Raw genomic sequence first — 72,089 nt, 5'->3', positions numbered from 1 at the left:
GTAGGGTAAGGGGTGGAGTCAGATCTGGGGATGGATTTTGGTGTGGTGGGGATTTGGATGCCAATGTTATTGTTGTTGCTGAGATTGCTCCTTGGGGAGTTCATGGAAGGTGGAGTTTCTGTGTCTTGGAGCCTTAAGCTCATTTCCATTGATGGAAGACTAAAGGGTACTTTGTGTGTGCCTTGTACCAAAACCAAAGGAAGAGAGAAAAAGAGTTTGGATGAAATTTGGAGAAAGAAGATAGATAGATAGATGGATGGGATATATGGAAGAGTGAAAAACAAGGCTTGATGGAAGGAGGAAAGAGAGAGTAGCTTGCTTGTGTTTTTTGTTTTAGTTGGGAGCTAGTCTCTTCTTTCTTTATAATACCATTTTGAAATTTTCTTATGCTGATGAGATATTCTTTGTCTAGAGAAAATTGTAATTAACTCTGCTCTTTTGGTGGGGCTTGGAAGTGTGGTTGCAGAGAGAGAATGGCCCCAACGGTTTTGGGATCTATAAATAAAGACAGAAAGGATATTGGTAAATTAAAAATTCTTGTTTACAGCTGGTTCATACAATTTGTGATTATTAATTAATTATATAAACTAAATTTATATAAGATTTAATTCTCATTTTTCCTATAATTTCATAAACTCCACTTTTTAATTCATAAAATTAAAAATAATATATTTTTGTTCATATACAAATTATTTTACTTTTTTTTAATTGTTATAGTTTCATAAACCTTATCTTTCAGTCCTACAAAAATAAATAATTAAGATTAAAAGAATAAAACTAATTATATAAAAATTAAATTGAAATATTTATAATTATAAAGTTTAAAAGGTAAATTTTATATAATTACAGAGAGAGAAAAATAAAACCTTTATATAAATTTTATATTGAACAAGTTATTAAACAATAATTTATATAAAAGAAATCATTATATTTTTTTTAAAAAAATTGTAATAATGGTAGAAAAATATCAATATTATAAAAATTTATGCAACACAAAATTATATAATTAAGTAGTGTAGAAGCATACTCTGAATTGTTGATTGGCTTGTATGTTACATCTCTCATGCTAATTATGGTAGAATTAGGAGATTTTTTTGGCCAGAAACATGAGTGGCAAAGGCAAAAGCAAAAGCAAAGGCAAAGTTATTATGATTATAGAGTTTAAATATAGGAGTGTGTTTGACTTGAGAGACTCTTGTATTGGTGATGGGATTGGAATGATAGCTACACGTTTGATCACAACACCCATCCATCCCATTCCTAGATTGTGCTTTGTGCACTTTCAGACACACAGAGAGTGCATTGCACGAACCAATACCATTCATCTCTGCCATGCACAACACGGCTACCTAACCTAAGTCTTAAGGTGAATCAAGCTTGCAAGTACAACACAACAAAGTAGGATACACGTGTAAAAAACTTTTACTCTTTTTATACAAACTAAATTATCACAAGATACATTGCCACTACGTAAATCAACTAGTATCAAAATATTATAATTTAAAACTTAAGCTATGGATATATAATTACATTAACTACTTAAAAACAATATTTTGTTACTTGTAGTTGGTGGTCTTATTTGGTTTAATTTAAGTAGGATTGTTTCTAGAGTAAATTTTATAAATATCTCTAGAGGTTTCATGGGATTACACACTTTTTTTTTTTTTTTTCTGTTCCTCTACTTACATCTCTTAATTGTTTGAAAAAACATTACCTTGACTCTTAGACTGATTACTTCATCTCTCTTAATTGCTTAAAAAAATATTACACTATGACTTTTAAATAAGGTTATCCTAAGCATTAAAAAAAAGGAGTTTATATGTAATTTCGCAAAACTCATATGAAATGTTAGGTAATTTATTTGTTTCTAAGAGAAGATATTCAAAAATAAAACTTATCTCAAAACACTTCTAAGAGAGTAAAATATGAAGGAGAAAGATTAATTCATAAACTAAAAGCTTATACATATACTATTTTGTAAAAGTTCTCTCCTAAAAGGTTAACTCTCAAAAATCTTATTTTTTTAATTAATTTTTGTATAAGCTAATTTTTTAATTTATAAAAAAAATTATTTTAATTTTTGTTTCTATTTTTCTCTTTAAGAAGTGTTTATGAAGAAACTTATCTAAATAGATTGTAACATAATATTTGGTTGGAGGGAAATGGAGGAGAAGGGAAAAGAGAAAAATCCATTTTCATCTAATTTTAACTTATTTTCAATATTTGAGAAGATTTGGAAAAAAAGAAAAAAATTTAAAATATTTTTAATATAATATCTAAAATATTCTTATTTTTATTATTAAATTTAAAGTTATAAGCATACAAAAATAAATTAATTTTTTAAAAATTTTCTTTAAAGATTTATCTTTCATTTCTTTCTTCTTCTTTCAGTTAAAAACAAAATTTTTAACTTAGCATTCTCTCTTGTCTTCTCCCTCCATTTAAATTCTTTTCCTCCTCTCCCTTTAATCAAATGAATCCTAAAATAATTTCGTGTTGAGGTAGTCCTGTGCACAAAATTATAAAAAAATTTGGTCCCAGAGAGAATAAAATAGTTTACATAGGGTCATGATGGTATTATTATTTACAGATTCTAGCGATTATTAAAAGTATGTTTATTGTTTTTGTATACATAAAGTCGTCTCTTTAATATTCTCTCAAAGAAAATAATGACAAAAAGTTAATTCTTTCTTTTCTATTTCAAAATATCATTATCACACTAATATTATATACAGGCTGGGCTGAGCTAAAAGTCAAATATTCATCAAGAAGAAAAATGTTCATAGGCAAAATGCTTCAAGCAAAAGAATAGTTAACTCCAGTTTTATTTTTTAATTGTCTATCTTATCTCAATTATATATAGCAAATGAGAAGTGTTGGTAGAGTTTATACTATAGAGATAATTTTTCTAATTCATTGCATGAAATTGACAAAAAAGAAAAAGACAAATTAATAATAAAGAAACTCCGTTAATGATATTACATATTTTTCTTTGATTGGATTTTGATTGGTTTTAATTGTTATGGATGAAGTCTCAATTAATTATTAATCATGTTACCGAATTTTCCGAACATTAAAAATATGATTTATTATGCTTATCCATGCAAATTATTTAATTATGGTTGATACATCTTGTGAAATTAATTACTTTATTTGTTTGAAAGTAATTTATGAAAACGAATAATATGAAGCTTTGCTGAAAGTATAATAATTTCTTTAAAGATTTGAAATCTTTTTTTAATTACTTATTTTTATTAGGATAGTCATAAATGTTCAGTGAAAATATTTATATATCATCAGTGTTAATGAATATGTATTTATAAGTATTTATATATTTTATGCTTCTAGCTTCTATATTTTGAAAAAGGAAGTTTTAGTCTTTATATTTTTTGAAATATGGTAAATTTGATTTTTCTTGGAATCAAAATGAAGTTTAAAATCAAACATAATTTATCAAAAATAAAACTAAAATATCTTGACCTATCTTGCATAGTATGTGCATAGGTTTCTCTAAAAAAATTTATATTAAAAATTATTTCATATAATATATATAAGTATTAGTTCATTTAAGTAAAAATTAAATAATGTAAATTTAAGGAAAGTAAGAAATTAAAAAATATCTATTATTATTAGTAACAATTCAAAATGAAAAAAAATAATATAAAAATAAAAATAATTAAAGTTAAGATTTGAAAATTTTAAATCTTGAAATAAAAAATATGTTAATATTAAAATTCTTAAATTAAAAATATATAATATTTAATAGTTTAATTATGTATACCTTATGTAATATATATATATATATATATGTATGTATATATATATATATAATTAAATGTGATATTTTTAAAATTTATCGTTAGATTGAAAATTTCATACTCTTAAATTATATATACAAAATTTTTTATTAATTCAAAATAATTTGATACTTCATTTTTATAAAATAAAATTGATATAATATATAAATTGTAAAATATATTAAAATATGAATACTTTAATTACTTTCAAATTCTTTTTCAATTTTAATATTTGATATACATATACAATGTGATATGAAGTTATAGTTCAATGATTGAAAAAATAAAATTCAGTGTCGTTTGAACTCTCATAACTATATATATATATATATATATATATATATATATATATATTATGTGTGTATGTATATAAGAATTGATTGATATCATGATATTTATAATGACACTTTTAATAATTTTTTATGTAAAAACAATTTAAGTATATAAAATTACACAAAATTATTAAATTATTAGTAAATCATCATATCACTTTATTTTAATATATAAAATGATATACAATAAATATATATATATATATATATATATATATATATATATATATTTAAATAACATATTTAAAAGAGTTCAAGTCATTTGAAATTTTATATGCATGGTTATATGAGTATATAAATTAAATTCAATGCTTAAATTGGTTAAATTTTTATTCTATAAATTATTTGATAATTCATCATTTTACTTTATTTTAAAAGTATAAAAATATTTTAAATTTTTTTGTAAATATCTATTATTAAATAACATATTTAGAAGAGTTAAAATTATTTAAAATTTAATATGAATGATAAAAATATAATATTATCACAAATACCCACATGCACACATATACTTACACTTATATACATCCACGTACGTATGCACACACTTATAACTTTTTAACATAATTTAACTAAATTAATACTTCTTCTATTTCTTATCAAATACTTACGCACGTTGTTATAGATTTTAATTGTGTTTAATTAAATTAATATTTCTCCTATTTCATATGATTTGTATTTTAAGGTAATGTATATTTTAAAAAAATTATTAACTATAGAAATTAATATGATAAAAGAACTTTTTTTTACAAAAGTATATTTTAAAAGAAACAGATCAATTAAAAAATATTTAAATATTTAAGTATGATAGCAATAAAAAAGATATTATAAAAAAACATCTTTATATATATATATATATATATATATATTCTGAAATAACAAATATTTTAAAACAAGTAAAATTACTTAAAAGGGAAGGATAATATCAGACAAAATTTAGTATTTTGAATCTTATTTGTTGGTGAATTAATTCGATTTTCAAAACAAATTGCAGCACTTGTGGGAATCCGACTCTTTCCATTATGTAAGTGAATCAGTTCTGTAGATTTTTTTTTGGGAGTAATATAGTTCTGCAATTAAGATAACTCTCATAGTTTGTTAATTATTTATCAAAATTTAAATTCAAATTATTATCTTTCAGAGGATTCATATTTTTATTTTATAATATGTATTAAAATTTCACCTTACTATTTCTTAAAATTAATGTAGACATTTAAGAAAGTCTTTGTTAATTATAGAGTAATGTATAGGACCCGTTATATATGCGGACACGAGAGGACCCATATTAATGTATGAAAAAGTGGAGATGGTATGGTGGGAACTAAGTCAATTATGAGATAGTCAATGATTTTAAAATATTACTTATTTTTTGTTTAAAAAATTAATAATTGTAATTTGGATTGTGGAATAGTACTTTACTTCCCATCTTGCTATTTGAAACAATTAATTTGTTGTAACAAAAAGAAAATACATTTAATTGATTCCAAGTTCCGATGAAGAACGTACTTCTTTCATTAAAATTAAATACATGTATATCTTTTTATTCATTAAATGCAAACATATTATGCATTGCATTCTCACTCATTCGAAACAATTATCTTGTGGTAATTTTTTTAACAATAAATAATAATAATTAATCAACGAGTTAGATTAATTGAGAGGATTCGAAATTCTAAACCTATGTCACCTTATGACAACTTAGGTGGGAAGAGAGCAAACAAAGTTCATTTCTCTGTTTAAACAAAGAAGAGATAAAAAAAAATGAATTTATATTTTTTTATTATTAATTTTCAAATAATAGAATGTAATTTTTTTTAATTAAAGGAAGAAATACGTAATCTATTCCTATATATTATATAGATTAAAATGCTTAATTCGATATGTAAAATTTTGATTTTTCTTCCTTTCACAATTAATTAAAGTCAATCTTTATTCTTTTATTTAAGAAAGTGTTAGGTACTGTGAGATCCTTCCTTCTTTCTCTTTTCTCCTTTCATTTTCACTCTTTTCACTCTCAAACTCTCACTCTCTTCTCCTCACTTCATTGTTTTTCACTTTCGCTGTTTGGATTCAAGGTGGTGTTGTTGAGTAGGTGAATCGGAGCTCTCCTTTCTAGTCAGTTACTCAAGTTGATCTTCTCCGTTCAAGCTCCATTTCTTCTCCTTCTTCCTTGTCTCTTCCCGGAAGCTCGGATTCTACACCGAGATAAGGGAAGCTAGGTTTTTGCTGATCTTGGTTGTAAATGAGTTCTAGAAACTCATGGGCTGTTTGATGTTTGATGATTTTTGCTGAGATTGAAGGAATTGGGGTTTTCGGGTTTTTCGGGGTTTGATGAAAATTTGGGGTTTTCATTGATTTGTGGTTGCATGTGTAAAAAGATGATGTTTTTGAGCTGTTTGGAGAAAATGTGAACTTTTGGATGGATTGCATGTTGGTTTTCTGGATGATTTTGCAGGTTTTGAAGAGATTTTCGAACTTGGTGAAGTTGCTGCTGGGTAGCCCGCCGGGCGCTGTTTTTCACGCCGGGCGCATGACCATCAGAAGATCCCATTTGTGCAAGCCCGCCGGGCATAGTGGCGTATGCGCCGGGCGAGCTTGAGAGTGGGAGTCTCTAGATGGCCCACGCCGGGCGTGACCTGGATCGCGCCGGGCGCACTGGCAGTAAGTGACATGTTTTGGGGTGGTGGTTCCACGCTGAGCGCGACCCTTGTCGCGCTGGGCACAGGGACTCCTTGGGAGTCTCTACCATGGGGGGGGGGGGGGCGCCGGGCGCAATTCGAATTGCGCTAGGCGCGAGACCAAGGGGAGGTCTCTGCCTTTCCCGCGCCGGGCGCGGGTCTAGGCACGCTGGGCGCATGAGACTCCATGGAGTCTCTGCCTAGCATGCGTTAGGCGCAATCTAAATTGTGCCAGGCGCGTGAGAGCCTTGGGCCCTCTGGCTGGGTCACACCGAGCGCGGGCACTCTTGCGCCGGGCGCGCAGGCCCCTTATGCTCTCTGGTTGAGCCGCGCTGGGCGCGACCATGAGTGCGCCGTGCGCGTGAGATAGTTGTTAAATTATATGCTGAAATTGCTGATAGATGCTGTTTTATGCCGAACTAAGCTGAAATTGATGAATGTGTTGTGCTGATTAGATGGTAATGCTGAATAATGATGTTAAGCTGTAATAGATGTATATTGCCGTGCTGAGCTGGGCTGTCATTGATGATTATAATGCTGAAATTATAATATTGTTGTATTATAGAATTGTTGAGCTGAGTTGTGAGTAGTAAGCTGTGTTGAATACTAATTAGCTGTGCTTTATGCTGATTTGCTGTGTTGTGTTGTGAGTTGTGTTAGCTGAGCTGTATGTTTGATATAGCCACTATTGTGGTGCTGTTATAGCCGCTATGTCGGTGCTGTTATAGCCACTATTGTGGTGCTGTTATAGCCATTATTGTGGTGCTGTTATAGCCGCTATGTTGGTGCTGTTATAACCGCTAAATCGGTGTTGTTATTGCTGAATGTTGTGGTGTAGTATGAGCTGACTGATGTGTTGATAGCAGTAACTGTTTACTATTCATATTGTTATATATGTATGTTGATTTCTTTTCACTAGCTTACCCTTTGTTGTTTCCATGGTGTTTGGACTGCGATGATCATACTATGTATGGGAGCAGAGCAGGGATAGGGTGGTGGCTAGTGGCAGGACTGCAGATGACAGATAGGGCTGATTTCTTTTGATGTTTTGTTGTTTTAGCTACTTGGTGTAATAGCATTTGATGTATTTTGTACACTTTAACCCTATCCAGATTTGGACCTTGTATATGTATATATTCTAGACCCTATATGTATACACTTGTTCCTTTCTGTGTGGTGTTTCTAGTGTGCTGTGCTGTGTGTAGTGACTAGTCGGGTCATTACAGGTACACAAAATATTTTTAATTTTTCAAGATTTTAAAGTTGGGAATGTAGTTTCTCACATTTAGTTTATCACCTAAAAACTAACATTATTAAGAAACATGATTTCTTGAGAATGTGTTTTATACAAGTTTACCACCAAATTGTTTTCATGAGGATAAGTGTGAATATAGTATTCTTGAGTTAAAGAGATGTTTTACTGTAATAAAAATATTATATTACCTTAATTTATTTAATTAATACAGTAAAAATCTACGATTTTCAAGTAACATTTAAGATCATTTTTAAAAATATTTACGACTAACTAAACATATTTAATTATTCTTGAGAATTATGATTATGAGGATTTAAGAATTATGATTCTTAAGAATTATGATTATCAAGAATCATAATTCTTGGGTTTGAAAATTTTCCTTCTACCAAACGTCTCTTAAAAATATATTTTACATACTTTCTTTCAACTCGTCAAAAATTATTTGTCTCAATCATTTCTATGTTTTTAGTTTTTATATTTTTATTTTTTAATTTTCAATTTATTTCAATTTAAAATGATTTTATATAACAAATTAAAATATTTATTATAAATACAAAAATATAATTTATAGATTTAAAAATATTTTCTTATTATAATTTTTAACTATAATATAATTTAGAAAATTATAAATACTTATTATTATTATGAATTATATAATATATTAGTATGAAAAATATTTATACTGTGTAATTTACATGTTGAAATATTAATAAATAAATTACATTAATTTTTTGAAGGGAAAATAAATTACGTTAATACTCTCTAAAATTTTGTAAAATTGTACAAAATTTCATAATTTTTTTATTTAATATTAATCTTTTTAATTATTTAAAAAATATTACGAAAGTACTCTTGGACATTACATATCTCCTATGAAGAAGTTGCTATAAATTTTTTCAAAAAAATATTGAATTATGTGTAATCTTTAATTTTTTGTTAACAGCTCATCATGATTTGGCTGGTCTTGAACCAAAATTCATGCAGCCGATTTTAGTGAGATTTGTTGTTGTGTAATGACTCATCATGACTAACAATAAAATGTATTGATTAAATTTCTTTCTCTCCTTGACACAATTGTATGATATTATCATGATGAGGTGATAAATTCTGAAAAGAAAAGAAAAAAAAATAGTCATGAGATGATTTAATGTGATAATGAAAAATACATTTCAAAGACAGAAAAAGTGAGAGATACCATGCCCACCTTCAAGTGGGAAATGAGTAAGCGTTGAAGAATTAGAATGAACAGATGGCAACGTGCAAATGCATCGCTTCATCATATATATCTTCAGCAACAAAACATACCATTCTAAAACTAAGTCAAGTCATAATCTATACTTTCTGAAAATGACCATGTTTTTCTCTTTTTGTTTGTTCCCAACACTATAGTTGGTAACAGATGGTTGGGAAATTCACACAAAAGTTTCAAAAATGATCATCATGTATTCAATAATATTATTGGTAATGGAATCATCCCATTTGGTTACATAAGAATGGTCTCTTTTTAACATAATCAATATTCTCATTCACAAAGTCAATTTCAAGTTTCCTCGTGTCAGCTTGCATAAGATGCATAAATGCAAAGGGTAATATACTGTTTGCTTTTAATATTTCTCCAATAAAAAGCGTTACACGTGCAAACCCTATTTACTATAATTTATATGATTTCTTAAGTCCTTCATATTTTAGGTTATTAATTGTTATATACTTTTGACTAATTAGTATTGTGATTAAATGATGTTTATGTGACTATTATATGTGGCCACAGCTCAACTCATTAATCAATTCAATTAAAGACACAATTTTTCATAGTAAAGTTTAGCGGTATGATTAATTCAGAGGATCAATATATTATAATATAGAAGTATGGAACAATATGATTAACTAAATACTTCATATTCGTCTTTATCGATAGAATAATTAACCGGCGAGTTTGCGTGAAAAACTTTTGATACAATAGCCAAAAGTTTTTATTTTTTTAATAAGAAATCATCTCGGTACATTTGGATATAGTAGAGAAAGGAAAAAAAAATCAAGATACGGAGTGGGTGATGTTGTGACACGTATATTTTTTTTTTGATGTTTTAATTTAATTATATAATTAGTTGTAAGTTGTTGTTAATATTGTTGTTTTAGAACTTTAAAAGTAAAAGATCTTTGAGAGTTAAGTTGTCTTTAAGTTAACTTTAGTTAAAATTAGTTGAGTCAATTGAAAAAAAGGGTATATAGGAATTTTTTTTAAGACGTAAACCTTATAAATTCATATTTTAAGGAAAACTAGAAAGAAGCTAGAAAAAATGCCTTTGGAGCTTGAGAAAACTCTTTTCAATTCCCTCATTTCCCGATTCATTTCCCACTCTTACTACAATTGATCTAAGGTGACTAATTGGTGATTTGAAGTTTGTGGAGCTAAGAACACCAAGTCGGGGTCATGCAGTTTTCGTTCTTCTCTCCTCTTCTTCTCAGTTGATTTATTTAAGGTAAGAGAAGTTTGTGTTTGAATCATTTCTAGATGGTGATGTGGAATAACTGCTTATATTCATATATTTGTTGGCTATGTGATTGAATTTTAATGAGATGATGAGTTGTTTGGGTTTTTGGTTTTCCTTGGAGGTGTTTTGGATGGAACTTGGTGATCTTGAAGTGTAGTAGATGCATGTTGATTTTTAAGTTGTTTTTGAGTTGTTTATGTTTCCTATTTATAAAATTTTAAGTTGCATGTGGTTTGGTTTCTAAGTTTCAAGTGGATTGGCAAATCGAGTTTCTGCACAAGTGCAAAAATTGTTATCACGTTGAATGCACTTTCATGACGTCGAGCGTGACTCAATTCAAGGGTGTTCTGTCTCACTCACACTTGGCACAAGATTAGTGGCTCCAGACATGAGAAGAGAGAATTGTCTCTAACTTGGTCACATTGGGAGTTAAGTTGAATGACACCAGGTACGAGGAGAGAGGATTGTCTCTACCTGGACTAACATCGAACACCAATGGAGTGACGCCACGCGTGAATTAAGTAAAGGCCCTCTATCTGATTGAGGTCAAGCATAAGTGTTGTTACGCCAGACACAAGAGAGTAGGAGACCTTTGCCTCAACCATGTGAGCATAGGTAGTTTGGCACCAAGTATGGGCAAGATAGGAAACCCTTGCCTCAATGACATCAGGGGCCTAGGGAATGGTAGATGATTTCTCCTTAGCTTCTCCTTTGCTCGGATCTTCTTCAAGGAGATGGAAACCACAATGATGAACACTAGATGGAGGATGATTCACGGATTGGAAGAAGGCTTAAGCCTTGGATGGAAGCATCCAAGCTTAAGGTTCAAGGGAAAGCTCACTTCAAAGAGGAGGAAACCTAAAAGGGTTCCTAAAAGTGTAGCTCTCTAAATTCGGTGACTCTTGAAGAAATTTGGCTGAATAAGCTCTCAAATTTCATTATTCTCAAAAGTGAATACAAAAATGTGAAGGGAGGACTTAAGTATGCACGGAAATGAAGCACATAGGCACCTAAACCAAAGCTACACAAATTGGCGCCTAAAGTTTGAATTCAAATTTGAAATTTGAATTCAAACTTTGGTGCACATGTGTAAGTCCGAAAATTTAGGTACCAAGGTGCATTTAGGTCTGATTTGAGAGTCATTTAGGGTTAATTTGAGTGTCACATGTTCAGCCACCAATGGTGCAAAACATGTGACTCAAATGTAACTTAAATGGCTTCCAAATTAAACCTAGTTTAACCTAATTAGCATACTTTAGTATTCCTTGTATTTTCCTATTCTAATGACCTAATTACATTGATCAAACAATTACAATGGAAAGGAAAAATTACAAGAATGAAAATGAGCCCAATATTGGGTACCAAAAGCCCAAAGGCCCATGAAGCCCAAAACTAGGCCCAACAAGCCTAAAACCTAAAATGCTACTCTATGTGGTCCAAAATACAAGACCAAAATATATGATACCTATACTAACATGATGTATACAAAACATATGAAAATAGCTATAACAAAATATGGCCCATGAAAAGTTCAACTTGGGCCTTCCTAGGCCCATCAGGCCCATTGGGCCCTGACTGGCCCAAACCTTCATGTCTAGCCAACTCCTCTTGGCTCCTTCAATATGTCACCTCTTGCCTTCCTAGGCATGATTCCATCATCCCCTCCCTCTTGAAAAGGATTTGTCCTCAAATCACGAGGATGCATGGAATAAGAAACATCACCTACATACACAACAAACCATGTATAAGAGGTGACATGTTTATGATGAGAAAATGGATTATGGATCCTAAGAGGAGTCCTTATATCTAGCCTAAGAAAAAATAAACTATCAAAATTAGACTCCCTAAAAGTAGAAATAGGCTCCTCTCCTAAGCATAACCTAGAAGTAAAACCTAAGAATGTAATAACACTATGACTAAGACAATGAAAAGAATGATTTTTAAACACTACAATATCTTGCCTAAAATACCCTAAATGGTAGCCTAGGCTTTTCCTAAAATATAAAGAAAAGAATACTAGAAAACGTTCTAAACAATTTTGAATCATATTGTTTGGTAGATAAAATGTCTTGGAAAATCTTGAAAACTCATATAAACTATTTTTGTCTTGTAGGGAAGGGTGAAAATTAAGTTCAAATAAAGATGAACTTCCCATAAGATCAAAAATAGAATATAAAATATGACAAGATGTATCTATCAAACAATATATTCCAAAATTTGGGTGCTTTATTAGAACAACTATGGTAGAAGGATTCCTAAAGAGAGGAAGGCTATCTTCCTTGGGCACCTCCAAGGAAGTAGCACAAGAAGTGGAACTAAAAGTAGTCCACTCCTTCTTCACTACATCTTGAAGTTGAGATTCATTTTTCTTTAGAATGATTTGTTCTTGAATCTCTACTTCATGACTAGTGGCAAGATTAGGGTAATAGTTAAGGTCTTTATTTATGAAGAGAGTATTTTGTAAATGATTTTTAGTGGTAGAACAACTCTCTTCACTCACAAGTCCTTTAGAGGAATTATTTTCCTCCTTACTCTTCCCTAAGAGCAATGCCTTTTTTCTTTCTTTTTCTCTTATTTTTCTCAATTTTTCTTTTGCTAAAAGTTTCTCTCTCTTTTGTTTAATAATGTGAATTTCTTCCTCTAAAATTGCAATTTGTGCTTTTTTTTCAAGTTTTTCTTTTTCTTTTTTTAAAGCTTCTTGCTTTGTCCAAGGTGTTAGTGATTTAAGCCTTTGAGTAGAATGTGAAAAACCTTTTGGAGAGCTTAATTCACTACCACTTGAGAAATATTTTCTCATGATTAAACAAAAGAATTTTTTTGTATATGCTATGCAAAAAGTTATAAAATGTTTTTGGTATTTTCTAGGAATGAAAATAACACTTGGAAGTCTAAGTGTACAAGTTGCACTATCAAGGGAGGTGAGCTACAAAGAGCCACTTAATAACCAAGCCTTTTCAAGTGGAAATCACTAAACTCCTTTGTGGTATCTCCAATTCCCCAAAACTTTTCACAAAAATTTTGAATGCTTTTTCACAATTTGTTTGTTTTTTGAGACTAAACTAAACGTGAGCAAGTAAATCTACACAAGTCTAGACGTTTCAAGGCAGCAAAATAAAGCAATTAAAAGACAAAGAACTTAAAGGAAACAATGTAAGCAACTAGTCGGATATCCTAAGTGGAAGCTTGAAACATATGAAATTTCCAAGCCACTTCCACTAGCACTACACGTGAGGATGCTAACAAGGAGTTAGATATACCTGACCAGCTTCTTAATACTCCCTCCAAGCTTTACAAATTGATTTTAAAATACAAGAGAGATTGCAAAATTTAAACTAGCCTAGAAAGCAATAAATGGCGGTTTTGGTGACCAATTTAGTGACGGTTTTTGTGTTCAACTTTTCTAACACTTGTTTAAGTGTCTTAATCCGCCACTAATCCTTCAAATTTGATGCTCCTGGACCTGCAAAGAATCACAACAAAAGAGGTTAATGGTGGCTGCCTCACAAGGTGAAAGGAATGGTCACTCAAGTGAAGGAAGTTTAGGAGAAGTTTTGGTCACTAAATTAGATCAAATTTTTAGGTCTTAGTGTCCAAACTTTTCCTACTCTTTGTTGAGCAATGCTTGATCCTTGAGCAAGGATTTGAGGCCACTTCCAGCACAGGGAAATTATTGAAAGAAAACTAGACAAGCAATAGAAGCACAATTTGAAAGGCTTATACCAAAAGTTAAGAGTAATATGTATATATGACAAGACTCAAAGAGGTTCAACAAGTAAAACTGGAAAATAAGACTCCAAATAAAGCTAGCACTCAGTTAGGAATGTTCCTAGATAGGTACTAGAGTAGATGAACAAAACAAAAAAAATTTGAAAGCAATTGGATAAGTATAGCAAAAGTAGTAGTCAAAACAATAACAAGGAATCAAATGATTTTCTATCAATACACACCTCACGGCTTTTTCAATTTAAAATGTCTTATATATATTTTTTTAATTCTTTCTTTTTCTAGTCTCAAATTAAGACTCCAGAGAAGGTGTTTGCCTTTTGTTTCAAATTTTTCTATGATTCCAAGCTATAGAAACCGAGACTACAAGTTAGCCAAAAATTAGATCAAAATTCAAGTAAATTTGAGAAACTAGTGCACTAGTCTTTAGGTTTTGGTTTGGATTTCTTTTGAACTCTTTTTCTTTTGAACATTAGGTCTTTAGGCTATGTTTTAAACTCTGTTTTCCAACCTCTTAACTCACTTTTTTTTTTAAATTTGAATCCACAAAATTAGTGCACTAGAAGTAGGATTACACTTGAAATTTTGAGTCAAAATTTTTTTATAAGATTTTCAATGGAATGTGATTTGAAAACTTAAGAACACAAAGGAAACCTAACTCTAAGGAAACTTGCTAGGACTAATAGCAAATTATGAACACAATAAGGTAAAAGAAAAAGCACATATAGGTAGGCACATTAGAAGTATGACCGAATCAAAAAATGATGAGCAATGTACTAAAAAAAGAATTAGGTCAACATGCTATTCAAGGAGTTTTTGAACATATAAGAACTAAACACAAACTCTAAGACAAAACATGGATTAAAAACGAAAATCTAATGCAAATACATGAAGTCCAATCACGGACACATACAAGAATGGAGAGACTCAAATTAAATCAAAACAAGCACAAGCTAATAGGTCCTAAACATGTTGATTGTGGAAGAAAATTCAAAAACAATCAACCAATGGATCTATGGAACAAAATGTGATTCAAAACATATAGATTCGAAAATAAACTCAAACAAGACAAGAAGAACACAATGAACACACTAGAACACAAGAAGAAACGGACTCAAAAGTGAAACAACTTATCTCCTTGAAGAACCTTGCTCTTGATACCAAAAATGATGGAAAAGGTTAGGAGGAGTGGTAGATGATTTCTCCTTAGCTTCTCCTTTGCTCGGATCTTCTTCAAGGAGATGGAAACCACAATGATGAACACTAGATGGAGGATGATTCACGGATTGGAAGAAGGCTTAAGCCTTGGATGGAAGCATCCAAGCTTAAGGTTCAAGGGAAAGCTCACTTCAAAGAGGAGGAAACCTAAAAGGGTTCCTAAAAGTGTAGCTCTCTAAATTCGGTGACTCTTGAAGAAATTTGGCTGAATAAGCTCTCAAATTTCATTATTCTCAAAAGTGAATACAAAAATGTGAAGGGAGGACTTAAGTATGCACGGAAATGAAGCACATAGGCACCTAAACCAAAGCTACACAAATTGGCGCCTAAAGTTTGAATTCAAATTTGAAATTTGAATTCAAACTTTGGTGCACATGTGTAAGTCCGAAAATTTAGGTACCAAGGTGCATTTAGGTCTGATTTGAGAGTCATTTAGGGTTAATTTGAGTGTCACATGTTCAGCCACCAATGGTGCAAAACATGTGACTCAAATGTAACTTAAATGGCTTCCAAATTAAACCTAGTTTAACCTAATTAGCATACTTTAGTATTCCTTGTATTTTCCTATTCTAATGACCTAATTACATTGGTCAAACAATTACAATGGAAAGGAAAAATTACAAGAATGAAAATGAGCCCAATATTGGGTACCAAAAGCCCAAAGGCCCATGAAGCCCAAAACTAGGCCCAACAAGCCTAAAACCTAAAATGCTACTCTATGTGGTCCAAAATACAAGACCAAAATATATGATACCTATACTAACATGATGTATACAAAACATATGAAAATAGCTATAACAAAATATGGCCCATGAAAAGTTCAACTTGGGCCTTCCTAGGCCCATCAGGCCCATTGGGCCCTGACTGGCCCAAACCTTCATGTCTAGCCAACTCCTCTTGGCTCCTTCAATATGTCACCTCTTGCCTTCCTAGGCATGATTCCATCAGGTGCCAGGTACGAGTCACATGATTTTATTGTGATGTTTTAAGTTACTTTATGATTGAAAGATGATGATTAAGTGGTATGATGAAGATGATATGATGATAACTCATTATGTTTCAAGTTGATATACTGGATAATGATATTTATGTTGCTAAGTTGTAAGTTGATAGGTGATTAAGTTGTGAAGTTGTATGATATTATAGTTGATTAAGTTGTTAAGTTGTTAGGCATGTGGTATAGATACAAAAAACTAGAGGAGAATAAAATGTTTTAAAAATTAAAATGTTCCTTTGTGTTGATATAATTTGTAGTGCTTCGAGAGCCCAATTGATAACCCTTGAGTAAGTAAGTTGCCTTTTGAATGAGTAGTTGTTTTGAGTTGTCTCATAAGTTTTATGTGGAATTTGCATATAGACAAGGTTGACATATATGTGTATAAAATGACTAATCAAGTAAAGTACAAGATAAGGAGCTTAGTTTCTAACTGAGTATCAAAAGGGTGTAGTATTTTGAGGATAGTCGGTGGGCTAACCCCATAAGAGACTTAGTGTTGCAAGATAATGTTGTGGTAGACTCATACCCAAGTTGTTCTACCCTAAAAGTAGTACTAGGCTTCCTAGTTTAAGTGGTGACACTTGAGAAATCAATTTATTTGTTAAATTGGTTCTTTGAGAGGCCAAAAGTTGTCTATACTTGACCTAATAGGTCAGACGTTGTGGTTTAGTAAGATCTAGCCACTTAAATTACCATATCTGCTATAGGAGATATTCGTGGTTGATATATTTAACAACGCATTAGTTGATTATTTTTGCTTATGTTGAACATTTTGTTGAGTTGAAGTTGATAAGTTGTATTGTGTTGCCAATTGTTTGTGTAATACTTGATAACAAGTTGAAGTTGCATGGTGAATGAATATTGTTGTTTAAGTTGTTATAGTTAACACTTAATGTTGTTATTGTATATCGAGTATTTTCACATGCTTACTCTTTTCTTTTCCTTGTCGTTGGAACTACAATGATCATATTTGATATTGGAGCAGTACATGATTAACATGTTTTCTTGTTTGGATGTTGGAGGGTTATGCTAGAGATGACCATATCTTGTGGTGACACTACTCTAATGCAATTTTAGTTGTATAGAGGTATTGATTGATGATAAAGTTATATTGTGTATAATTATGCATATTTCATGTATATTGTATATATGTACATGGTATGTATGTAAATGATTTATGTTTTTAGTTTGATTGGTAAGAAATGATTTAATTCTTTTATACCCTATACATATAACAATTACATGTATATCTAGGTGATTCATAGTAGTTAAATTATACTAAGTGTAGTGATCTGTTAAGTCAATACTGATGTTCTCGTAAAACTTTATACATAAACACTCATTGCATACATTTTTATATATTCCATAACCTTGTAGGTAGAATAAATTAAAATTTTTTATAATGCCATAACTTTGTCAAACCTTCATGTATTTGTTTATCTTGGCAAATTCATGAGTATAATATCACAAATTTCAACAATACATTATGTGCCTAATGTTAATTGTATTAAATAATGGTTTCCTGGTACTTTTTTTTATTGATATGAGGCAATGAATATATACACAATTCTGTTTATAATCTCTCCATGATTATAGGAGATAAGATCAAAACAGAATCAAAAGATACAAATAAAAAGATAAGAAAAGATTTGGATCAGTTATAATTTGAATTAAATTACAACTAATCTCTAAAAAAGAACTAATCAATTCCAACATCCCCTCTCAAGTTGGTGCATGGATATCACACATACCCAACTTGTTAAGAGAACTAATAAGAACATTGGATGCTACTGCCTTGGTAAGCATATCAGCAAGTTGTTGTTCCGATTTTACAAAAGGAAAGACAATAATACCACCTTCAATCTTCTCTTTGATGAAATGCTTGTCTATTTCCACATGTTTTGTATGATCATGTTGGACTGGATTGTTAGCAATTTGTATGGCTGATTTATTATCACAGTACAACTTCATTTCATCTTTTTTTTCATATCCAATATCCTTCAAAAGATTTTTAATCCATAACAATTCACATATTCCTACTGCCATCCCTCTGAATTCTTCTTCTGCACTTGATCTAGCAACTACTTTTTGTTTCTTACTTCTCCAAGTTGCAAGATTTCCTCCCACAAAAGTGAGGTAGCCTGCAGTAGACCTTCTATCATTTGTTGAACCAACCCAATCAGCATCAGTGTAGCCTTCAACTTTGAGGTGCCCATGGTTTGAGAACAACAAACCTTTTCCAGGTGCAGATTTTAAGTACCTCAATATTTGTTCAACTGCATCCATATGAGGTTTTCTTGGGTCATGCATAAATTGACTCACCACATTGACCGCATATGTTATGTCTGGCCTAGTATGAGATAAGTAGATTAACTTCCAACCAGCCTTTGATATCTTTCTTTATCTGTACTAGCTGTACCAACACAATGAAAATTCTTGTGATTTTTCTCTATAGGAGTATCAATAAGTTTACATCCAAGCATTCCTGTTTCAGTTAACAAGTCTAAAACATATTTTCTTTGGAAAATAAAATTACCATGTTTTGACCTTGCTACTTCGATCCCTAAAAAATATTTGAGATCTCCAAGTTGTTTCATGTCAAATTCAAATGCTAAAGATTTCTAAAGACTTGAAATTTCATCAGGATTATTTCCAGTCACAATCATATCATCAACATATATTATTAATGCAGTGATTTTACCTTGATTATTCTTGAGAAATAAGGTATGATCAGAATTACTTTGTGTGTAGCCAAAAGACTTCATAGATTTTGTAAATCTTCCAAACCAAGCTCTTGGTGATTGTTTCAATCCATATAAGGCTTTTTTAAGCTTGCACACCATAGGAATACTTGAGTACTTTGGTATACCCGAAGGGACATCCATATATACTTCTTCCATTAAATCCCCATGTAAAAAGGCATTTTTTTACATCAAATTGGAGAAGTGGCCAATCTTGATTTGCTGCTAGAGATAATAACACTCTTACTGTATTGAGCTTTGCAACTGGTGCAAAGGTTTCTTGATAATCAACTCCATAGGATTGAGTGTAGCCCTTTGCAACTAACCTTGCTTTATACCTTTCAACACTTCCATCAGCTTTATGTTTGATGGTAAACACCCATCTACAACCTACAGTGCTCTTTCCAATTGGTAAAGGTACGAGTTCCCAAGTAAAATTTTTCTCCAATGCTTCCATTTTTGTTGCCATTGCTTGGACCCACTTAGGATCTGCTAGAGCTTCCTGCAAATTACTAGGTGTAGAGACAATGGATAATTGAGATGCAAAATTGGCATATGACGTAGACAACTTTTCTGTTGACACATATTTATTTATGGGGTATTTGACCTTACAATTAAGATTAGGTTCATACCTGGTTGGGGGTTGTCCTCTGTTACTACGAGTTGGAAAAGTGTAAGGACTCACTATAGGGTCAGAATTTAATTGACTAGAGGTAGAGACATTACTTTGTATATTACTAGAAACATGGTTTTTTGCATCAGCAATAGAATGAATAGAAGCAATAGATTCAGGTGATATCTCTATAGAATTATCCGAGGATTGGATTGGCAGTGGTTTTGAGGTTGGAGAAGAGATTATATATCATCTTTAATCATATTCTCATTTCCATTATTTTGAATTTCATCCTCCATTGTTGTTGGCACTACATCAAATAACCTGATATCTTGGTTAAACATAACATGATTTTGCATCTCTACCTCACACCCTCTTTAAGGTGAAGAATGAAAAAACATTTCATGTTCATGAAATGTAACATCCAGGGATACAAATTTTTTTTTTGAAGATGGATGATAAGCCTTATATCCCTTTTGAGTGGTGTTGTACCCTACAAAAACACATTTCATTGCTCTAGATTCTAATTTTGTTCTTTGATGAGGATGTAGATGCACGTATACAACACAACCAAAAATATGAGGTGGTAAATTATTAACAGAATAATTGTGCAGTAATTTGAAAAAACATCAAGCGGTCTCCTAAAATTTAACACACTAGAGGGAACTCTGTTAATAAGATAAATGGCAGAGCTTAAAGCTTCACCCCACAGGTAAGAAGGAACATTACTACCAATCAAGAGTGATCTAGTAACCTCCAAAAGATGTCTATTTTTTCTCTTAGCAACTCCATTTTGTTGAGGGGAATCAGGACAAGATGTTTGATGAAGGATGCCAACAGATTTCATAAAATTTGATAATTTGGTATTGTAGTATTCCCCTCCATTGTCTGATCTAATTATCTTAATTTGAGTATCAAATTGTGTAGTTATCATTTTGTTAAATACTTGAAAAACATCGCACACATCACTTTTATGTTTAAGAAGATATAACCAAGTCATTATTGTACAATCTTCTACAAAAGTCACAAACCATCGCATTCCATTATGTGTAGGGATAGAGGCTGGTCCCCAAACATCAGAGTGAACAATTGAAAAGGGAGCATTACCTCTACTGTTATTAATAGGAAAAATAACGCGATGACTTTTTGCCATTACACAAGTATTGTTGAGCTTAGGGGAGCTGAAGACTTTAAGAGTTTTGATGATCACAACAACTTGGAGACAACAAGTGTACAACAACAACATTGAACACAAAAACAAAGTCAAGGAAGAGTCAAGAAAAATACCTTGAAGTGTAGCTATGTAATAGAGCTTAGGAAGCAAATTGTTATAAATGAATTGTTATATTTGTGTCTGTGTGTGCTTTGTGCGTTGAGCAAATCTTGTCTAGAATCAAGTAGGGAGTGGATGATGATGAGTTGAACATTGGAAAATTATTTTGAGACTTAAAATGAAGTTTTAAGAACTGACTCAAAATAATCGATTATTGTTAAATATAATCGATTATTTCAGCAAGTGGGCTAAGTGAAATGCCTTGCTGTAATAATCGATTATTTGCCAAAATAATCGATTATTTCAGGAACAAATCTCTAGAATAATCAATTATCCAGCTAAATAATCGATTAAATTGTTCTTGATTGATTTCCAGAAATTTGAAGAACAAAATAATCGATTATTCTTTAAAATAATCGATTATATGGGTTTGAATTTTTATAAATAGTTTGAACTCTTTTTGAAACTTCAGAACATTGAGTAAAAACTGATAATCAACTGGTAAAAACGTTTTAGAGAGTCTGTGTGACATCTTGGAGAGTTTTCTTTGTGAAATCCAAGAGAAAAACGTTTGTGAAAAGCTTGTGAGGAAATCATCATCATCATCATACTCTTGAAAGAGGAAGACAAAGATTTGTTCAAGAATTCCAGGTGAATTCGTTTCATTTTATTCTTTGTGAATCTTTGTGAAAAATCTTGAGAAGGGTTTCTCAAGTGGTGAAGTTTCTTGTAGTGGGTTCTACAAGGGTTACTTTCTTGGGGTCAAGAAAGTGGTTATCTTTTTATAGTGAAGTATATGCATGTGTGTGTGCTTGTAAACCTTCTTGCTAAAAGATAGTGGATCAAATCTTAATCAGGTGGTGATTAAGGACTGGATGTAGGTCACATGTGGAGTGGCTGAACCAGTATAAAAGACTTGTGCAATCTTCTTCAACCTTATCTCTTATTTTGTAGTTTCTTGGTTGTGCTTTAAAGAAGATAAAACTTGACTAACATGTGTATGTGAATTTTGATGGTTTAAATCTATAATTGGATATTATATTTGAACTTCATTGTCTTGGATAGATCATGGCAAGCAAAGGTGACAGCCATTGAAGAATCAAAGGATTTGACCTCCTTGATATTAGCTACTCTCTTTGGGAAATTAAGGGAGCATGAGCAAAAGCTGCACATATTTGATGAACATGAGCAGCAAGATAAGAAAGGCAAAGGAGTGTCATTGAAAGCCTTGAAATCTGCCAAAGGTAAAGAGGTGTGTGAAGAAACAAGCTCCGATGATTCCGAAACCGAGAACTTCAATCTGCTGGTAAAGAAGTTCAGAAAGTTCATAAGAAGAAAGAAGAATTCCCCCTACAAATTCAATAAGAAGTCAAACAAGAAAGAGGAAGCAAGCACATCCTCCTTTAATTGCTTTGAATGTGGTAAACCGGGACACATGAAAGCTGAGTGTCCAAATCTCTTGAAGAAGCAACAAGAGGAGAAGAAAATTAAGAAAAATGCAAAAGGAAAGAGAACCTACATTGCTTGGGAAGATAATGACTCAAGCACATCAAGTGATGAATCTGAATGTGAGGAGAACAACCTGTGCTTGATGGCTGGAACTGACCATGATACAATTGTAAGTGACTCTGACCTTGAATCCAATCCGGATTATGATCAGCTTCAAGAAGCTTTTATACAAATTCATGAAGAAGCTGTCAAATTAGGTGCCTTAAATTCAAAGTTGAAAAACAAGCTGAAATGGTATGAAAATGCTTTAATTGAAGCTGAACAAGAGCTTGAAGATTTGAAGCATGAGCATGAAAATCTTCAAACTATGTTTAACTTTAGTGAAGCTCATTCCTCAAAAGATGTTTGTGAACATTGCAAAGTTTTTGAAAAAGAAAATGCTGACTTAAAATCCACACTTGCAAGGTTCACAAAGGGAAATGCAAATTTGAATATTCTTTTGGGAAAACAAAGAAACACTTTTGATAGGAGTGGACTTGGCTTTAATCCAAGTACAAGCATACCAATTGTGTCAAAGAAAGTAGCTTTTGTGAAAAGTCAAAATTTTAGAAAACTCAAAAGCAACTTTTCTAGACAAGCAACTTGTTTTTATTGTTGTAAAAAAGGTCATACAATTAGGAACTGCTATTCAAGAAAATATGGAGTTCCAAGTGGAAAAATGATTTGGGTTGAGAAGAGTCAAAGGCTGAGAACTAACCAACAAGGACCCTCCACATGGGTACCTAAATTTTTCCTCTAAATTTGTGTTGTAGGAATGCTTGAGGGCCAAAAATTTACTGTGGTATCTTGATAGTGGCTGCTCAAGGCACATGACCGGGGATCCCGCCAAATTCTCAAGTCTGAAATTGAAGAATGAAGGGTATGTTACCTATGGTGACAACAATAAAGGCAAAATTCTTGGCCATGGCAATGTTGGTAATTCCTCCTCTCAAACATTGATTGAAAATGTTTTGCTTGTTGATGGCTTGAAACATAATTTGCTGAGTATTAGTCAATTGAGTGATAAAGGCTTTAAAATTGAATTTGATAATACATGTTGCTTGATATGTGATAAAAAGAGTAAAGAAATCAGATTCATTGGTAAAAGAATTGATAATATATACATGCTTGACTTAGAACACTCTATAACAATGTCAAACACTAAGTGTCTAATAACTCAAGAAGAAAACATATGGCTTTGGCATAGGAGAGCTGCACACATTCATATGGATCACCTAAATAAACTGTGTAGGAAAGAATTAGTGGTTGGTCTACCTAAACTCAAGTTTGGAAAAGACAAACTATGTGATGCTTGTCAAAAGGGCAAGCAAGTGAAGGCTAGCTTTAAAAGTAAAAATCAGATTTCAACATCTAGACCTTTGCAATTAATTCACATGGATTTGTTTGGTCCATCAAGAACAATGAGCTTAGGCGGAAACTACTATGGCTTAGTAATTGTTGATGACTATTCTAGATATACATGGGTTATGTTTCTTGCAAACAAAAATGATGCTTTTAATGCCTTTAGAAAATTTTCCAAACTTGTTCAAAATGAGAAGTGTTCAAACATCACCTTTATAAGAAGTGATCATGGAGGTGAGTTTCAAAACATAATGTTTCAAAAATTCTGTGAGGAACATGGTATAAACCATAATTTCTCAGCACCTAGGACACCTCAACAAAATGGGGTTGTTGAGAGAAAGAATAGGTCCTTAGAAGAACTTGCTAGAACAATGTTGAATGAAACAAACTTGCCAAAATATTTTTGGGCTGATGCTATTAACACTGCTTGTCATGTGTTAAACAAAGTTCTGATTCGGCCTATATTAAAGAAAACACCCTATGAAATTTACAAAGGAAAGAAACCTAACATTTCATATTTTAGAGTGTTTGGGTGTAAGTGTTATGTGCTGAACAATGGGAAAGAACAACTTGGAAAGTTTGATGCAAAGGCTGATGAGGCAATCTTTCTAGGATACTTTACAAATAGTAAGGCTTATAGAATTTATAATAAGAGAACTCTAGTTGTAGAAGAATCTGTCCATGTGGTATTTGATGAGTCAAATAAGCAAGAGACTAGACAAACTGAAGTTGAGGATTTAACTGAGTTGCTTGATCAATCCCTATTGGAGAATGAACCTAATGATGTGTCTAAGGAGAGTGAGTCACATGTGAAACAAAAGGAAACATGTGAACAATTGCCAAAGGAATGGAAAACCACAAGAGACTTATCAATGGACAATATAATTGGAAGCATTGGTAAGGGTGTTTCAACTAGAAGTGCAATTAAAGATATTTGCAACACTATGGCATTTGTGTCACAAGTTGAACCTAAGAACATTGATGAAGCACTTAAAGATGAACATTGGTTAATGGCTATGCAAGAGGAACTAAATCAGTTTGAAAGAAATGAAGTGTGGGATTTAGTGCCATTACCAAAAGATTATCCAATCATTGGAACCAAGTGGGTTTTCAGAAATAAGCTTGATGAATATGGAATAATTCTTAGAAATAAGGCAAGACTAGTGGCTAAGGGGTATAATCAAGAAGAAGGAATTGACTATGATGAGACTTTTGCCCCTGTAGCAAGGATTGAAGCAATTAGACTACTTCTTGCTTATTCTACCATAAAGAATTTCAAGCTTTATCAAATGGATGTAAAAAGTGCTTTCCTCAATGGGCTGATACAAGAGGAAGTGTATGTGGAACAACCACCTGGATTTGTGGATTTCAAAAATCCTAATCATGTGTACAAGCTCAAAAAGGAACTCTATGGCTTGAAGCAAGCTCCTAGATCTTGGTATGACAGGTTAAGCAAATTTCTAATTGAGAATGATTATGAAAGAGGAAAGGTGGATAATACATTGTTTGTCAAGAAGTTTAAAAATGATACAATGTATGTGCAAATATATGTGGATGATATTGTGTTTGGATCTACAAATATCTCTCTCTGTAAAGAATTTGCTAAAACCATGCAAGGAGAATTTGAGATGTCAATGATGGGAGAACTTACCTTCTTTTTGGGATTACAAGTCAAACAAATGCATGATGGAACTTTCATAAGTCAAAGTAAGTATTGCAATGAACTTTTGAAAAAGTTTGGTATGGAAGGGTGAAAGGAGGCTGCCACACCAATATCAAACAATTGCAATCTTGACTTAGATGAGAATGGAATTGCTATTGATAATTCAAAATATAGAGGTATCATAGGATCACTCTTGTACTTGACAGCAAGTAGGCCTGATATAATGTTTGTTGTGTGCCTATGTGCAAGATTTCAAGCTAATCCTAAAGAATCTCATATGAAAAGTGTAAAGAGAATCCTTAAGTATTTGAAAGGCACAACTAATGTTGGTTTGTGGTATCCAAAGGGAGTCTCACTAAGTCTGATAGGCTACTCAGATTCAGACTATGCTGGGTGTAGACTAGATAGAAAGAGCACAAGTGGAACTTGTCACTTGTTAGGTAGTGCACTTGTTTCATGGCATAGCAAAAAACAAGCTTGTGTTGCTTTAAGTACAGCTGAGGCTGAGTATATTGCAGCTGGAAGTTGTTGTGCTCAAATTCTTTGGATAAAGCAACAATTAAGAGACTATGGAGTTGAGTTGAACAAAATTCCTTTGAGGTGTGATAACACTAGTGCAATAAATCTGACCAAGAATCCAATTTTGCACTCTAGGACTAAGCATATTGAGATAAGACACCACTTTTTGAGAGATCATGTTCAAAGAAATGATTGTGCTGTGGAGTTTGTAGAGACAACTAAACAACTTGCTGATATTTTTACAAAACCTCTACCTAGAGAAAGGTTCAATCAATTGAGAATTGAGTTGGGAATAATTAATGAATCAAGTTTGAATTGATTGTGTTGTGAGAATGAAAGTAAGAGATGTGTGAAAGATTATATTTGAAAGTGGCAAACAAGACTTGAAAAATTTGAGAAGTTAAAATTTTCAGAGAAGCAAATCTTCACTGGAATAATCAATTATCTTAAGATATAATCGATTATCTTAAGTGATTTATGGAAACAATCGATTATCTTGGGAAATAATCGATTATCTGGAACATGAAGAATTCCAAGAGTTTCTGAAATAATCGATTATTTGGGCAATAATCGATTATCTGGTAAGAAGGAACTCAAAAGTCACTGTAATAATCGATTATCTTGGGTAATAATCGATTATCTTGGGTAATAATCGATTATCTGAGTAGTAGATCTTGGGTAATAATCGATTATCTGAGTAGTAGAATCTGAAAAGTCACTGGAATAATCGATTATTCTATAAATAATCGATTATCTGGGGAGTATAAGGAAAAACGACCTTCTGTAATAATCGATTATCCTTAAAATAATCGATTATCCATATCAGAATGTGTTTTTAGCTGAGTTTTCTGATGCAAATAATCCATTATTTGCATAAATAATCGATTATCTGGGCGTTTTTTTAAATTTCCTGAAACGGTTATCTACGCGCCAACCCTTAAAACTACCCATTACCCTTATACCCAGAATGTGCTAGGGCTTCAAAAACACTCTCATTCTCTCATTCTCTCATTCTCTCATTTTCCCCCAAACCCTCAAAACCCTAACTCTCTCAAATCCTTCCACAATTCTTCATCTTCTTCATCTTTCTCTAAGACCCAACCATGGCATCTTCTTCCAAAAGGCCCAAGAAGCTCGAAGTGAGGGGGAGCAAGTGTCCTCTTCCCTCTGGGCAGCTAATCACGAAGTGGTTTGCGGATGAGAAAGCTCAAGAATACTATTTTGAGTGGTACGCCAGTCGGAGAATCATTCCTCCGAAGACCTTGAAGCTTGATTGGTTCAAGAACGAGGGGTTTAGCTTTCCAACCCTTTTGGAGTATCAGGAGTTGAAGGCGTTCTTGGAAATGGAAGGACCCTATTATCCAGAGCTAATCAGATTATTCCTCTGTTTTGCCTCCACTAATGATGGGGTTATGCAATCTGTGATTAAGGGGAAGTTAATCAGGCTGGATGGACCTACATTGAAAGCAGCTGCTGGGCTGAGCGGAACTGGAAAGGAGAAACCCCAACCATTCAATTTTGGGGATTTTGAAGAACTGACAACGTTCCGGGACTGTCAAAGGGTTCCATCTAACACCAACTACGAGAAATTTTTGGCGGGAGGTATGAAGAAAAACTCTCGTTTAATTTCTTTCATTATTGCCTGGATGTTAAAACCAAGGTTGCACAACCATGCACAAATGTCTCGAGATGACATTTTATTAATGCATGTGATTAAGAAGAAAATTAAGATTGATTGGGTGTCAGTTGTGAACGATTGTATCTGGAAGGCAAGGAGAAAGGAAGACGGTCCGATTCCTTATGCTTTACTCTTGTCTAAAATTTTTGAAAATGCTGGAGTAGATTTGACAGGTGAAAGAAAGATTTTTCTACACGCGTCAAATAAAATTGAGAAATCTTTTTTGCACCACATGGGTATGCTGAAGCAAGAAGATAAGTGGGTTTTTAAAGGAGATGTTCCTCCTACCCCGGAACCAGCTACAGATGAGGACGGTGTTCCTTCTCATGATGAGGATCAGCCACCACAGGTGGAAGTTGAGCCTAGAGAAGCTGAGCCGGAGCTGAAGCCGTTCTCACCGTTTGAGCAGATCATGATCAACAAAATGGATGCTATGATGGAGATGTCACGGAGACATGAATCCATGTTCTCTGGAATTCTTGATAGGTTTGACGACCTAGATCATGAAGTCAGAATCATCAAGACGCAGCTTGGTATTCCGGACGATGAGGAGTGATTTCTGTTTTTGTTATTTTGTTTAGTTTTTAAATTCAAGTTTGGAACAATTTTTAAGTTCATTTGGGTTGTAATGATTTTAATTCCTGAACACTTTTATTGCTTTTGATGTTGAACAATTTAAATTTGATGAATTTGAAGTTAGTTTTTAAATGTGTTGGTTCAATTTTGATTCCAAAGCTTGGTTTGGATTGCTGATGCAAAATGCTCTGTTTTTGGTGAGCATATATGTATGTGATTATTTGTGCTTTGGAATACTCTGTTTTTGTACTGTGAAAATGACTATCTAGACTTGATTTGGTTTGGTTTGTGATATGATGCACAATTGGCATCACAAATTGGTTCATTTATGATAATATTGCTGGAGAGAATCTGTACATGGCAATTCTTTGTTAACCTTGGCTTACTTTTTTTTTGATAATGCCAAAGGGGGAGAAATGGTATTGGGTATTGTGTGTTTAGTTGTTGTTTGCAGGTATTGTTGTTGTGTGTGTGTGTTGTGCAGGTGGTTCGTAGCACAATATGGCACAATAAGAAGTTAAGTGAATATTGGTTCATGGATTAGTTCATGGGTTGTCATCATCAAAAAGGGGGAGATTGTTGAGCTTAGGGGAGCTGAAGACTTTAAGAGTTTTGATGATCACAACAACTTGGAGACAACAAGTGTACAACAACAACATTGAACACAAAAACAAAGTCAAGGAAGAGTCAAGAAAAATACCTTGAAGTGTAGCTATGTAATAGAGCTTAGGAAGCAAATTGTTATAAATGAATTGTTATATTTGTGTCTGTGTGTGCTTTGTGCATTGAGCAAATCTTGTCTAGAATCAAGTAGGGAGTGGATGATGATGAGTTGAACATTGGAAAATTATTTTGAGACTTAAAATGAAGTTTTAAGAACTGACTCAAAATAATCGATTATTGTTAAATATAATCGATTATTTCAGCAAGTGGGCTAAGTGGAATGCCTTGCTGTAATAATCGATTATTTGCCAAAATAATCGATTATTTCAGGAACAACTCTATGGAATAATCGATTATCCAGCTAAATAATCGATTAAATTGTTCTTGATTGATTTCCAGAAATCTGAAGAACAAAATAATCGATTATTCTTTAAAATAATCGATTATATGGGTTTGAATTTTTATAAATAGTTTGAACTCTTTTTGAAACTTCAGAACATTGAGTAAAAACTGATAATCAACTGGTAAAAACGTTTTAGAGAGTCTGTGTGACATCTTGGAGAGTTTTCTTTGTGAAATCCAAGAGAAAAACGTTTGTGAAAAGCTTGTGAGGAAATCATCATCATCATCATACTCTTGAAAGAGGAAGACAAAGATTTGTTCAAGAATTCCAGGTGAATTCGTTTCATTTTATTCTTTGTGAATCTTTGTGAAAAATCTTGAGAAGGGTTTCTCAAGTGGTGAAGTTTCTTGTAGTGGGTTCTACAAGGGTTACTTTCTTGGGGTCAAGAAAGTGGTTATCTTTTTGTAGTGAAGTATATGCATGTGTGTGTGCTTGTAAACCTTCTTGCTAAAAGATAGTGGATCAAATCTTAATTAGGTGGTGATTAAGGACTGGATGTAGGTCACATGTGGAGTGGCTGAACCAGTATAAAAGACTTGTGCAATCTTCTTCAACCTTATCTCTTATTTTGTAATTTCTTGGTTGTGCTTTAAAGAAGATAAAACTTGACTAACATGTGTATGTGAATTTTGATGGTTTAAATCTATAATTGGATATTATATTTGAACTTCATTGTCTTGTAATCAAGTTGCACATTGCATTCATATCATTGTAACAAGTCTTTAAGAGTGCTTCATTTGAAAATTCTGTCATAGAAAAGTTTTGATTGAATTTAAGATCCAAAAACTCTGATAAATTTTTTAAAGGGTCATTGAATCCAATTCACCCCCCCTCTTGGATTGGGCCATTCTTTTCTAACAAGTTTCACATTTAAAATCGGAGATATTACAACAAGTAAACAATGAGGGAAACAACCTTTTAACATAGCTAAAAGATGGATGCCCTAACCGCTTATGCCATTGCCAAATCTCTTCTTTATTTTTTGTTTTTAATTCATCTCTCATGAAGTGAGCCAAAGCTTTTCCTTTGGAATGTTGAGAACCACTTTCAAGATAGTATAATCCTTCACGTCTTTTACCACTGCCAATCTTTTCCTGTGTATGTATATTCTGTAAAGTGCAATATGTGGGAAAGAACGAGAAGGCACAATTATAGGACTTGGTTAGTTGACTAACAGAAAGAAGATTGCAATTGAGAGAAGGAACAAAAAACACATTTGAAATGGTTAGCGAGGGTGAAATGGATACTGCACCAATACCCAAAACAGGAGATGAAATACCATTGGCATTTATAATAACAGATACAGGACTATTAGGGGATAAATGTGTGAACATATTTTTATCATAAGTCATATGATTTGTTGCACCGATATCAATTATCCATTCAGTACACTTAGCAATAACAGAAAAGACACAAGCAGATTAAGGTGTACCTGACTTGGCAATAAATCTAGCAACAGTGGCAGAATTGTCTTTGAGAACCTCCTCTTTTTTTCCTTTTGGATGCCACTTAGGATAGCTGTGTATCTTAAAGCAAGTATCCACAGTATGGTTGGTGTCATTACAGTGTGTACATTTACGACTTCCTTTCTTGGAGTTGACTGATCTTTTCATAGCCATGGCAGCACCTTCGTTCTGTGTTCCACCAAACATGGCTTCTTGGCGATTTACTTCAACACATACATTTGCGTAAACAGTTTGTATATTCGGGAGTGGTATTGTAGCAAGAATTCTACCACGTACCCCATCCAAGTTTGAATCTAGGCCTGCTAGGAAGATGTAAATACGTTGGGCATTCAATTTGTTGGCATATGTCTCAACATCTTTGGAGCACTCCATTGTACATTTTTCAATTTCATCAATTTCCTACCATAATTTCTGCAATTTTGCAAAGTAAGAAACAATAGAACCACCATTCTGTTTAATAGATATTACCTCACAATAAAGTTGATATGCTTTCGAAGCATCTTGATTGACTGAGTAAGTTTCTTTTATAGAATCCCAGATCTTCTTGGTTGTAGGTAAATGGATGAAAAGTGACCTAACATCTTTGGTCATTGCATCCAAGAGCCAAGGTTTGACCAAACAATTCTCATCTTCCCAGTTGTCATATTCCTCAGAGGTTTTTTCCGTGGGTGCAACTATCTTCCTGAAGATATAACCCCAACGCTTACGACCTCTTATCTTGTTCTCTGCATTTAGGGCCCATTCGGTATAATTCGTGCCATCAAGACGCTCAGGTGTAAGAATTAAGGACAGGTCCTGCACATATGGAACAGAACTTGATTTTTCTGACTTATCCTCTATTTTTTACTCAGAACCTAGCTCTGATACCATATTAAATAATGGTTTCCTGGTACTTTTTTTTATTGATATGAGGCAATGAATATATACACAATTTTGTTTATAATCTCTCCATTATTATAGGAGATAAGATCAAAACAGAATCAAAAGATACAAATAAAAAGATAAGAAAAGATTTGGATCAGTTATAATTTAAATTAAATTACAACTAATCTCTAAAAAAGAACTAATCAATTCTAACAAATTGGTCAACACATGAAAAATTTGTTCCCTAAACACAAGCACTAAATAACAATAAGTCTTTCATCAAAACAAATATTAATAATAATGCAAGGTGGATTTAGCTTAAATTAGGGAGATAATATAATAAAATTATAAAAAGATGAATGAAAGAGAGGTAATGATTGGCTTGACTAGAACCCTATGAAAAAACAATGCAAAGAATTAGGTTTCATTAGTGTTAAAAGTGTATATAATAAGTCTTAAGTTACACTTCCCTGATTTTTTATTATATATTAATGATGGGGTTATTTTATGGTATTTGTCTGAGGGGATATTTTATAAGAGTTATTTTTATAAGGTTATTTTACACACAACTCCACAATGATGAGGTATAATTAACTTTGGGCCTAAGCCCTCATGGTTTTGCTTTTAGTCATCACCTAAAAGACCTCTCAAACATTAGAGTGTGTGTGTGCTTTATAAGTTGTTATTTTTTCTCTTATTTTATTAATGTGAGACTTATTTGTATCCCAACAATCCCCTCTCAAACAAGGGACTAACCTTTCATGTAGTAAAATTTGTCTTTATATATGACATTATATGTTATGAGGGGTTATGAGGGTTGTCACCGAATCCATGAGATATTGTCTACTTTGGGTCTAAGTCTTCACGATTTTGCTTTTGGTCATCACTCAAAAGACCTCTCAAACATTGGAGTATGTGTGTGTTTTATAAGCTGTTAGTTTTTATCTTATTTTATCAATGTGAGACTTGTTCGTATCCCAATAATTAATATTTAAAAAATATTACATATTGTTATCTGGAGATTTTTTTTATCAATCTATGAATTATTACACATATGCATTGTTATAAAAATTGCGCCAGACCAACTAGTCAAACCGGTTGAAAATTGATAATCAAACTGGAATAATTTGTTTATCAAGTCAATTATGTAGTTGAACTGGATCAAACCAAATTAGACATGCCAATTTTTGCAATAAAAAAATATTGAGAATTGGTTGTGTTTTCAAAAAAAAATCTAAAAAGTTTTTTTTGTTAAAAAAATAAAAAAAAATATGTTAAGACTTTATAAAAGTTGCATTTTAAAGTATTGATAACTTGGACATGAATTTCAAATGTTATTACTATTTATATTTTAATTTTTTAACTTATTTATAGAGTTGTGTCATTAACTTTAGTTTAATTTTTTATGAATATTATTATTATAAACTTGATAATTATGAATTTTAATTTAATTTTTACCTTGGATATTGAGTACTTCATGAATTTTAATGTATGAAATATCTTAAATTATGCTAAGTATATTATTTTTAAATTTTTAATATAGACTAGTTTAAGCCATTCAATAAGTGATCTTCCAATTTTAACACTAAACCATCGAACCACTGCCTAAACTAGTTAGATGATTGGTTCAATTTTTATAACATTGCATGTATGATATATAAAAGTTAAATTGAATAAGATTTCTAATACTAGATTTCTATTTATACTTTTATCCATTATGCACAACTAATCATTCTTATTTTTTTAAAACCTATTAAATCCCTTTGTGATTGAAATTAAATAAATTTAGTCTCATATGTTAGTTGAAGCTTCCTAAACTATATGCTAGGAAAGGATGAGATTTAACAACTCTTAAAAAGGGTGAGTTAGAGCATGCATTTTCTTTAGCTTTATTTCCATTCTAGTTAACTGTAGCCTAACAAAATAAGTTGAAATTTAGAGGGGTTTTAGGCAAGGGATCCATTGTCTTCTTTTTTATTTTGTATTATTTCATAAGGGTTAGTAAGTTTGATTCCTAAAGCAAGTGAACAAGGCAATTTCAACAGCATTAAGGTCAACAATGGCCTCTCTTTTCCTATTTTACAGTTTGTAGGTCATACCACCCTATTGGGTGAAAGTTTCTAAAACATTATTATTTTGACTTTGTTTTTGCCCAATTGTTGGCTTGAAATTTCCTTTTTCTCAAGAAAATTTGGCATCTCCTCTTGAGTTTGAGCCAGATTTATTAAATCTCTTATTTTTTCTATGAGGATCCCAATTGGGGGGATACCTAATTATTTCAAAATATTTGTATTTCTCATGTCCTAAATTTCTACAATGGTCACGTTTCAATCTTGACCCATCTTTATTCTTTGGCATATATGAATGAAAGGCCAAATCCAATTCTTGTTTGACTTCTCTGCCTCTTTTTGTGGAAAAACAAAATTCCTCTCACAAGACATGACTAAAAAACTTTCTAAGAGATGGTAAATGATCAAAATTAAGAATTGATCCTTTGATGTGAGCAAATCTTTCTCCATCAAGACCATCGAGAAATAAATGGACATAGCAATCTTCCTCCCATTGTACTAATCTTTTTATTGCTTCGCAAGTGCATTCTGATAAAGGTTATTGTTCACCAAACTCAGTTGTAAGATTTTTGAATTTGGTGTGATACTCTATCACAATCATGTTGGGTTCCTATTGAATCAAATTGAGTGAATGCCTTAATTGATGTATACAAAGCACATTGATTTGAGCAAAGCGATCCTCTAAATTGAGCCATATATCTCTCAGTATTGTTGCATGAGATATGCTTTCATGTAGTGTAGGATTGATGAAATTAATGATCCACACAACTACCATGGAATTTGCCTTCTCCCATGTTAAAAATTTTGATGATGATCTTAATGCTTTATTGATTGAACCATCAACAAAACCAAGCTTGATTTTCGCATGCAAACCAATTTTAATAGATCTTACCTAATTGCGATAATTGTCTCCAACCAAAGGTATGACAACAAGTAGCGCCCTTAGATTATCAGATGGACCAAGATGATAAGGAGAAGAAGGCAAAATAGTGAATTGCTTTAACCCATCATCGGAGGCATTCTTCATCTTTGATTCCTGAACTTCTTGTACTATTCATAGTTTTAAAATCTAGATTGATAATCGACTCGACAAGGGTACAAGACCAATGGTTTAAAGGTCTAATTGATGAATCATTAATTAAATCGCATAAACTAATATTAATAAAATATTTAAATTTGAGTATATGTATATTTATATTATGTTTGTCAAATATATTTACATGAATTAAATAGTTTAATGATAAAGAAAAAAGTTATTGACCTTTAGCACAATGATTTATTTAATTACGACACATCACAATTTCATTATATTTTTACACTAAAAGTTCAATATATATATATATATATATATATATATTAAATTATAATTTTAAATAAATGATAGTTTAATTTTTTTTAAAAGGTTACACTTATATCATTTAATTACATTGTTTCAGTAATAAAAACTTAAATTAAAGAACATAAATGTTTGGGTTCTAATATTGCCTCTATCAAATATTAGTTCATTTTAGTGAATTTTTTCTACAAAACTCACAATATATAGGTGTTTCATTGGGGGTGCATACGAAAGTAGGTTAGCAAGCAAAGCAGATAAACAAATATTATAATTCATAATATAATGTTAGATAGTGTGTACACATCAATTTAAATTCAAAAGTTTGAAATAAAAAAATTGGTCAAGTTTTTAACTCCCAATGCAATGGTTCATCTAGAAAATTAGTTAGGTTATATTGGTTTGTATCAGATCAATTGCATAATTGATCGAATATTCAACTCGAACCAGCTAACCCCCTAGTTCCTGGTTCAAGCGAATCGACTTGCAACGACTCGACAGGTTATTACACTTAATATAACATAATTATTTTGTAGTGTAATTATACTAATAATAGTCAACTATCCTAGGGTTCTCATGCAATAGTTACCTAGTCATTCATGCAATCTATACATGTATAGGCCATAAATCATAGTGTTGAAAATATAAATCCCTTTATGAGGTTACATATACACCCTATACACATATATAATCTACATAAGTGACATAATTGTACACTAAAACTCTTAATCATCGGTCAAGAATCTATACAAAAAAAACATGCTACATCTGAATAACATTTTTAAAACCAAGCCATCACCAGCATGACCTTCCACTAGTTAACCAAGTCATTATGCTAACCTTGCTCTACTCCTATGCAAAATATGATCATTGTAGTTTCAATCACAAAGAAAAAGAAAAAGGTAAGCTTTTGAAAGAATTCAATATGCAACAACATAAGTAACATCATAAGCAACTTAAACAACAACAACTATTTACACAATACAACTCAAACTCATCACCAACTACAACATAATACAACTTACAATATAACACAACTTAACAACTTTAGCATAACAATATTCTCAACAAAAGAAATAATAGACAACTAATGCATCATCACACATATCAACTACGAAGATTTCCTACAATAGAGGTGATCATTTTAAGTGGCTAGATCATATCAAATCATAGCTTCTAACCTATCACAACCAGATCAAGTGTAGATAGCATTAAGCCTCATCAAAGTGCTAGGTATACAACTTAAATTGATTTTTTAGGTTCGTCACTTAAACTAAGAAAATCTAGTACTATTATTAGGATATAACAATTTGGGTGTGAACCTACGACGGCTTTAGCATGCATAAACTAAGCCTCCTATGGGATTAACTCACTAACTACCCTCCAAGTACTACACACCCTTTTAGTAATCAGTTAAGGATTTTGGGCACCGGGGGTTACCACACATATACACGTCTCCACATTAGTGAGATATTGTCCGCTTTAGGTTCAAGCCCTCACGATTTTGCTTTTGGACATCACCCAAAAGGCCTCTCAACCAATGGAGACAAATGTGTGTATATAAACCCATGTCCATCCTCTTGTTTGAACGATGTGGGACTTTGCTTGCATCCCAACAATCCTCCCCTCAAACAAAGGACCACGGTTTACCCCCTCCCCTGTAGCAGAAAATACGAGTATTATCCGATGGTGGCCCACAGAGCTCACTCACGCTCTGAGTGTTTGCACCACCTCTCCATCATGACCTCCCTCATGACAACGGGACACGCCTCCTAACCCTCCATGTTACTAGGAAGCCTCTCTTCCACACAGACTCACCGTTAGGAAGACTTTCAACACAAGTGATCCCAAACTTGGATCCACCTGCCAGCCATCATACTCGTCGAGCCGGTCACCTAATCAGACCATCGGCTTTGATACCACTTGTTGGGAACCGGGGGTTACCACACATATACACATGTCTCCACATTGGTGAGATATTGTTCGCTTTGGGTTCAAGGCCTCACGGTTTTGCTTTTGGACATCACCCAAAAGTAGGGATGGCAAATATACCCGTACCCGCGGGTAATACCCGAACCCGTCTCGACTTTGACGGGGAATACCCGGTTTGACCGGGTACGGGTACGGGTAAAACCCGATATATTAAATCGGGTACGGGTACGGGTACGGGTATGTACTTACCCGCCCCGTACCCGTACCCATACTCGTCCCCGTTCCCATTTTTAATTTAATACCCACTTTCAATTTAATTTTATTAAAGAATTTTAATATTTTTTTATGTGTGATTATTTATTATAATATGAGATAAAGAAATAACCTGATTATAATTATAATATAATTAAAAAAATAATTTAAAAATATTATATTTTTAAAAAAAATAAAAAAAATAAATAAAAAATTTGACGGGTACGGGTACGGGTATACCCGAGACCCGACGGGGACGGGGATGGGGATGAAAATCACATACCCGACGGGGATGGGGATGAGTTTAGCTCGCGGGGACGGGGACGGGTATCATGAAACCCGTACCCGCCCCGCCCCGTTGCCATCCCTACCCAAAAGGCCTCTCAACCAATGGAGACAAATGTGTGTATATAAACTCATGTCAATCATCTTGTTTGAACGATGTGGGACTTTGTTTGCACCCCAACAATACATGTATGGTTCGACCTGATCCCTATAGGAATTCCACATAAAATCTATAGGTGACAACTTAAAACAACTAGCCATTTAGATGTCAACTTACTTAATAAAGGTTTCCTAACTTGGGCTCTTAGAATACCATACCTTATATCCACACAATGGGAAGCCCCATTTTCGCCCATTGTGTGCATGGGCATATCATGCATGCTCAACTATCCTAACGAGACCCTAGTAGTATATCTTTTTAGTGAGAGCGTTATGACGACTTGACTCGACATGTACTCCTAAACTACTTAGCCTTCGGACAAAGAAAAGTATTTTTATTAGCGTCACATGTATATAGATTAGGAGAGTTTGGTCTATGTACAATCATAATATTTTGCTTGTTTTTAAACTGTATTTTGATTGATATCATGATGGAATGAGATATAAACTAAGTTGAAATTATTGTTTGAAGTTATTCAAGTACGATATTTTCTTTTTATAATTATTATATTATGCATGTGAGGTAGATGGTGTTACATGCATGGTCTTTGGTTTTGGAATGTATATTAACCTTGACACTCTTACACCTTGAAGGATTTATGATGTAATAGATTTAGAGTTTATTCTTGGTGTACTACATGATTCACTCAAGTTGGTAGTGGTAAATAGTTTGACCAAAGGGTGGTTATCATTATTTTGTAGTCAATTAAAGATGTCAAGTGTTAGTTTTACATGGTCTCATCACTATCCCTCGAAGTAAGTTGTCTCTATATCTAATGCATTTTTTTTGTAAGGATGAACTATACAAGTAATGAAGCTTGTATGCTCTGTATTTTAACTTTCATATCATGTACTTTTGCACATTTTGTACTCCTCTTCAATGAAGTCTTTTGATTATATAAAAAAATAGAAGTTCCTTTATCAATATTCTTTTGCTTGAAATTCTTAAGTTGTGATTTTCAAATCAGTTTTACAAATAGATTTGGTTAAATAATTTTAGTTTTTCTTCTACTCAAAACTCATCAGCTAAAACATTAAATTTCACTCAAAAGAAAAAACAAAATTTTCCTCTTCAAATTCTAATTTCACATTTTACAAAAAAAAAAAATCACTAAACTTATTTCTAAATTTTTAAAATTATTTTATGTCTAAATCCATCATAAAACCTCGATATATTTTATTAAAAAGGAGAATTTTAGAGAGAAAAAAATTGATCAAAAAAACTCAAGTTTGTTAAATAAAAAGACCCGATTAACTAAAAAAAAGTTAGTTATAAGTAATAGCAAAACATTGTTAGTAATTATTGCTTTTTATTAGCTAATTAATCAATAGTCTAAATCCCATAAAAACATAATTAAGCTAGTCGTATATTAGCTAATCAATAGATTTTACTTATATAATCATATCATGTATAATTTTTTTTATATCATCATAACTTTTTGGGGACTATTAATTAATTACAAACTCTTCAAACTCTCTTCTATTATTATTGGTATGTAGCACACTAGCACCTTGTCAATATGGATATTTTTTTTTAGTTTCATTCTTTGAAACATAAAATTAATTAATTATATATATATATATATATATATATATATATATATATATATTTTATAACTAGGAGGTATTACTCTTTCTCATCAGATCAATCCATATTAGGAGTGAGTAAAGTGATACCTCCAATTACAATTTCATGCTCAAGATGAAGATCGAGCATCTTAATTAGGTAACACAAATGTCAAATTATTTGTACTAACAATTTTTGTAATCTAAAAAAGAAACTCATATTAGTCCAGTAGACCACTTATAGCATCATTCACCTGCATTCTAACAAGAACAAATAGAATCACATGTATAACAATAATTATGTTTGTTGTAATATTTTCATTAACAAAAATATTAATTAGTAAGTGGATTATGTGTGACAATTACACTAACAACATTTAGATAAAAATGATAAAAATATATTTTAATTTACAACTAAGTCAATATTTGTTAAATTTGAAAAAAAAAATCAAATTTAAGGAACTCAAACATATTTAAAAATTTACCAAAAAAACATATTTAAAAAATTTATAACTGATATTATATTATATAAGATTCTTTTAAAAAAATATTCTATAAGATTAATTAAAAGAACGTACCTAAATATGTCAAAATAAATACACATAATATAAAATCCACTACATTAAAAAAATGAGTAAATATAAAATTTATTATATGCATACATTGCATAAAATATTAAACATAGTAAATTATAATTATAATAAAAAGTTTACGTGAAGAATTCCCGAAAGCTTAGTGTCACTGTATCAAAACCAACACCTTATATATTACGAAAAATATGTTGAGATGCCTTCCATTAATTAATTAAGAACATAATTAGAATAATCTTTGCAATACTTGGATAATAATCTTTGCTTGAGTTAGCTTTTGAGAATATGCTAGACATGGTTCTTGTAAACGAATCTATAGTGAGTTTTTCTTTATTATTTTAAGCCTGTATTAATTGTAGGTTCAATTAACCAACAACAACCTATTATCAGAATCATTAATTTCTTTGGAGATTTTGCTGGGTCCAACAACCATTGGCTTAATTATCGTCACGGCTAGTCTAGACTCAGCTACTATTAGGCACATGTGTGGTTTAAAATTCACAGAAACAAACAAAAGGGGATGCATTTTCCAATCTCAACTATGCCGCAAACTTTGAAAAACCCTGGAAAATTGCAGTGGACTTTTGAGACATGTATGTTTTTTTTAATCTCTTTCTCGTGATCAATTTGTGCTATAAAGGCAAATTGCTATCACGTGTAATTTCATGATACGAAGGTTGGTGAGTTCAAGTACAATCAATGTTATCAAATAAGGGTATAAATAAGTTTGAATATATTAGTGTCTCATGATATTGCATAAACTCTTTCTATTTTTTTTAAATATTTATAGTAATATTTTATCATTATAAAAATTGCTATATAATATATTATACTTTATATTGATATATTATTTATCACTACAAACTACTTTTACCTACATTATATATAAATACAATAATATATCTTAACATATTATTAAAGAATGTAAACATAAGTTATTGTTATACATGATATGTGTTGTTAAATCTTATTTAAAATTAATAATAAAATTTTGCATAAATATATACCAAATATATTTATACTATAAATATTATATTTATAGTGAAAGAGTGTTGTATTGATTCTAGGTGTAAAAAGACCTAGTTGTGAGTATTCTTGTTGCTACTCAACTTAAGTTGAATTTTAAACAAAGCCCTTCAAATAAATAGTTATGACTAGGTTGTAGTGGTGTGTAGTTTTGATATTATACAATAGAATTTATTATCATTACTAAAGCATGCAAAATGTTGTTATGGATGAAGAAATTCCGGTAAGAGTTTGGTTTTGTTCAAGACAAATATAAAGTCTTGTTAATTATTTTCATGATTTTTTTTATTATGTCTAAATAAATTATCCATCAAGAATTAAGTTAATTTGTTTAATTTCAATAAATATTATAAAAATAAAACAAAATTTAGTTTTTAATTATTAAACAAGTTGACTCGTTAACCTATCAATAAACGAGATGGGTTGGAATTTTCAACTCACTTACTAAGCGTGTCTAACATGTTGGGATGAATTAACTTGTTTTATCACCCCTATACTTTCTTAATACGTAGAGAAAACACTCATTTAGCCTCACATGTCCAAATTGAGATGAGTCAGATTAGAGTAAAAAAGACTCATCATTCTAAGTGAGAACAATAGTTATTAGAAGATGTAAAATATATATATATAGTCATTAGAAAGATAATAAAAGAAGAAAAGTAATCTCACATGTTGAAAAAACCTAACTTATATTTGACTCAATGCCCTTGCACACCATAACTGTTAATAAGAAAGAACCATATACCATTTATTCAATTTTTGATTATCCCACAACACAAGTTGCACTGGTGGAAAAATGGTATAGAAAATTAGTTGTATTGGGTCTACAAAATTAGTTTGTATAATTGATTTTGTGTCCGTTGATGCATCTCAACACTTAAAATTGACTGATATATACTTGATTTTAAGAATTGATTTTGCATATGTATATACACATTTTGTATCAAGATCCACAACATCAAGGCGCAACCAAACCAAGATCAATAGTAGAAAAAAAGGTCATTCTCATATGCTATAGCAATAACGTTGCTTCAACCGGCAAGAGTCCTCTCTCTTCGTTGATGCCCATGTTTATGGCTTTGACATTGCTAACAGATCGAAAGCACTCGCCTTGAACATCAAGGTGGTCATCCATGCCACAATGGAGAGGTTGTTTCTTCCCATTCATTGAAAAGTGATTCCTAGGTTTCGTTGGATTTCTACGCGGCAGACTCAACCAACAAGACTTTCAAAAATTAGACACAGAATATCATCTCATCATGTCACTGCGCTAATATATTCCAAATTGCTTAGACATTTAACTGATTTATAATATATTTATTAAATTGATTTGTGACTCAATCAATTTTAAAAATGGTTTGACATCATTTCAAAATTGTCATTGCACCATAAGTCAAAAACCAATCTTAGATCCATTAAGTTAGAAGTTTTCACCTAAGAAAAAAAAAAGTTATAAGTTTTAATGATAACAAATATAGATATTTTGTATTCTTTTAACTTATTCTTTTAACAACTATTTCATTGTTTTGAAAAATGTGATGAGTTTTTATAATTGATATTATTCAACTACTCATTTTTAGTGTCTTTTTATTTCTCAACACATCATCTATTAAATCAATTGTATTACTACCGATATAATAATCTAACGTTGTAAGTTATTTTTGCACTAGGGTCTATTCACTACTAGAATTTTACTTATTACATGCGACTTTTCTTGCGAATTTTTCATAAAAATTCGCAGGAAACGTTGTTCCTACAAATTTTTTTGCGAAATTTTATTTGCAGATAATATCTTCGTGGATAATATGTTTTTGCAAATTTTAAAATTTGCACGAAATTTTCCTGTAAATTTTCTTATGAAAAAAATTAAAGAAATTACTATAAATTCTTTTAATAATTCTTCAACTTTCAAATGTTTACAATGAATTCATCCAAAGTATTTGTTTTCATGCCTCCAACATGTAATACATAATCTTTTAAATTCTAAGATTGTAAATTATAAGCCTAATACTCAACCATACAAATCAATTTATAAAGTAAGTATTGACCCAACTTATATACTCTTTAATTATTTTATTTTCAATCGATGTGGGACTTGAAGTTTTTTTTTATATTAAACTTATAAATTTAAATATTTTTTTTTATTTTTCCCGCGAATTAAAATTGGCAGGAAAATTCACAAGAAAAGTTACCTGCAAAATTTTTCTACCATTTAGTAAACATTACTTTCGAATTTATTTTTTCAAGAAAATTTGCAAGAAACAAAATAAAATTATTACAATATTTTCTACAAATTTTTATCATTGAAAAAAAATTTCTATGAACATTAAAATTATAGCAAAATTTGCAAAAATTTCTTGTAAATTATTTTTCATAAAAAAATTTGTAAAAAATATCTGTAAATTATTTTTCACAAATAAATTCGTAAAAAAATTTTGTGAAATCATTATTGCAAGAAAATTCACAAAAAAATTTTGGAAATATTTTTTTTAGAAAAATTCGCAGGAAAATGAAATTTTTCTAATAATGATTATTTTGTTATTCAATCTAACTTTCTTGCTCGGTTACAAAATATATTCTTCAATTAAATTCTAAATTTCTTAAATCAAAATAAATTTATTTTAACGTGCCAACATAGCGTTGGTCTAATTAAAATTGATTTAACAATATTTTTTATCGATAGTGTTTGAATTTGAGACTTTACTCAATCCAAACTAACTTTTTTTATTCTATTACAAAATGTATTCTTTAATTAATTTCTAAATTTCTTAAATGAAAATAAATTTATCTTATCATACCAACATAGCGTTGGTTGGTTTAAGTAACATTGAATTTGAATCTCTAGTAAAATCTCAAGTTGAAACATTATTGATGAAAAAAAATATAATTAAAAAAAACTCACTAAAGATGATCAATTACATTATTTAAAAGAAATTAATTATTAACAAATACAAATTTATAACATGGTGACAAATCATTTTATCATTAATTTATATTAATTTCCTACATCTCAAAAGATGTACTTTCTAAGAATAAATAAATATAACTAAAATCAACCTTATCTTACCAAGGTACATATGAATGAACTAATTTTTAAAAAAAAAATGATTTTTAAATAATAAATTAACATGTGTAGCATTAATCAATTCACCTGTCAAAAGAAAACATTAATCAATACAAATGAGACCGTCAGGAAGCAAAGTGAACAATCATCAACTCAAAGCAAACGAAACAGTTGCTTTAGTCAAACTTTGTGACCCTACATGTGCAATTATTTTCTACAATGACATAAATGAAACCCCACCAATGAGGAAAAATTGTTGAAACGTGCATCCATGAAATATTCATGTCTTCTAACTCAAGAGTTACGGATTTGACTAATGACTAATCGGGTGTTTGTCAACGACCTTTCCATGAAAAATTTTAAATTCATCCCATCTAGTTTGAAACTTTATTTTCCAATGCTAACTTGCATGAACAATCAAATTCTTATCTTATAGTTTATTAGTGATAATAGTCTCAAACTTTAATTTCCTAGCAAAAATTCTCATGGAATGATCTTAATGATTAATTTAAAGCACACAATATTAAGTAAAAAAATTAATATAATGAAAATAACCAAATATTAGATAATTTCTTTTAAGTAATCTATACTGTTAATAATAATAATAAATTCTCATTTGATATTTATATTTTGGACAATTTTATCTTTATAACTCATTTTTTACAATTTACAAAATTTTTACTTTTTTCTGTAAATTTCATTTATAACCATTTATATTTTTAGCATCATTTATTATTTTTTTTTTTTAAAATTATGGAGACACATAACGTCTTTTATATGCTAGTAAAAATAATAGTAGTTAGAAAAAAAAAATCATAATTAGAAAAATAATCATTAATCAAATATTATTTTAATATTAATAAAAGAATTTAATTAGTAAATGAACATTTTCTCCTAACTTAAGTTTTCTGCATTTTCAAGGGGCTAAAAGAATCGAATAAATGAATATTTCTTCACAATACTTAAGTTTTCTGCATTCTAAAAAAGTAAGATTTCAATTACAGTCACTTGATTAAATAGCATTAATCTTTCGTCACTCACACCTACTCAAGTTATTATAGTCATATAGCCTATGATATATAAAAATATATATTTTTTCATGTTAACATAAGAAAAGACCAGAGAGATTTGAAAAATGTTAATTATGTAGTTAACTCCAATAACGTGTGTATGAGCATTTTTGGTATAACCTTGTAGAATAAGAAGGACATACATAAAGCATAATAGAATTCAACTTGTGTTTTTCCTTTTCCAAATACTACTATCATAGCAGATTCAACTTGTGTACAGTATGTCAGTTTGACCTGATCAAATTTTGGTAGGAACTAGTTACTATCATATAAAGGACGTTAGATTCTTTTCTTTTTGGGGACTTATGTTTGTATACGGATCATGCAAGGTTGTTGCAATCATATTAAATCCAGTTCAAAGACAGTTGACTGATAACAACGTCATGTATTAAGACAACATACAATAGGTTTAATTTTATTTTTGTCCATTATTTTTTTTAATAAAGATGTATAACTCATTTTTACCGAATTGATGCCTATAAAAATAAAATGATACATCCCTTGTCTCATGCTAAATTTAGAAAGAGTTAATCACCTATACATTGTTAGTGTAAAATTTTTTATATCGACAGTTAATTAGAGCTATTAATAGTATCCTTTTTATTTTAATTTAATTAAATGAACAGATGAAAAGGCACTATTAATAGTTCTGATTGACTGCTAGTGTAAAAAAACTTTACACTAGCAATGTATAGATAATTAACTCATTTAGAAATTGATCACAGTTTAATCTATGTACTACCTGGCTCCGATTCAAAACAACTGATATTTAAGGTTAATACACATATATTAAGAAATATTTAATACTATTTCTAAAGAGTAATGGTAGAGTTAGAAGCAATTAAAATTATTAAAGTTAACATAATGGTGACAGGTTAGACTATATATACATTTATGAAAATTTTGATTGTATATTCATTGTTATTATTGTACATTGTTAAATATAATTATTAAATAGGGGTATATATAAAAAAAATTATTAATAAAACATGAAATATGTAAAATCTTGAGTTTGAAGAGGATATAAGAGAATATGAAATATTGATGTAATATTGGTTATTATTAGCTAATCTAGCCTAGCCAGCAAAAGTTTGTTATCGTGCTAGTGTTTGTTATTAGAGTTATGTGGCTTCTATTATTTATTTTTAAGATAAGAAAGATTATAAAGATAGTTATAACGAAGATTGAACCTGTACTCTTATATTTTTAATTATTCGAATATCTTTCCATCTAACTACTAAGTTAATCTTAGTAGTTTTCTATTCTTATATACGTGTATTGTTATATTGTGTAAAATAAGAAATGAAATCGTTATTCATTCTCTAATGAAAACAGAAAACTCTCTCTTCTCTTTCTTCTTTGCTTAATAAAAACCACTCAAATTTAAATTTGAACCTATATAGATGATTTAGAATTGTATTTAATGTGATTTTCATCAAACCAAATCTTACAAACCCTTACCTCAATGGTAAGGAATCAGAAAAACCCTGCCCTCATGACAAAGGAATCGTAGATGAGAATCCAAAATTATCAATCTATTTTCGTGCATAACCCCAAAAATGGGGTGGATTAATTTCCATATGTAGAAAAATAACACACTAGGGTGGTAAAGATTAGCTCTATAGAGCATAACAAAAAGGGTAAACACAAAAGTAATTGCCGTCCACAATAAGACCCCTATGTCATTAATTTTGATTGTGAATGAAATTGTAATAATACTATTTTGTTGAACCATGTATCTGTTAATAGGGACAAGGGGAAGAAGAGGTAGGGACCACTTCATATTTGACTTTAACTTTTACCATTAAAGTGGCTCATGAATAGTGTTGTGAGCGTGCATATTGTTTTTCCCTTTTAATTTTAACTTATTTTCTGTTTCAAGTAATGAATGATGTTATCATCATGGCATACAAGAAAACATTCATAATTCCAAACGGTCATTCATTTGGATCTAGAAGCCTAGGCTTACATTTCTTTCATTGATTGATATTGGTATTATCCCTTATCCAAGTAAGATGCAATTCAACCCAAAAGGGGCAATAGCTCTGTATCCAAAACCTTGCAATGAGGATGGTCATACTTTGTTATTCAGCAGGCCGTATGAAAGTGACTGCAACTTACCATCCTTGGTCAGCCTCTAAATGCAAAAATTTAAGGTATTTCAACATCATTTTCTTAAACCCTTTCTTTCTAATACTTTATTATTAATTATAAATTATAAATTTTAATAAATCTCACTTAAGACGGAGGAGATTCATTAAATAAGACATCAAGTTTCCTCAAATTTGTTATTTTCAATCAAGTTCAATCAATAGTAACAATAGAAAGAGTGTTAAGAGAAAATGTTTCTAACATTTTTATAAATAAATAAAAAAAGCAAGAAGGTTTTAGTTGTCGAGTATTAGCTTTTCATGTTTAAATTGACATTTATAAAATAAAAAACATTATTTTTCAATAATTTTTTATATAAATTTTTCACAAGATTGTTTCTATGGATAAGAATCTAACTTTCTCACATTAAAAAAAATTGTAACAAAAATATTATATTATCTTTGTTTACTAATTTATTACAATAAACATCTTTAACTCCCAAATAATATATAAACATTTTCAAAAAAAAATTATAACCAATCAAACGAATTATAATTATTTTTAAAAATCATAATTTCAAGAATTCATGATTTTCAAAATCATGGTTTTTAAGTAAGAAAAATTCTCTTCTACTAAAGATAACCCCAATCATGGTTAAATTTATTCTTAAGAGAAAAAAAATCAATACAAATACATTGTTATTTTTCTCTCAGATTTTAATCTCATGAGTTACAGCAGTGCTTCCACGGCAAAGAGAGGCTTTGCCCATGTCACATTCATAGATGGGCTTAATACCAAATTAGGGAGGGTCTCCACACTCCACAGCACTTGGTGTACAATAAAATACGGGTAAAAGAAAGGCTTTCTCTAAAATACATTGGTATCATGTCATTATCCATTTGATTAACAAGAACTGATGCGTATTAATTCACAGGCACAATAAATTGCCGAAAGCATAGCCAAAAGATCTTGGCTCCTCGGTAAGCTAGTAACTCTGATCAAAGTGCACGAGCAACGTTTTTAAACTCATTCAAGCAAGATTGGAGTATCTTTTGACGCTTCATAAGAGACTCTCGTTCACTTTGTAGCACATCTATGGCACCAGGAGCAACAAACATGTCCATGAATTTCTCATCGTTCACAGCAAATAAATCTAACCCCAGAGCCACGAATAGTCGATCTCGACTGCATAAAGCAAGCACAACAAAGAAGGTATTATTATTCCATATAAAGAAAAATAAAAGTTCCACATAACAAGGTATGCGCACCATATACAACATTAATGCCATCTAATAGCTTGCACAAGTGTAAGTGAACTTAAATATCATTTAATTCAGGTTATAGTCTGAAATGAAGTACAAGTTTTAAGAAAAAAGGTTTCGAATGAAGAAACATGAAAGACCAGCAACCTTAGTACTTACTACGAAAAAGTTGTAATTGGGTAACAATCTATTTTTTGCAAAACAAATTAAACCAACCAGAAAGGAGAATAAATTCAACTGTATGGTTATTATGAATGAGAAATGGTATTACTCTTGTATGAAAAAAGCGACCTAAGAGGCTAATTGGAGTATTATTTGGACAAAGGTATTAACTGGAGTATTACTGAAGCGAGAACATTCTACAGAAAGGTATTTGTTGGAGTATTTCTTAAGAGTGAACATACCTATCATGGTATAGCCTATTGTTTAAACTGAAATGAAATCTAGCTTCAGAAGAAAGTAGAAACTTACCAAGGGGTTAGGAATCCAGAATTTAATGTTGATGTCACACCTCTTTCAACAAGAACTTCACGAATACGTGCAAAATGCTGGGCAGCTGATGAACAGATTTCTGAGTAAGCTGAACCTGATCTCTCCCCATTTCCAAATAAAATGCCACCATTTTGCATTCTATAGTCAGAATTTTTGTTATTCCCTGCCATTCTGGACGCTCTCTTTCTTGGTCCTATGTCATTGCAGATTCCAAGCTCCTTTTTAACCACCCCATATACTGCATCACCTGGCTGATCAGGGGATGGGGTCTCAGGGATAGTTATGTGGCTTTCTCTCAAAGCATCTCTAGCTTCTGCTGCTTTACCTGGTGTGGTTTCTTGTGCATTCTTTTCTGGAGGTATGTTTTCCTGATCCCTCCTTACATCATGGGAAGCTGAACTAGTATCACTCAACTCAAGGAAAAATGAAGAGGCTGAAGCCTGGCTGAATTTGTTATAAGAGGGTGCATTTAGGCCAGAACATGGTTGGAAGTCATTAAAGTAGCAAACCTGTGAGTATGGACTAGTAACTGAATCAAGGTGGTGTCTAACAAGTTGCTTGCACTGCTTAGCTAGATCCCCTATGAAGCGATTGTAAGCGCACCTTAAAGCAGCGTGGAATCCTACATAGCCATCCATGTTTCCCCCTTGAACCCCACCTTCAAGGAAAATAAGCACCAGTCAGAGTCAGCTTTTCTAATCAGTTACAAGCCATATATACATAATCTAGGAGATAAAATTTAACAAGATCACCACTCAACCCTATCTCAAAATAGACAAAATATAGCTGGAACTTAGAATCTAATGACAACTGAAGAAAATAAAGAACATTCCACGAAACTGACACAAAATGAAAATGAATTACTATACTTCAAGAACGTAGCCTATCAAAAGTTAAAATAATAGACAACTATTTTTATTGTTAATATTTCAGTTCTGGAAGGGAAATAAAATATTCAATTGCCTAAACAACAAAATTAGAGTTTCAACTTCCAATGGCACTTTGAAAGATCTTTAAGCTGAAGAAATCAGACCCCCGCAACGGAATGACATGAGGCCTGAGTTGGAACCGGGAAAGAAACAAATATTGAAGAAAATTGTTACATTCAAATAATGAAGACAAAGAACCTAGTAGCTAAGGAGCTTCACTTACATTCTGAATCATGACTACGGTTTCTTTCTATAGCCAAATCAAATAAACTTCCTAAGACGAAAGCAAGCCGGTCACAAGCAGTGTCAAGAAGAGGAGCAAGCCATGATTTAGCAGCAGCTCGAGCAATCTCTGCAGCAGCCTCTGTTATTCCTCTTCCCCCACCACGGCCAGCGTGGGCAAGTAATATATTTGCAACCTGTTAAAAAAGATACCCAAGAATTTGAAGTTGAAACTTGATAGTGGAATGAAAAAGATAAAATGTTCCTCACATGTGTTTATGTTAAGTAAATCACCTTCTCCCTTGACACTGAAGGGCATTCTATGGAATATGCAGCACAGCGAAACTCATGCATCACCCTCTCGAATGCAGCTCCTCCATAAAGACGAAGAGTAGCATTGGGCGGATTTACTTCGGTAATGACACCAGGCCAAACCCCAATGCCACTTTGTGACCTTTCTTCTACTGTTGATTTTCCCCACTGCTCAGGGGAAGGATCTGCTGCACCGTCAATCAATGCACCCTGGACAAGTGCAAAAGAATTAACTTGACACCATTTGCTAAAAGGATGTTTAAAATTGCAGCTAATCTGCGTATAAAGAAGCTTAGGATACATGCAAATTGTTTACATTAAACCAGTATCCGAAGTGAAAGGACATTATACACCATATTGATAAATTATCAATCAGAAGTAAACAAAGGAAAGCAATAAGAAACTTGTTAAATAAAATTAACCTTCAATGAAGAAAAAGTTTCAAATATTTCAATAGATATGAGTGATATCACAAGGCCAAAAAAAAATAAACTAGACTAATTATTAATATAATTCATCAGTTCATTCCTAGCTAAATATATCAGAAATAATGATTACCAACCACATGGTTGCTGATAGAAGCCGCGTGCAGCATCGCATATTTCCTGAGATGGGAAACATCGGAAGTGGCCTGTATTTTTGAATCCATTCTAGCAAGTTCAGAAGTCACTTCACTGCAGCGTTGCTCAAGCAAAGCAAGTGTTGCTGGGGCAGCTTCTTTGTATTTCTTCTGAAGCTCAGACTCTAAAAAATCTCTCAGACGGCCAAAGCCAATATAGGACTTGAACTTTTCTTCATCAAAACCTCCTTTGACACCGTCGCGGAGATGATGAAGAACCTCTGAGTCCACCTGAGAAATCTGCCTGCGGAACTCATCATTTGAAACATTGCCCCTATCCTTTGGCAGGGCCACAAAAAAGGGGTGAGTGCCATCTCCAAGGTAACCACTTGCACTCAAATAGCGATCCACTTCCCACCGGTCACTAAATTCCTGCAAGCAGGATATCTGATCATTAAAACCAGTATCTTAAATACAATGCATATTGTTCCATTATATATTTCAAAATTGTGCTGTGATGTGGCTGTAACATCTCAGTGGCTGCTACAATCACATCAAGCGACCGTCACTGCAGACTGCATTGGCCACAATGCAACCACAACTGAATCACAACTTAAAACTGTGCTTATGCAGGCTAATGGTAACATCAAGAACCACAATACATACAATGATTGTTTTCACATTCTCTTTAAGATATTAATGTTGGTGGCATACAATAGTTTTTCCCTTTTCCTGTCATAACTTGAAGAGTAGTGTGATTCAGTTAAGTCCCCAGCCAAACAAATACAACAAAAGCCTTACCCTATCAGGTGAGATTGTCTACATGGGTAACACGACACACTAGTGGACTCGGTTGAAGACCAAATTCAAAAATATTATCTATCATGACATTGTTCTTAAAATTAACCTTCACCAACCAAATAAATAGATTATCAAATTTTATTGTTGCAATAAAAAGGCACCATTCATACCTTGAGACGATTATCAAATTTGGAGACAACAATCACTGTCCGTCTAAATGTTGGGTCAATATCACGAATGGAATCCAACCACAACGAGGAGCACCACTCCACACTACTTTGCTGAAGGAACAAGAGTATGCGGTGAGGAGGACTAGCCAAGGACTTCACCATAGAAAGGATTTCATCAGGCGTGTTCTCTGGTTCACCCTTCTTTGCCTGCAGTGCCAAATGAGTTTCCATGAATACAATCTTAGCAAGCATAAATACCAAATCTTTATTTCTCATTTGTCACAAATTCCAAGCACTCACCTTAAGAACAAACCCAGGTGTGTCAATAATAGTAAGGTTAGGACAATGTGCATACTCTGCTCTCATTACAATTGGCTTAGGAGAAACTGCTGCCTTGGTTTTCTTCAAAAGTGCCTCAGTTCGGGACTTTATAATGTCTGCAATGGCAGATGCCAAAACAACAGGACTTCCATACTCTTCTGAATCCTCCTCCTGTGTTTCGAATGCTCAATAATCAACTACTGGCACACCAAAAATATATAATAATAACAAAAATTGTAAATTTAAAACCAATGCTGTCAAAGCCGGACCACATCCAACTAGTCTAACCATGAATCAAACACTTAACCAGTTTTTGTTTAATCTCACAACCAAAACTATTTATACCCTTTCAAACAGTTAAAACTTAAAACCATTCAATACGCCAAAATAAATTTTAAACGTGAAATTAATACGCTTGATATTTTGACACGTGAATTGATATTTTGACACCTGAATATCCTTCCTAGTCTCCCTCTCTCGTTTTTCACAAGATCAAAAACCATGCAGTCTCCTCACTAGTGTTTCTAGTAGCTTTCTCTATACTAAACTTACCCAAAACCACCTTAACCATTTGTCGTCATCTTTTCCGTAATGTCATTACATTTCATTCCTCTCCATCCCGACCTCTTCCACCAAGACAAACAAAGCATCAAGGATTGAAATTTTCAAATTCAGGCACTAAAGTTTCTCTTCCATAATTTTAGAAACCAAATCCACGAAAAGCTAGAACCATAGTATTACTCCTAATCAAACTCTAAAATCCAACCAAACTAAATAACCAAAGGCCTCCATCCAAGAAATTATTAGGTGATTCTGAACCATCCCATACATATATATTCTCTACATAACATATAATCAAGTGTAATTAATACTTCTCATATACTAAAAGCTTTCATTACATGTTACATAGAGATTATTAGATGAAACTCCAGTAGTCTTGAACTACCTAATAATTTCTTCGGCAGAGACCAGACATCTGTCAGGTCTCTGCCAAACACAAATTCATCAAAGAAACCAATAAATAAATAAATAAAAAATGTAAGAGAGGGCGAAATTAGAGACCTGGAAGCGGCATCGGGGTTCGAGAGCGGAAGCGTCGTGAACCATTTGGAGTATGAGGGGTCTGCGAGTGCCCATCTCGACCTCACGGACGTTGAAACGGAAGCCGAGGAGCGCTTCCAGGAGGGAGCTCTTCCCATCGGACTGGCCCCCGACGGCGACGATCTCCGGGATCGGCAGCGTCTCGCCGAAGGCCACGGCGGCGCCCTGGAGCCGGTTGTACGCCTCGAAGCGGGACTTGGAGTCCTGGTGGTGCCGCCGGCTGCTCGCCTTCGACGGGGTTTTCGACGGCGTGGCCAGGAACGCGGTGGAGGTGTCTGCGCCGGCGAAGGTGGAGGACGACATGGTGGTGGTGGTGGTTGTGATGCAAAGGGAGGGAGCGAGGGAGAGGAGCGTTTGAATTTGAATTTTGGCAACGGCTGGCTTCTGCTTTTAAGTGGGCTTCCGTTTACTGGACCCAAAGGAACGGCTCTCTGGATTCCGCGGCCCTATTTACTAGTTACTAGTGAAAATTGAGTTTTGTGACTCTCTATTTTATTTTAAAAATAAAATATTAAAATTAAATATAAAAATTGAGGTTAAGTAATGGTTAATGATTAAATGGTTTGAGTGATTAATCCCAAGCGTATGGTTCAGTGGTAGGGGTTGATCTACGCTTAAGCAAGGTCAGGGGTTCGAATCCTGCCTTGTGTATGCAGCCGCGTTAAATCTTGGGGCCAGCTATCTCACCCTTTGAGGTGCCTCCAACGTAGCCAGTTAAATGGAACGATTCTTAACATTGTGAGAAGAGATACATGCATAATATATAAATAACATAATAAAGTATTGCGCATTGTGAGACTATGTGCTTGTTTGGATTATCATTCAAAATGATATAATCGGAAATTCTCTTGTTCTAAAGTAGAAAATGTAAATTTGTATATTTGAATTTATTTTAATTTTGAAAAAAAAATATTTGATTTGACTAAATACAAATACGAGTAATACCTAGTTTTATTTAATCGAGTATGACAACAAGGATGAATACTTATATATCTGTTCCGTGCTTGTAGGCACTCTAAATTTTTAGAAACTTACTTGACATTTACATAATTCTTATTTTATTTTAAATAAAATTTAATATTGATGTAATTTTGTAATCGTTGCTCTATATTAGCCAATTCATATTTTCACAAAAATGAATAAATAATAATGAATGTTAGCCAATTTTAAAAAAAATCAAATTTGTTAGTTATCTTGATATAAAATCATTTGTTAATTTTTTTTATTTGTTTTTAGTTAATGCCAATTTGTCCTAGTAGTCGAACATGGGTTAGGTTAAGTTGAAAAATAATCGTTTGAAAGTAATATGAGCCAACATAACTGATGAGATATTGTGGCAAGCATACTAAATCACTATAGTATAGAAAATGAATAAGGATTGTCGAACCTCAAGAACTTGGAAGATACTTATAATTCTTGTTATCATAATAAAAGCTTGAAATAGAAAATTTCACAAATATTATAAATATGATATTGTTCATATTTCAATATTAGAATAATAAAAAGATAACAAACAAGTATTAGTGAAACTAAAAGATAACAGTATGTAAAGCTGTTGAGATTGAGTTTCACCAATCTCATCCTTACGTTGTTCTAAAATCATCTACATATGATTTCTATCATCCAATGTTATTGAGTTCATTAAAGTCATTCCAAATCAATTCCTTACATTTAGAAATTTTAAGAGGTCTAACTCAATAAGTGATTCCTCTATTTATCAAGTTAAAAACCTTGCATTAAGTTTAAGAACTTGTTCAATTAACAACTCATAATGTTAAAGTTATTAGGTGATTTGATTTAAAATCAGATTTAGAAAATGTTTTCAAACCAAAATCCAAGTGAAAGATCAAAGATGAGTGATCAAGTCACCTTAATATTAAGAATAGAATCAAAATCACTAACACTGAATAATAGATTATCATATATATAAATTAAAAGGAGTACATAAGAATTTGATGGATACATTCGACCCCAACAAAAAGAAAAGATTAGCCACTTATGGTGGTGAGTGCTAATCCAAAATACATGGAGGTGTAGAAGAAAGAAAGAAAGATCCTAGAACCTTCGTTCCTAACTGATTCTTGAACTCCTTGCTTGCTCTCTACTTTTTGCTCAAGTCTCTATGGTAATCTCCTTGTTTTTCTCCTCCCAAGTTCTTATATATGTGCAACAAAATAAACACAAAGTACAGAGGAGAAAGAGTAAATCGCTCAGCCTTTTCCAAATGGCTGAGCAGTTTGGAGAATTCTTCATGGTAAAGAAACTCCCTCAACCGAGTTTTTTTGGAAATCCACTAATGAAAAACAAAAATCTTGCACCCCTCTAGAGTCAATCCACTCAACCCTTTTCCAAATGGCTGAGCGGTTTTGTCTATGCTTTAAATCTTGCTCTCTATCTCTGAAGAGTTCAACCCTTTTGAAATGACTTAATCCTTTGAAAACGGTTTAGTCCTTTCAAAAGGACTCAGTCTTTTTCCAAACACCTAAGTAGATTGAAACTTTTTGAGATTTTGGATCTTCGTTGAATCTTACAAAATATAAAATATTAGTTTAAGTAAAAATTTCATCAACTCTATAAAATTATTAATTTACACAACTCTTTTAAGTTTTGTAATAATTTAGAAAATAAAATATAAATTAATTTCTTTCAAAAACTAGTTAAATAAGTGTCAAAAGAGTTAAGTTATTTAAGTAAAATTAACATTTATCAATAACCTAATCAAAAATCATCATCTGGCATGTGCAACGCAGGCTGTCGTACCCCCATCTGACAACTCTAGTTAAAATTAAACTGTAGAGTTTAAACTAGAGAAAGGTAATTTTGATCCTTCCACTTTTGAGATTTACTTAGTGCGTGTTTGTATTGGATTCCAAAGGTGGATTTTTACATTTGAGTAAAAGGAACAATAATAGCTTCCATGTAAATTTATTATTGAACGTGGAGAGAGAAAAAAAAATTACGTTTTAAAATGAAATCCAAACACACGCTTAGCAGCCCACAATAAAAGAAACTAGGATTCTAAAAGCTCATTCTCTTTCTGTCCATATTAAAGCCCATTCGAACATATAAATATTTCAAACACAACTTTTGGAACAAAACTAAAAGAAAAATAATGATTTTAAAAAGAAAGAGAGAATCAATTCCCCTTTATTATTATCATATTCAAACTATCTTGATAAGGTATTTTATTTAAATTCAAATCCAATTTCAAAATCTAATCATCAAATACCATATAAAAGTCAACTGAAACATTTGCAATATTATATCTTAGTATTATATATAATTAAATTATAAAATTAAAATACCATTATACTTTATATTATATATTTTAAGACAAATAACATAAATATAAATATAAAATCATATTAAAATTATTATACATTAAGTTATTAAAAAATATTTTTTAAAATGATACTAATTTAAATTAAAAAATAAATATATTTTTACTTCTTAAACTTTCGTTAATTTTCACTTTTATTTCTTAATTAAATTTTATTTGGTTTTACTCTCAAAATTTTTTTCTATGAACAAAAAATCTTAGATGTTATGGATCAAGTATGTTAAAAAATAAAAGTTTATAACTAAAGGTTAAATATTTAATTTGATCCCTTATAATATTTTAATGTGGAGTGATAAGGGTGGTCCAAGTGGTTTGGGGAGAGGGATATAGGATTGAGTGACTAAGAGGGTGTGGGTTCGAATCTCCCCACTAACAACTAACAAACTAACCATTAACATTTGTCGTTCAAAAATAAATAAATAAAATAAAATAAAATATTTTAATGTTTCAATTTAGTCTCACTTTAATTTTTAGTTTCAATTTGGTTCCTAATAATTTAAATTACTGCAATTTCGGATCTTCCGTCCAAATTTCTTAAACAGAGTTAACTGTTGGCCACGTGGAACATAGATGCATAGGTGGATGCTAAATTTTTATAATGTATCTAGAACTAGAACGACCTATTTTGAAACTAGAACGGCCCGTTCCAGATTCACTCGTTGTATGTTAATTTTGCATCTGGAAAGAAACGACATGGTGTTTTCTCTTGGAGTCATTGACCAATATACCCCAACAACAATAATTTTTCAGTCTTTGAATTTTTATTTTTAGTCTCTAAACCATATTTCAGTCTTTGAATTTATGTTATGTTATGAATTTTTGTTTTCAATCTTTGAATCATATTGTTGCATTTTGTTGAACGCACGTATGTGGTTGGTGTTTTAGAATGACCCGTTCTGAATCTAGAACGACCCGTTCTAAAACCAGAATGGCCCGTTCTGTTGCACTTGTTGTGTGTTAACTAATGCATCTGGAACGGGCCGTTCTAGATGCAAAATTAACACACCACAAAAAATGTAGTAGAACGGGTCGTTCTGGTTTCAGAACGGGCCGTTCTAGTTTCAGAACGGGTCGTTCTGATTCCAGATGCATTAAAGAAATTTGGCATCCACCTATGCATCTACGTGACATCTACGTGGCCAACAGTTAACTCCGTTTAAGAAATTTGGACGGAAGGTCCGACATTGCAGTAATTTAAATTATTAGGGACCAAATTGAAACCAAAAATTAAAGTGAGATTAAATTAAAACTTTAAAATATTATAAGGAACTAAATTAGGATTTTAACCTAAACTAAAAGGAAAAAACGACAAAAGTTTAAAATTTAAAACTAATAAAAAAATTATTTAAAAATTAAAAGTGAAAATTTATAAAAAAAAAAAGATTAAAAATATATTTAACACTTAAATTAAAACATCTCCAAATATGTCCCATACATGTTTTCAAAATTCATCGAATTTAATTTCAAAAACTAAGTTCATAAAAGAAAATAAACAACCACAGTTAAAAATGAATTTGCCTTAAAATGTTATAAGTAAAATTATTTTGAAGTCAATTTTTCATTGAGTACACAATATTTCAAACACAACTTTGATCGCCCAAAAAGAAAACTAAATACCTTTCATCCAATCACAATATATTTAAAGATTGTTTAAATGAACTTCTCCATAAATTTTTTTAGGAGAAGAAAAAATGAAATAAATTTTCTTGTAAACTAAAATTAATTTATATATAACTTAAACAAAATATTTTTGAAAAGTTAATATGATAAAATTTCTACATATTAATTTGCGTATGAACTAATTTTACCTCTTAAAGAAACTAATTTTATTTTTTTCTTATTTTTTCTTCTATAAGTATTTGTGAAAAAAAATGTATCGAAGCACACCCTTACTATTTGATAAACAAAGACTATTAAGACACGTTACATGATTTTATTCGAGAGGACATAGTGAGTTTCTCTTACTTTCAATTATGATGACTAGGGTGCACCTCCTTATGGTGCATAATCGACCAATGGATTCATTTGATATTATGAGGTATGACCATTTCATACATAGGGTATGTTTGTTTAGTTTCGTTGAACCAAAAGAAATACATGTTCCAAAACATTAAATTAAGAAGTAATATTTTATGTCTTTTTCGTGTGATTTTGAACACCCCTTCCACATTGTGCCTCCTCCAATGAAGCTCGCCATCACCAATAGCATGATCAAAAAATGCAGGTTTTGTTGCCCCATTCACTTTCACCATAAACCCATCACTAGACGAAGCTAGCATTGCTGTTAAACTAAAGTTCCTCAACACTAGAAGTCCATTATACTATCGTTCAATCTAGAGATGAGATTTTGTTATTAGTCGTGTCATGCATGGAGATCCCCAATTTAGAATTCTATGTTAGATTAGATTAATTTAATGACAAATGAATTACATAATTTCATTTCCCAATTTAGAATTCGTCTTTCATATATTTACCAATTTCAAGTATCTTTCTTTTAACTTTTTCTTTTTTGATTTAATATTATAGGATTTTCATTGATAAAACAATTATTATAGCTTTTACTATAATAAGATATTTTCTTAAATTAATAGGCATTATAATTATTGATAACACAATTATTATGACATTATATGTGGCACAATTTAAAAAGAGAAAGAGAAAAAAAATAATAGAGGTTAAATAATAGTTGGTGGTTAATTAGATGGTTGAAGGGTTTGGAGAGTGTAATTTGCATAGAAGTATGGTAAGATTGAACAAAAACTAAATAAAATAAAAAAGTAGAAAAGAAAGAGTAGTTTATTATTAAGGCTGCTAGAAGTAAAATAAGACACAAAAGTGTACACCAAAAATCCATCCATTTTAGTATAAATTTACTTATAATATAACTAATAATACTTTTGTCATAATATGATCAAGATGTTTTATGAAATTAATAAATGAATATTTTATTATATAATATTTTTTACAGTGACATACATATGTTTTTATGTGACAAAATTTAAAGTAAAATTGTTTTTGTCAAGAAAATCATTTTAAAATTTATGTAATTTTATAAATATTTTTTAAGTCTTTCGAATCACTACATTAACATTGTCAGAATAAATTGAGTTATTTATGAAAAATAATTTTCACCAAAAAAAATATTAATAAATAAATTTTATAATAGATTTATTTGTGAATTTTTTTATAATAAATTCTCTAGTAATATTTGCACAAATTAATACAAATTTAGTAATAACTTTAGGTAAATGAACTAAAACATTTTTTAAAAAATTATAAAGACAAAAAAAAATGTTGTCCTTTTAAAAATTTTAGACTAAATTTAAGGAACTAAACATATTTAAACCTTTACTAAATTCTCTTAAGTTGAACAATAGTTTATAAACTCTCTACCAAAAAATAAGCAGTGCATAGAGTGTGAATGATTAGTACTTTTTTTTCTTTCAATTCTTCCCCTAAGATAGTAATAGTTTTGGCAAACTTTATTTTGAGAAAGATGTTCATATAAAACTTGACTGAAAAATACATTTAATTATCTGTTTCTTTTTGCTTTACTTTCCTCTAATTTTATAAGTTCAATAAATAAGGATATGATTTCTCATTTCTTAGACTATACATCGATTACTTCGACAGGAGGGCAAATCAATAAGCTTTTGTCACATCATGACAACATTTGCTATATTTTAAGAATAGTCTCTTTACAAGTATGTTATGCAAGTGCTAATTTTTCCCAAGAGTTTTTTAATTCTTTATTACAAGCATAGATACCAACTCAACAATCTAGTAATTGTAAGAAGTTAAAAACTTATTTTCAACATTCATACATACACAGGTAAAAACTCCAAGTAGGTATCATTTCTAAAGTTAAAAGTAAAAATACATGCATGTTGAACTATTATTAACCTCCATATCTACCAACACCAATTTTCAACACGTTTCATAATTTTACATAAAAAAGAAATTCTCTATATTATCAAAACTAAACATATAGAATATCTCAGCACAAAGTTTCAAGTATATCAGTACCATTTCCCTCAAGAATTAACTACCCAAAAAGAAAAAAGAAAAAAAAAACCATAAATCCAAATTCCTGTAACATGAAATCTGAACAAAATTTGGAGTCAAGACTAAAATATATAGTAACTTATCCTCTCACAAAGAGCTAAGCATAACACATTGATGTGTGTTTGATCCTCTGCCCCAAGAGGACTGTATAGAACATAAAATTACTCTGCCAAACCTAGCCAAGCCAAGCCACCCACAGAAAATGCTTTATAGCTCCTTATAGATAGACCTAAGCTTTTCAAGAAAGAAGGATGAATCCAAGCACCATCAAGGCCAGGACTATCAAAGCACAAGATGCAATCCATATCCAGTTGTTAGACCTTCTCCTCTTGAGAATAGCTTTTGGAATTGACTCGGGGGTTTTCAATGCTTTCACTCTACTCCTGGACCTAGCACTGCTCTCCTTTTGCACCTTCTCCTTCGCCGGAACTGAGGCCTCCACAGTATCATTGGTCTTCTGCTCTGTAACCTCCTCAACTTCATTTGCTGGTTCCTCGGGATTTGGAACAGCTCCAGAGCCACCAGCCACCTTCTTTGCTTTCTTCTCTTGTTCCTAAAATAAAGCAAGAGTCAGTTTCTTATTTCAATATCTAATTTTGTGTGTATTTGCAGAACATATTCACAAAACACAATGAATGTAAGCTTTTTACAGTCATCCAATCACAGATTACCATGTATGATACATTTTGTTAACTTTTATGACAGTCTTATGATTACTTATTGGTTGACAATGTGAAAATGTTAACACAATGTCGCTAAACAGTACATGAAAATTAAATTCAAGCATATGCATCAACAAACAATCACCTTCTTAAGCTTCTTCTCAGCTTCCTTCTGTGCTCTTATAGCTGCTTTGGCTGCGGCTTTCTCTGCTTGTTTTTTCTTCCTTTCCAAGGCCTGCTTTGCTTTCGCGATTTCCTCTTCTCTTTTCATCTCTTTCAGCTTTTCTGGATCAACTGGAGGCTCCTTGGGAACCACCTCTTTTGGCCTTTCAAATTCATACTCATCTGCATCTTCTGAATCCTTACTGTCCAGACTTGATTTCAAATCTTTTCCTTTCTTTTTGGTTTCATTCTGAACCTTCTGAGCTGGCACAGTTTCTTGCGGAGATGATTTCGGCTCCTCCTTTGGTTGTTGTACACTGCTTTTCGGTAATTTATCTGTTTCGGCAGGTTTTGGTTCTTCCAAAAGTGGCTTTTCATCTGGGTTCCTCATCCGTCCATCCCTACTCAACTGCCGCATGTCCAGTGATGGCAAAAGTCTTTTCTCATAATCATCCCTAAAGGATTTGTCACTGTTCCAGAATGACATAGCTTTCTCAACCTGGAACCCACAAAAATGATAGCAACCACAACCACAAACAAGCTTAGCGAAGAAAGCCAGAAAAAGGTGATAAGATAGATGAAGTACACTGCAATACAAAGAATATGCAAACCTCAGTTTGTGAAAGTTCCTCAAGTGCATTAATATCTTTTTTAGCTGCAAGCTCCCGTGCCTTGTTCAAAATTGTCCGGCTTTGGTAGAAATTGGAGTTCTGAACAAATTAATATTAAGTAAAGTTCAGAAATATTCTGTATAGAAAATCAGAAAACTAGAAAAGACAACAAATTTTATAAACAAATGAATAGAACACTGTCCAATAGATCCCAGTCCCTTCTGAAACAGCCGAAAAGGGGAGGGGGAGCATTGATCAGGTCAACATAAATTGGGATCAGAAGAAAGAGTATAGCTTAGTACCACATATTAAGAATAAGAAATATAAAATTAAAATGTATTCATATGTGTGTCAAAAGAAACTAAAACACACCCCTTGATCACGTTGTTTTCTTAGCTGCTGAATGCTCTCATAAGCTTTTTCCCTCTTTTCAGTAATAGCTGCTAGTTCATCCTGTAAAGACATGATATCCTTGTCTAAGGCTTGTATTCCATCATCAAGTTGCTTGATTTTGGACCGAATTGCTTGCCTCTCTTTTTTAACTCCATCCAAGTCACCACCTATAAGCTGCAATGGAAAATAATCGTCAAAGAACTTTTTACATAACACAACTATAAATACAGAACACTTACCAAAACCAGAAGGTCCATAGCAGAAAATAGAAACAAAACTATCTTACCTTAACCTGATCTTGAATGGCCTCTTTCTGCCCCATCGAATCTTGTACTTTGGCTCTCATGGCAGCATTAGCAATAACCTTCTCCCTTGTCCCCTCAAGTTGCTTGATTTCTCTAAGGATTTGTTTTTCTTCGGCCAATGGAATGCTCTCATGCTGTATGCGGTATTGCAAGCTATTGATCTGCATTAAAAGCAAATATGGGAGTAGTGTTCAGATTAACTACATCATAGACAAAGGATCTATTTGAGTAAACTTCTCCATAAACATTTCTAAGAGAACAAAATAGGAATAAAAAATGAAACAAACTTCTCCATAAGTTAAAATTTGTGTATGCATATAAGTTATTTTGTAGAAGCTTTTTCCTATTAGTTTTTTTTTTTCTTCCAAACTCTTATTTTTTAACTGATACATAAAGTTATATTTAGTTTATAATAAGCTTATTTTGATTTTGCTTCCTATATTTCTCTCCTAAAAGTGCTTCTAGAGAAACTTATCCAAACAGGCTCAAAGTGATGAAGTCTGCACCAAAAAGAACTTGTACTCAGACATACAATACTGTTAAGTTCCTCCTCAGATGAGCACAGTCCAGCCCCTCGACCTGCACTATTGGTGGTACGAAGCTTGCCAAGTGCCTGCTGCAGAGGTTCAATCTCTTTTATTTTTTCATCAACAATACTCTGAAATTGCCTGTTGTTGTCTCTTAGAGACTTAATCTGAGAAATCAACTCTGCTCGTTCTGACTGCATAAAGATCAAATATATAATTACATTACATGTCGGTAAATATGGAGCCTAATGTGTAATCTCACGCCAATCCATAATATAAAGCTTTAATAGAAGGAAAGCTAATTGTTAAGTGACATACAATCTCCATCAACTTGTGCTCATACAACAAACAAATTTCCAGATGAAAATTTTGAAGAAGACTTTATTCTACTACAATGTTTGAATGATGAAAATTTTGAAGAAGACTTTATTCTACTACAATGTTTGAATGCTAACCATCTCTTTTCCCGAAACAATAAATAAATAACTAGTGCTAGCCATCTCTAATTCAATCAAAACAGAAAATGCATACCAGCTGATATGAAAAATCTATAATAGACTAACTTTCAGTAATCCTTGAAAAGGTCTTTCAATTTTTACTCAAAAAGGGTAAGTGGATAAAAATTACAGTAAAATAATTTAGGTGATTCCATTATAGCATTTTATGAGGGTACTGCATTGTAACAATTAGCTGTGGACATTTATTTAGTCCTACATTCCATTTAATTGAAATAGATATACAAAAAGAAATTTTAATTTGTAAATCAAATAAGTGGGACACAGAAACAAAAGTTACACACTAATTGTCGAGGCGTACAGGTTCCCTGACAACAAAATAGGGCACTGGATAAACCACTTGTTATTAAGGTTTTGGTCCTTATTTTTTTGTGTTCATCTTAGTCCTTTTTTACTCATTTACCAATTACATCTCTTATCCTTATATTGAGTCAATGGTGACACATGAACTGTTATTCATGTAGTAGTCTTACCATTAAACTCAATTGGAACATTAAGGGACTAAAGTGAGCAAATTAAAGCAATAACAACAACAACAAATACATCAATACAATGATTGAACTGAACTAGAATACTGAAGAATTAAATAGAGCAACTTAAAACAATAACGACAACAACAAACGCACCGACACAAGGAGTTAACTAAAATGGAATATTGAGGAACTAAAGTGAGCAAATTAAAACAATAACGACAACAACAAACACATCAACACAATGATTGAACTGAACTAGAATACTGAAGAATTAAATAGAGCAACTTAAAACAATAACGACAACAACAAACGCACCGACACAAGGAGTTAACTAAAATGGAATATTGAGGAACTAAAGTGAGCAAATTAAAACAATAACGACAACAACAAACACATCAACACAATGATTGAACTGAACTAGAATACTAAGGAATTAAATAGAGCTACTTAAAACAATAACAACAACAACGAACACATCAACACGAATTAACTAAAATGGAATGTTGAGGGACTAAAGTGAGCAAATTAAACAATAGTGACAACAACAAACACATCAACACAATGATTAAACTGAACTAGGATACTGAGGAATTAAATAGAAAAACTGAAAACAATAACAACAACAGCGAACACAACAATTTAACTAAAATGGAAAGTTGAGGAACTAAAGTGAGCAAATTGAAACAATAACAACAACAGCAAACACAATGACATAACAAAAACACAACAAAAATACAGAACTCCCGAAAACTAATTAGATAACAACCAAAATAAATATAAAAACCATATAATTTTGTATCCAAAGCCAATATGCCTTGGGGATGAAGCATGCCAAACCTAACACAAAGACATTGCTTGGAAAAGTAGAAAATGTTGACAAAGAGAAAAGGAGCATGTAATTCCCTCCTTTGATTCTCTTCCCATTTTCACCTCCACCAAGAACAGCACAAATGTTATAAATCAATCATGAGGAAAGTATTTTAGACTCACCCTTTTTGCCCTTAAAGCATCGGTAACCTGAATTCGTGCTTGATTTTTCTGGCTAATCTCCTTATCAAGCTTATCAAGTTTAGCTTTAATGTTAGGATCATCATAAGGCCGGAACCTAACAAAATAAAAAGAAAGTATCTGCTTCGGTGCAGGCCACTCTTCAGCTGCTTCTTTGGGAACATTGTTATCTAAAACAACATTCCCTTCAGCTTTAGCAGATTCATCTTCATGTGACTCGAATTTTATGGGCTCTGCAGCTCCTTCATCTTGCTCCAATTTCCCATTTTCACATTCTTGTGAAACAGATTTGTCTCCTTCAGCACCGGTTTCCGGTGGCCCTTCAACCATCTCAAATCCCACAACCTCAGCAGCCATAGCTCCAACTACAGGACAACCTCAGAAAACCAAGAAACCTTATTCCAACGCTCATAAATAAATAATAATAATAATAATAAATGCTTCACATGAATATACGGAATATTTATGAGCATGTTAATTCGACAGTTTTATACACAGGCCTTAATAGCAGATACACAAATGCCAGAATGAATAGCCTAGTGGTTGGTGGAAGAGGTTAGAGTAGAATCGTGAGACTTAGGTTCAAATCTCTTCGCTTTATAATCTTTTCAATGCATTAAAAAAAAAAAGGATCGTTGACCAATGACCATGATTATCAATTTTTATTTAAAAACCAATAACTCAATCAGGTCAAGGCTTATTAATTAACAAAAAAGCACCTCATTTAGTCAAATGCATACACGAATTTGAACAATTTGATCAGAGTCACACAACTTCAACCACGCATATAAAATGGACAAAGGGATCTATCATCCATCATGGACTACATCATCTTCACATCAAACATGCAAACCAAATGAAAAACGAAAAAAAAAACATATTTTTAGGCAGAGATCAGGCATTTTTTTCAATGAACAAACCATGCATGCAGACCCAATTGGAAGAAAAATGAGACAATTAGAAGAGGGGCAGAACAATGAAAAGGGCATGATCCAAATACCCGGAATGGCGACACCCACGATTGGTAGAGCCAAAAAGACAGGAAATTTGCAGACAGAAGAAGCTTTGGAAAATGAGAAACGCGGAAGCGAGCAATGAAAACAAAGGGAGAGGAATAGCAGTGTGGAGGAGTGAGATAAGCACAAGGAATAGGATTAAAACCGGGATGAGAGAGATTGCAAAAAAAAATAAGACCCTTTTGACAAAGGGCCTCCAAAATCCAAATCCAAAATTAGGAAAAGTACCTCAGAAAGAAAGAGAGAGAATTGAGAGCAAAATGGGTCAGATCTTTCCCTGTCTCACAATGGGAAGGATTAATATAAACCAGAGCTAGAGAGAGAGAAAGTGAAGTGAGAGAGATATGAAACACGTGCCTTTATCGTGTAAAGCAAATATATATATATATATGTATTTTATTTATTTATTTTATTTTTATTTTTTTCTTTTTAGAAGTCAAGAATCACATAAGTTTGAACCTAGTGACAATCCATATCATTAACCTATTCCGAGGGATTTTCCCCCCTTTTTCCTTTTCTATGTATCTCTCAAAGATAAAATGGGGGAAAAAGTCTTACATATGATTTTAGTTCATTTATTTATGATAATTTTGTAATTTTAGTTCTTTCTATTTTAACCAAACAATTTTAATTTTTAAGTATTATAATTATGCAATTGAGTTAAAATTTGGAAGATCAAAATCATATAGTTATTATATTTAAGAGATTAAAATTACTAAATTAAAATTTTGAAGATAAAAATTAAACTATTATAATATTTGATGGATAAAAAACAAACTAATTAAGAAATTATGTACACAAAAAGTTAACTATTCACTCCATCAGTAATAACTACCTTATTATTTTTTCTTTTAAAATAGACACATAGTATATTTTTTTCATGCAAATAATGGCTTAGTAATTATAAATATAAAATATTATATTTAAAATTGAAAAACAAATACGCATATCATTGCATATTCCTATAATAAATTTGTTGGATTTAATAATAATTATTTTAAAAATTATACTTAAGTTTTAATCCAATAAAGTGAATTAAAGATAATGCATTAAAATAAGTTTTAATTTATATATTGAGAGGAATAAATTATATTTTTTTTTAATAAAAGCACTTGTAAATATTATTCGATAATAAGTTTTAATCATTGCATATTACTATAATAAGTTTGTTGAATTTAATATTGATTATTTTAAAAATTATACTTAATTTTTAATCCAATAAAGTGAATTTAAGATAATGCATTAAAATAAGTTTTAATTTATATATTGAGAAGAATAACTGGTGTTTTAACATGTACATTAATATGTTAAATACTAAATTGTAACTATTTTGTCCTTTAATATCAATTATTTTATTATTTTTACACAAATATACGGAGGATTTTACACTAGTACCTGTAGTAGGAATTAAATATCCTCAACATAAAGGATGTATTGAATTAAAATTTCAAAGAATTTTAAAAAGATTTTTTATTAAAAAAATTATGATATTTATTCAAGACCTTTTTTTAATATAAAATTGTCATGTAGTATTTAATTTTTTTTAAGAGTATATTAGAATTTGGTGATATTCAATTAAGATAATCAAATTTTTTAATAGAACTTCAAAACTTAGTGATGTTAAATAAAGATTTTTTTCACTTAAATAAAATCTACTGATATTTAAAAACATAAAGATTTCAATGGATTATTTTGAAAAATAAATTTTGTGAGACCTTTTAGTAGAATTATGTATAATTCACTCATTAAACAATCTCACTAATTAGATAGATATATTAGATTGAGATTTCATAAAACTATTTTAACACGAAAAAGTTTTATGAATTTTAAAAGACTTTCATGGAATGTTATGACTTTTAAAAGTTTTTTAAAAAAATATTGTAAAAATATAATGATTTTTAAGATTTTTTTCTAAAAAAAAGACTTTTCACTTTTACAATCAAGATTTTGTAATACGAATTTTAGTGATTTTATATCATAAAAATTTATAAGATTTGATAGGATTTTATAATATTTCAAAGGACAATATAGATTTAAAAAACAATACAATTAATAAAAATAACATAAATAATAAGGTTTGAATAAAAATAAATAAAATTGTAATTTTTTCAATATTTTAATAAACACTTGATTCTAACTTCAGATTCTTTTAAGTAACATCTATTTATTGTACTATTGATGGGAGAACAAATGAAAAATATTAACATGTGTCACTTGGAGGAAAAATTGACAAAAAAATAAATTAAAAATAAAATTAACTTAATGAGGAAATAAATCTGAACATCCTTCTTAACATGCATCACATTGTTATATTACAAAAACACTCATCACATAAACAAAAAATGTAAAATTACAAAAGTGCAAGTCATGTTTTCCATTTTGGTGAATTTATTTTGTCATTTCTCTCGAAAACATTTTATAATGTGTTGAAGATAATAAAAACATGTATCTCACAAGGTGAGACTTTTTTTTTTTATATTCATTCAAGGCCAAAAATCAAACATCCTACTATTTAATGATCAATAAAGAAAAATTATTTTGATTATACTGTATCTTTATTGAAATGGGTTTAATGAAGGAAATTTATTTCAAAAGAGGGAAAAAGTGTCATGAAAATGGAAAATTTGCATCAAAATGCATACAATTTGGGTTACATGTAGTGGTAAGACAGATGCTCATATCCATAATCTCAGTAAGAATTCAAATTTGAAATCGTGTCTCAGTATGAATTCAAATTTGAATTTGAATTAAATGAACTTAAAAGTCCTCTATATATGGTCTTTTGTTCAAGTTCTTGTCTTTCAGATTTTTCTTTTAAGGAAGGTATTGATATTATTGAATAATTAAAAAAAAAAATCTTTTTTATTTACATGTACCGATAACTTCATTCAATGAGCTTATTGTGTTTGTACAAGGTGTGAGTAGGTGTGAAACATGTGACCAGGTGAGATTGTGTAAAGCCAATGATAATTATACAAGTGGCATGGTGCGGAAGGTGTGACGAGATTGTGGAAGTAAGAAAGGAAATGTAGAAGCAAACATGTAGAAGGTGTGACTAAGTATGAAACATGAGATTAGGTGGGATTGTGTAAAGTCATGAGAAGGTGCGGGAAGTCCAAAGTGGACATCCCGATCAATAAAAAATGTTGTCCTCCCTCTCTTAGCCTAAACAAGCCTAATTAGTACATTTTTCAATTACTAGTTGGACTCCCAAAAATCCTAGGTACACCCCTAAAAGAAAAATACAAGAAAATATTTTTCTACTCTAATTGATCAAAATACAAGGTCAAAATAAAAAATATTTACAATCAAGAAGAAATGAACATTCTTTAAAAACCTAAAGCTCTACAGGAACTTAGGTCTTCCTCCTTATGTCTAGCTCACTTCTCTTGACTCCTTTTGGACTTGACCCTTAGGCATGCTTTATTTGTTCCAAGAGTTTTCTCTTTTTTTCCTCTCTTACTTTTTTAATTTCAAGCTCAAGGATTACTTCTATAGTTCTATATTTTTTTTTCTTTCTTTTGTTTCTCTTTTTCTTTTTTTCCTTATTTTTTTTCTTCCATATTATAGTGCTTCTAATTCAACCAATAACTTTGCTATGTGATGATTTGGCAGTGAACTAGAATCACTACCACCATTAGAGCTTTTGTGTGTGCTTACTCATGATGCAAAAAATTGAGAAAAAAGGTTTTCTCTCTTAACTAAAAATGTAAACCTAAGTGTTTGAAGAAATTTTTGGAACCTTTTAAACACAATTTCACAAGTTATAAAAACGTACAAGATTACTTAATAAGGGAATCAAGTAAAGTTGAAAGTTTTGGGTAAACATTAGTGATAGGATTTTTATAACACAGGATCATCTTGAAAAAAGGTAAAGGAAATAAAGGGAACTTGGCCCTAACCGCGACCAGTTGGTAGGACCAAAGTTATCAAAAAAAGAAGTGTGACCCTAACTACGACCTATTAGTAGAACCAACACTATCAAGTTCTTATCCAAAAACAAAAGAAAAAACTTTCACAATGAGAAACTCAAAATATGATTAATATTAAAATCTATTTTTGATGCTTACAAGATATTCCTATTTATAGGCTAAGATAAGTAAACTAACATTTACAAGTAGTAACTTTCCACTAAGCTCCACAGGAAATAAAATCTCATTAATTCCTTCTAACATTTATTTTCCACAAAGAAGCCTAAAAGCACTCAAAACTAACCTAGGCAATATGAAAAACCACATGAACTTATTTCATTAAAATAAAATACAAAAATTACAATAAAAAAGACTTAAGTAACTTTTAAGTCCAAAAGTTAAGTAAACCATCCAAATAAAGTCTAATTCACTATAGTATCTTTTAGTAATTAGTGTTAGGCTGATTAGACTCTTTAATTTATTATTTTTAACTCCTATTGATCCTCTCCTAGTCATTGAGCCTTCCATCAGTTGAAAATCATATTTTAAAATATTGGACCTTGATAGGTTCCTATCATTGGAGCCTCTTATAACAGCCCAAAATCGCTGGGCCAGAGGCCCAATTGATTGCCCGGAACGGGCCGTTTCAAAAGTGAAACGGGCCGTTCCGGAAGGAGAAAAATGCCCAAAATTAGAGAAGCAGAACGGGCTGTTCTGGTGGGAGAACGGGCCGTTCTGCTGGGATTGAGAACGGGCCATTCTGGTTTTGGAACGAGCCGTTCCAGTTGAGAATTTTGCATAGTTACGAGGGGTCCATAACGGCCGTTCCACTTTTGGAACGGGCCGTTCCGGTAGGTGAGCCTGAAATCCTATAAATAGCGCCCCTCACTTGTCATTTTCACACATCTCTCATTCTCTCTTCCTATTATCTTCTGTTCTCTCTTCTTTTCCTCTTCTTCTCTCTGAAGACCAAGGGGCACTTAGAAGAGGAGACCAAGAGATTCCTGTTTTAGTTCAACTGTTGTTTATCCAGGTACGGGGGAAAAGAGGATTATTTGTATGCAAAGTTACATGAGGGAATTGGGTAGAAGAGGATTATGAATAATTTTATAATTATTTATGTTTGGAGAATTATTAGTCTTATGTGATTCTGTATGTATTTAGGACTATGAATATATGATTAATTTGTAAAAATGATGCTCTGGGAGAGAGAACGAAATTATAGAAAAGTGCCTGTAGGTTAGGTTTTGGAAAAATTGGATTATTTATGTTTGAGGAATTGATGATCCCATTAAATTCTGTATATGTTGAGGATTAGAAATATATATTTAATTTGTAAGAATGATGATCTGAGAGGGAGAACGAAACTGTAGAAAAGTGCCTGTGAGCTAGGTTTTGGAACAATTGGGAGTTTTACCGTTATGTTGAAATTATATTAAATTGGTAATTCCGTTGATTATTATATTAATTTATGAAAGTTATTGTTATATTACTTGTTAAAAATTGATAATCTAGATGTGAATTGCTTGAGGGGTGTGTAAACCCTTATTTTGTTAGACTTATCTATTGTGTATATGGAATTGTGTATGTGATATGAAATTGAGCTATGAAATGAGATGTTGTATGGATGTGATTATGATTGTGATTGTGGTGTCTCACATCAATGACCAGGGATGGCACGACCATTGGGTAAG

The 72,089-nt window shown here is 31.5% G+C and overlaps 4 protein-coding genes across 6 annotated transcripts in view; all 4 read right to left on the bottom strand.

Annotated features, from left to right (window-relative positions):
• The window catches only part of LOC109812922 (VQ motif-containing protein 4), a 1,827-nt gene extending 1,380 nt beyond the window's left edge, over nt 1-447 (bottom strand). Inside the window, exon 1 of the mRNA XM_020376989.3 lies at nt 1-447. This exon is cut by the window's left edge and continues 1,380 nt beyond it. Within this exon, the coding sequence (XP_020232578.1) occupies nt 1-149 (149 nt within the window). The 5' untranslated portion in view covers nt 150-447.
• A 30,889-nt stretch (nt 448-31,336) lies between these two features.
• LOC145950310 (uncharacterized) lies at nt 31,337-42,148 on the bottom strand. Its single transcript, XM_083061394.1, has 2 exons — nt 42,050-42,148; nt 31,337-31,732 (listed from the first exon to the last, which is right to left on the bottom strand). The coding sequence occupies exons 1-2, from the start codon at nt 42,146-42,148 to the stop codon at nt 31,337-31,339; spliced, it is 495 nt and encodes a 164-aa protein (XP_082917520.1).
• A 5,723-nt stretch (nt 42,149-47,871) lies between these two features.
• Nucleotides 47,872-53,837, bottom strand: DRP5A (Dynamin related protein 5A). The gene is made up of 8 exons (XM_020376980.3): nt 53,369-53,837; nt 52,286-52,477; nt 51,986-52,192; nt 51,018-51,446; nt 50,438-50,665; nt 50,145-50,340; nt 48,972-49,650; nt 47,872-48,423 (listed from the first exon to the last, which is right to left on the bottom strand). The coding sequence occupies exons 1-8, from the start codon at nt 53,708-53,710 to the stop codon at nt 48,237-48,239; spliced, it is 2,460 nt and encodes an 819-aa protein (XP_020232569.1). The 5' UTR covers nt 53,711-53,837; the 3' UTR covers nt 47,872-48,236.
• A 6,853-nt stretch (nt 53,838-60,690) lies between these two features.
• Nucleotides 60,691-66,835, bottom strand: LOC109812918 (proton pump-interactor 1). Of its 3 annotated transcripts, none has more exons than XM_020376983.3 (8): nt 66,713-66,835; nt 65,451-65,833; nt 63,478-63,666; nt 62,927-63,106; nt 62,620-62,814; nt 62,248-62,346; nt 61,620-62,135; nt 60,691-61,365 (listed from the first exon to the last, which is right to left on the bottom strand). In XM_020376983.3, exons 2-8 carry the CDS (start codon nt 65,823-65,825, stop codon nt 61,051-61,053), a joined length of 1,869 nt encoding a protein of 622 aa, XP_020232572.1. In that variant the 5' UTR covers nt 65,826-65,833; nt 66,713-66,835; the 3' UTR covers nt 60,691-61,050. The 3 variants fall into 3 exon arrangements, with proteins under 3 accessions (XP_020232572.1, XP_029130129.1, XP_020232570.1); XM_029274296.2 differs by having other exon boundaries at nt 65,451-65,845; nt 66,469-66,766; XM_020376981.3 differs by having other exon boundaries at nt 66,469-66,766.
• Between the last annotated feature and the right edge of the window lie 5,254 nt (nt 66,836-72,089).

Source organism: Cajanus cajan, chromosome 8 (assembly GCF_000230855.2).
Source record: "Cajanus cajan strain Asha chromosome 8, NIPB_CcT2T_4, whole genome shotgun sequence".
Classification (NCBI taxonomy): domain Eukaryota; kingdom Viridiplantae; phylum Streptophyta; class Magnoliopsida; order Fabales; family Fabaceae; genus Cajanus; species Cajanus cajan.
Note: the sequence above shows the minus strand (reverse complement) of the source record. Positions and strands in the feature narration are given on the sequence as shown.

What these genes read in the sequence shown, in the direction of transcription:
- DRP5A (XM_020376980.3), bottom strand. Translation starts at nt 53,710, where the DNA reads ATGTCGTCCTCCACCTTCGCCGGCGCAGACACCTCCACCGCGTTCCTG. An exon ending in AATTTGATAATCGTCTCAAG is followed by an intron (nt 51,447 to 51,985) that starts GTATGAATGGTG and finishes TCCTGCTTGCAG; the next exon opens with GAATTTAGTGACCGGTGGGA. An exon ending in CTTCTATCAGCAACCATGTG is followed by an intron (nt 50,666 to 51,017) that starts GTTGGTAATCAT and finishes GCACTTGTCCAG; the next exon opens with GGTGCATTGATTGACGGTGC.
- LOC145950310 (XM_083061394.1), bottom strand. Translation starts at nt 42,148, where the DNA reads ATGGATGACCACCTTGATGTTCAAGGCGAGTGCTTTCGATCTGTTAGC. An exon ending in AAGAGAGAGGACTCTTGCCG is followed by an intron (nt 31,733 to 42,049) that starts GTTGAAGCAACG and finishes CCATATGTGCAG; the next exon opens with GACCTGTCCTTAATTCTTAC.
- LOC109812918 (XM_020376983.3), bottom strand. Translation starts at nt 65,825, where the DNA reads ATGGCTGCTGAGGTTGTGGGATTTGAGATGGTTGAAGGGCCACCGGAA. An exon ending in ATGCTTTAAGGGCAAAAAGG is followed by an intron (nt 63,667 to 65,450) that starts GTGAGTCTAAAA and finishes ATCTTTATGCAG; the next exon opens with TCAGAACGAGCAGAGTTGAT. An exon ending in AGGAGGAACTTAACAGTATT is followed by an intron (nt 63,107 to 63,477) that starts GTATGTCTGAGT and finishes CTTTTAATGCAG; the next exon opens with ATCAATAGCTTGCAATACCG.